At 50.8% G+C, this 71097-nt stretch overlaps 1 protein-coding gene across 1 annotated transcript; it reads right to left on the reverse strand.

Annotated features, from left to right (window-relative positions):
* Positions 1-690: 690 nt before the first annotated feature.
* On the reverse strand, positions 691-39812 carry SYT13 (synaptotagmin 13). Its single transcript, XM_047071389.1, has 6 exons — positions 39633-39812; positions 12530-12755; positions 10186-10320; positions 8719-9020; positions 3669-3798; positions 691-2007 (listed from the first exon to the last, which is right to left on the reverse strand). Exons 1-6 carry the CDS (start codon positions 39810-39812, stop codon positions 1703-1705), a joined length of 1278 nt encoding a protein of 425 aa, XP_046927345.1. The 3' UTR covers positions 691-1702.
* Between the last annotated feature and the right edge of the window lie 31285 nt (positions 39813-71097).

A 71097-nucleotide genomic window follows, 5' to 3' on the forward strand; every position in this document is an offset into this window, starting at 1 on the left:
GATCGTGACAGAAGGTGATAAGGCCCCTGCTCAGATTCTCAGGGAGAGGCCAAGCATGGCCTGGCTTGTTGCGGGAAAGAAGCACGGCCCTTACCCATCTCGCCTCGGGGTCCCTTGTGGGTCATAGGACCGGGTGACATTTGAAAGCCCAGAGTTTGGATGTCCCGTAGCAGAGTTCAGATGCAGAATCCATGGTTCTGGAAGTGCCTGGGATGGTTCTGGCGCTTTCCAGTCATTGTCAGCTGCCATCTTGAAGCGTCAAGATGATCTGTGGGTGGCCTGAGAGTTTGTTTTTTTGGCCACAGAATGCCGACGGCTTCGGAGCACTATTTCATCTACCACCTCATTCACAGATACAGAACTGCCATGTTGCTGGTCCTGTTTTACAGATGGCCAACCACGGAACCCAGGGATCCTGGTTCACGGGCAAATATCCCACCCCCTCGGCAAGACGCATCCTTTAACTGACGATGTGGACAGCTATTTGGAATAAGAAGGTAGGCATTTGAAACCCAGGCTGCTGGTTACTTACTGATTCAAGCGACAGGCCCTGAAAATTCAGGAAGGGAGGCACACTCTCAAAAGACTCTCTCCTCTTTCAAGTTACCTTCCTTCTCCACATCTACGGAGCTAGACATAATAGACTAAGTTAATATGTGCCCCCCCTCCCCCCCCCGAATTCCTCCTGGAAGGGCTGGCATGCTGAGAGATGCATCTGTCTCAGAGGGTCACTTGGGTGATGTCGGTGGATGTGACAACTAGTGCCTCGTGACGAACAGGCTCGTCACGGAAGATCTCCCCAAGTATAACGTGAACCGAGTTTGAGATAAAACGATGGAGAGTTATTGAACAAAAAGCACAGAATTCAGCCCCAGAACAGGATCTGAAGGGCACAGATGAAAATATTAAGCATTAAAATAGTCAAATGAAAGAAACGGACAGGCCTCCCACATTTCACACTGCCCGTTGAGATGTCCTGCACTGGAACTGGCTGCCCCTGGGGACTGCAGCCCCGACAAGGACTGCTAAAAACCTGTCCGGAATGCTGTAGAAGGGATTTCTCCAAATGCAGCGCTCCAACCTCGGCATCAAAACCCCTCGGTGCTGGTTAAAAATGCAGGTGCCTGGGTTTCGGCCCGGAAGATCGGCTTGGAATGTCGACGGGTGGGCCCGGGGAATGTGCTGGTGATTCTTTACACACTAAGGTTTGAGAACTGGGTTCCTGCCCGCGACCGGGTCGGGGGCGTGATTTAATGCTGATTTCATCCCATCCCGACAATCCCTAATTCTCCGAGTTGCTCCAGGATACTTTATTTCCTCCATCATTTTTGAAACGCCTCTTTTTAAAGAGCCACCTTCTGCACGCACGTTATTCCCCACCTCAAGCTTTCTCTGCATCCGGCCGGACCCCACCGGCCAAACCTGCCCGTGGGCTGTATTTGACAGGCGTCTCTTCAACAGCACAGAGGAGCCAAACGCATTCCTCAGTGGGACCCAAATGTCCCGTGTCCACCCCCGGCCCTGCCTCGCTCACGTTTTAGAAATGAGAGTGTAAGAAGAGAGGGGCGGGGTCCTGGCCTTTGCAAACACATCTGTCCCCCGGGTGTCGGGATGAGGATGGGGCACAAAGACGACGTCGCGGAGGACAGCGGGGCTGGAGGGGCGGGGCTGTGCCCGACAAGGGAGGAGCCCAGGCAGCTGGCTACAGACGCAGCTGGTGCCACATGGCGATCTGCCTCCGGGGGTTTTTGAGCATTTCCTCCCAGTGGCTGCGCTCGGAGCCCGAGGCGTGCAGGCCCAGGCTGCAGCGGCCAAGCGCACAGCTCTGCCCCTCCTCGTCCTGGCCCAGCACCTCCAGCTCCACGCTGGAGGCCTGCAACAGGCCATCCGGCAGCTCGAACATGATCATCTCGTTCCACACGGGGTTGATCTTGTGCTTGGCCCGTTTGGTCTGCTTCTTCTTCAGCTTCTGAGCCTGGTGCTTTAAGGTGACCTTGACAGAGACATCTGGGGGAAAGAGACAGACAGAAGGGTTAGCTGGTGGGGGTGGAGGGTAGCGGGCCCAGGATGAGGCTCCCCCTCGGGGCTGGAGAGACGGGGTCTCCGGCTCAAGATGTGCATCGAGGCTCCCTCTGGGCACGCCCCGCTCTCACCGGGCCCTGCGCTCATTCAATTGTTAAATGGCCCCCGTGTGGCACTAGACCGGGGGATACGGCAGAAGTTCCTGCCTCCACAGAACTTAGGCTGTGGTGTGGAAAGCACCCAATAGCATAGTACATCCAGGGTGGTCGTCTGGTGGCCCAGGCTTGGGTCAAGATAGAACCACCACCTGCCCTGAGCCCTTCAACGCGTCTTCAGGTCCCACGTCAAACCAGGCCCAGGATAATGGCTCAGCTTGATTTTTAAACTCGGACCAGAAAAACTAAGCCACCCCCATGGCTTCACCCCATTGGTCTGTCCACGCGAGCGTTCTGGCTGATTATGAAGATAGAAGGTCTTCTCCTCCGTTGTTTTATAAATTTCACTTGAGGGCCCCGGCTTCACGTGGAGGACGAGGGCACACTGCCTTGGCCCCCCAGGGGCACTGCACCGATGGAACTGTCCCCCAAGACAGCGGCACAGGTCACTGGACAAGCTCTCACGGAACATCACAAGGCTCAGGACCCGGACGATGTTTTCATTTGTCAAGGTTCCCGAAGCTAATGTGAGAATAATTGTTACTCGGTATTCATTGCTATAATTATCATCCCCAGGTGGCTAGTTTGTTATTTCAGCCGATAGATTTGAGAGACAAAGTGTTGTGCTGTAATTGTCCTGACAGCAGCTGTAAAAATAAATAAATAAATAAATAAATAAATAAATACAAATTAAAAAAGAGTAGGGGGCAAAGAATTGTCTGGAGGGGAGGAGAGGAAGCACTGAACTCTGGCCTTTGGCTCAGGAATCTGTCGGCGAAACCAGTTCTGATTTCTTTTGCCCCAAATCGTTTGCTCAAAGGTAATGAATGCGGTGGCAATTCTCAGTTTGTGTCCTGCTATAAATATCTATTTATTTATCCCCTGCTATGAGCACTTGGCTCTGGGTCCAAGCAGCACACTGCTACGTTTCCGGCCCTGACAAGAGAGCCCGTTTCAGTCCCCAGACTCAGGGTCTGTGCTGGGATATCCAGAAGCAAAACCTGAGGCTTCCAGAATGTTGAAGAGATGCTTATTTGGGTATATGGGGCACAGATGCCCGAAGCTTCAGGCCGCCTCAGCCCAGGCACCCACACACCTTCTGCCAGCATCCGCACTCAGCTGGTGTGGGGGTGGCAGGTTGACAAAGACTGAGAAGAGAGAAGAGGCTGGCGGGGGGGGGGGGGGGGCGTGGGGCACACGGTGACGGCCAGCTGAGACAGGAGGACCTAGCCTTCCAGACACCAGTTGGTGAGGTGAGTCCAGCTGGGTGTGGGTGATGGGCTAAGCTAAGTTTCTTCTTAGCCCAGATGCTCCAGTCCGTGGCTATGGTCCTATCCTTGGCTTCCTCTGACCCGTGGGTAAGACGGGTTCCTCTCATGGATGGATCTGGAAGGTAGGAAGCTCCAGGCAGCTCACACCTGGGCCCGATGGAGGGATCGGCCCAGGAGTAAACGGATATGAATTTAAAGAAGGGAGTGTGTTCTCACTCACCCTTCCCCAGGAGCGCCTTGGGCTGGTTGGAGTGGAGGTTCTTGGCCTTAATGAGCACGACCAGGAGGCGGTTGGCAGCTGGGAGATAGCTGATGGATAGAAGGACCTCTCCAGTTCCTGCAGATGGTTCCTGAAACAGAAGAGAGGATACAGGAGGGGAACCCATCAACTAAATGCTCAGCCTGGGGTCACACTGGACCTGTATCCAATAGGCATCCTAGAAACCATGTACCCATCAAGGCTGCTTTCTTACAGAGGGAGGAGGGCACTGAGGAATTCTAAGTCGCGTGTGCCTCCATAAGAACTTTTCAGTTGCCACAAATTGTGATTTTCCAAATTATCATATGTTCAAACCCAACTTCTAAAACACATCAAAGAGATGCCACTTAGGATGTGGCAGGAGCAGAGGGTCAGGACCCCTTCTCAGCCTTCGCCATCCCCCACAAGCTCTTGGGGTATCTTTATAGAACACTAGGGTTCTCGGGGACACAGTTCGAGAACCGCTGCATCGACCCGTCAGGTTCCTGCGGCAGTGGGGAGTTGCGATTCCTTACTCTGTTTGAAAAGATAATTCCTTCCAGCCCCTGGAGGGCTGAGAGTCAATAATATGATGTACGAATGCGGAGCAGGGCCTTGCCTGGTCAACAGAACGGCCAACTGTGTCAACAAAAAAGCCGGGCATGCGACGTTAGGAGGGGCACCAGAGACCTCCGGCAATAACCTCGCTTTGCAGGAGGTGCTGACGCCCCGTCAAACAGCCAGCACGCCTTTCCTCCGTCTGTGGCTCTACAGAGTGTCTCCGCTGAAATTCCTACAAGAATCTGTTTGGAATTTCAACAAATCGACTGAGGGACAAAAATGACCCAAAAAAGGCCCCCACAGGAGGCAGACAGACGCGTGCCACGGTCGAAAGGTGGTGTGACAGATTTCAGCACCAGACCATCCGGGGCTGAACACCATTTACTAGCTGGGTGCCCTCCGGTCCATCATGTCACTCCCCACCCCTCCGTTTCCTCATCTGTGGAATGGGAACCGTTGGCTGGGGTTATCGCCACCGGTCATCCAGGAAGGACAGCCACCACTTTTTGAGATTGTGAAGCAGGCATATTGTTGATGAAGAGGAGACAGTTTGGGCTTTGGGAGTGAGGCTGGAGGAGGCTGGCTGGGCCCTCTGCCCCCGTCACCCCTTTCCTCCAGGAAAAATGTCTTTGACGTGACTGCCTCGATTCCACCAGCCCTAAGTAGCCAGTCACACGACAGAATGATTTGGGAGCTGCCAGGAACGTTGGCAATGACATGAGTAACCGCAGCGAAGACTAATTAAACACTTATTATGGGCGAGGCGCGATTACGTTATCTATCCCACTAGGATGCAAGGTCCGTAAAGCGGCTCCCGGGACCCGGCCTACGGTTGACACACTGTCAACTATTTGTGAGTGCAAGAAGGAAGAGAGAGGGTTCATTTTCAGAAATGCCAGATGAAAGTTGTGCCGTCTCGTTAACAGTAGGTCTACAACCTATTGGAAATATGTATGAACCCCAGCCCCCCACAGCGGAGCCCCAAACGCTTAGACACTTCACTTCCTGGTTCTTCTTCCCCTCTCCGTTTCTCGGGCTTATTTTCGTGGGCTTTGCGATGAGCGTGTGCCAAAGAACAAAGGGAGGAGGGACTGAGAGTCTCTGCGTCACCTCAGGGAATGTACATCTGCTCCAATGAGACTGAGTTTTGCCTTACATGGGCATAGACGTCATCTGAGTGAGGCTGTAACCTCTGTAGTCCTCAGCCAATGAGGAACCAGGGGCGGGACTTCACGCTAGGAGATAAATCGTCTGCTGTAACTGCCCCGGGTGCTCCTGTCCCTCAGACACCCGCTCTTGCAAGAACGTTGATTAAAGCCTCACTCCACTGTACTCTGAGTTTCGGTGTCCCTCCTCTGATAGGGCCGGTGGACTTATTTCTCACAGTGAGATAGAAGGGTGAGACGTCTTACTGAATCTTGACAACAGTCCTAGAGATACCAATCTTGTCTCCATTTAAAAAAAAATTTTTTTTTTAACATTTATTCATTTTGGAGAGACAGAGAGAGACAGAGCATGAGCGGGGGAGGGGCAGAGAGAGAGGGAGACACAGAATCCGAAGCAGGCTCCAGGCTCCGAGCTGTCGGCGCAGAGCCCGACGCGGGGCTCGAACCCACGGACCGCGAGATCGTGACCTGAGCCGAAGTCGGACGCTCAACCGACTGAGCCACCCAGGCGAATCTTGTCCCCATTTTAAGCATAAGATCTCGATGCTTCAGAGAGCACGTCCCCACCTGAGGTCATGTAGCCAAAGTAAGAGAAGTAGCAACACTGAGCCTTGAATGGAGGTCTGGTCTGATACCGAAGACCAGGTCCTAAGCCAGGGCTCTTCAGACCTCTCGTTCCACGGTGAAGGAGCCGGGCCCAGGGACTTGTCCGGGCACCCAGAGGGGCAGCAACAGACTAGGGTGGACCACAGCCTCCCGATTCAAGGCTGCTTCTTGGAGGCGCATGGGTGACCTGTGCTGTAGCCACAGGATGATCCGGCTTAAACATCCTGCTCCCCTTGGACCAGGCAAGAGGAGCTTGGTCCCATCAGCCCATGAAGGGCTCGTCACCTTTGTATAGGGTGCCAAGGCCCTGGGTGAGCCCGGCCGGCTGCAGCCCAGCCAGACAATTTTAGCAGCACCTGCCAGCTCAACTCTGCTGCTCCAAGTACCTGCTGACAAAAATAACCTTCTTCACCCACACCCTGCCCCCCACCTTTCTCTTGGGCTCTCAGCGAATCACTCGAGGTGCCCTCGGAGTGGGTTGCTCTATGATCCCTGATGACGCACACGCCACATTCGGGCTGAATGTCTTCCGGCAAGAACTGGCTGGCCCCTCCGTTAACCCGTTCTAGCCCACAGAGGAGCGAAGCAGCCACTGAAGGCTCTGCCCGCCTTGTTCACGTCAGCCCACACCCTCGAGCTGGGGCCAGGGCCACCCGCACCTGCCGCGGGGCGCCAGCTCCTAGGTCGGACGGCATGCCGCAGTCATTGCTCACGTGTGTGGAGGCAGGCCAGGGGGCCACGAGGATGTGAGAGCGTCCTTGAGGCACAGTGGCCCCTCTGAGCATGATGAGGATTAGAATGCGTGCACTGTGAGGGCAGGGCCCGGTGCTAATTTCTGCTGTGTCCCCAGCTCCTGGAGCTGTGCCTGGCACAGGCTGGAAACCGGGCAAGGTGTTTGTGGGATGAACGAACGTGTCTTGCTCTTCTAGGGGGAAGGCTAGAAGGTCTGAGACTTCCAGAGAGATAGGCTCCCTCGGCCCTGGCGGCACCAAAGTCTCCAAAGCCCTAGGGAGCCCCTCCACCTCCAGAGAAAGCTGCTCTACCAGCCGAATAAACCAAAGTGTGCGATCTTCTTCCCAGGCCCCCCGGGCTGTGATTCCGCACAAATCCCAAACCACGCGCTAATTAGGGACTGTGCTTCAGAACAGCCTGGTTCCAGCTGAGAGTGGCTGCAAATTTTTGTCCATTTTCTGAGGCTAGGAAAGAAAGAAAAATAAGGCAAGGAAGAGATTATAGCAAAAAGGGAGGCAGGTGGGGACTGAAGGCGTCCATCAGGGAAGGCTCTAGCTGATGGAGCCTCATACACCATCGGGCACTCAGACGGCATTTACGTGGCACGGTGGTGAGGGGACAGCACAGGACTCACAGTCAGACCAACCCGGACCCGAGGTCCCGCTTGCAATGTTCCAGCTGGGTGACCCTGCAAGGGTCACCCAGCTACTCTAAGCCCCAGGCTCTATGTCTGTAAATGAGTCACAGTGTCACCCTTACCAGGCTGCTCCGGGAAAGAACTGGGGTAGAGTTCCAAGCACAGCAGCTGATAGATATGTACCCCCAAATAAATGTGCTTTTTTTAGTATTTTATCACTCTAGCATGGGAGTCAGCAAACTTCTTCTGTAAAGTCAGGTAGTAAATACTTAGGACTCTGTAGGCCACCCAGTCTCCCCGAGAAGGCGCCGGCCAGCAGGTTGAGACTGGTCTTCTAGAAGGTTCTCTCTAGGCTCCACTGTGGCAGCCCTTGGATAAGGCCTTGACCCCAGAGCCTAAATAATCACACACCGTCCTACAGCCCTGATGTCTCCGACCCCTCGCTGCCCTGACCTGGGAGGATCGATGGTTTGCTCTCCAAGAGACCCCTCTCTGAGCAGTGCAGCCTTTCAGCAGACCTTCCTCTCACACCCTCGGCTTCCCTGACAGCAGAGGGCTGGGGAGAACCATGCCAGGGCTGGTGACAACAGAGAGCACCGGGCTCTGGGGCTGTCCCTAGCCCAGTCCATCCTCCAAATCCCAGTACAAATGCCATTTCACACCAGGCCTTCTAGAACTCTCCATCAGAGTTAGGTTAGGCCTTTCTTCCATGTCTTAGGATTCAATGCATATCCAATATCATCGTTGTCCTTGTCAATGTCACTCGTCTGCTCCGATTTATGCCTCTGGCCTGTAAGTTCTGGGTAGAAGGATTCCACACGGTGCTCATCTCCCTAGCAGTGCCTGGCACACAGCAGGGACACAGGGAATATACGTGAATATAAATGGGGCCATTGCTGGGGCACCTGGAGGGCTCAGTTGGTCACTCAGGTCACGATCTCACGGTCATGAGATCGAGTCCCATGTCGGGCTCCATGCTGGGTGTGGAGCCTGCTTAGGATTCTCTCTCTCTCCCCACCCCTGCTCCTCCCCCACTTACTCTCCCCCCTCCCCCCGAGCATCAGAGCCAAATCACACATAATGTGTTTTCCATGATGGCAGGGGGATCTCACATGGCAAGCTAGAAGCAAAACCAGACTCCAGAAATTCCACAGCCTGGGCTGAGTCCGCTCCAGCCCTCCACCCTGTTCACGACACCGAGCGTCCTCGCACACACGCACACGCACGCCCGGGGAAGGTCCGTGACGCTCGTTTCGCGAGCCCTGGCCCAGTCCTGCCGCCGCATGCTCCCCTAACAGGCTTCAACCTTCCTGGTGCGAGGTCACCCTACCTTAACTGAAGTCTTCAGCTCACCCCACTGGGCGGCCCCCAGAGGCACAGACACCCCGTCCAGGCCCAGGCGGAGCTCCCCGACCACGCTGTGGCGGGAGAAGCGGTCGCAGGTCCGCAGGGTCAGCAGCAGGGTGGCTGTGGAGAGCTCCTCCTCCGCCAGGGGGAGCGCCAGGCCTTCCTCCCACATGGTGTGCAGCTGCCGCTTCTTCAGGGCCGTCTGGGCCTCTGCGGTGCCCGTCCTGTTGGCCACGCTGCCTTGGACATAGCAGTCACAGCCTCCATCGTGGCCACTGGTCACAGCTGCAGCCAAGGAGATAGCAACACGGACGTGGGACTTTCTCAAGGACAAGGGTAGAGGAGAAACACAGGCCTGCTTGGAGCTGCCGCATCCAGCTGAATGGCCATGACCTCAGGGGTACGAAAGCCCCAGGGCTGACCACCTTGGCTTTGCGGAATCGCCTTTCAGTAAGACACTCAGCAATGGGAGACCCTCCCAGGTGGCCAATGTCAGCACACGCTGGTCTTCCCCTGGAGAACAGGGACGTGACTGGCTGCTTCCCGGAGCCCTTCCCACCTCATGACTCTGAGGTTTCCCCAAGATGCCGGGGCCCGCAAACTGCTGAGGGCTTTTATGCTCTGATACTGTAATTTTTAATTTTTTTTTTTAATGTTTACCTTATTTTTGAGGCAGAGTCAAGTGGGGGAGGGGCAGAGAGAGAGGGAGCCTCACAGAATGGCCCACTGTCAGCCCCAACTCCTTTGCAAAGTCTTAGCTCTTAGTCTTTGCAAAATTGTTGGGGCAGAGAGACCAGGGGCATCCTGACCCCTTGGACCAGTTCTTGGATTACAGAAATTTTGCTGACCATTCAGAACACCCTCTTTATCCCCCACAAAGCCCCGTTCAATGTCAAAGGCACCTGTGGCAGAGACAGCTAGCCGTTCACCAAAAACCCGTTTCCTCTTTTTGCTGAGCACCTGCTAAGCCACATTTCCCATGCTCCTTTGCATTCAGTGGCCATGTGACTGGGTTACAGCCAATGGCGTCTGAGCAGGAGTGATGCATGTTCTGTGTGGTCATGGCTTTCAAGGGGTGGTTGTGCTCCCTCCCTCTTCTCCCTCTCTCTCCACCTGCTAGATACAGATGACAAGGGGGCCTGAGAGGATAACGGGGACCCTGACGGAAGGAACCTGGTCCCTGAATCACCATTTGGAGGAAAGAGGTTTGAATCACCATTTGGAAGAGAAAGAGGCCAACCAGGATTCTCCACTTTGAATGTTATATGAGAGGGGAGTGGATTCCGGCCCCCACCCCCCACCACACACACACTTCAGGGTCCGTTCTTTACCGAGTGCTAATCCAGCACTGAGTGCTCCCTCCAGCCTCAGGTGCTCCCATTCCTCCTATACAGCTCCTCCAGGGGAGACACACCCACGGAAGCCCATGAAAGTCAAATACAAGTAATACCTTCCAGGCGAGTCACAAACAGTTCCGCCTTCTGCTGGTCATAGTCCAAGCGGTAGTGGAGTTTGGGGGCTTGGTTCCAACTGGCGGCCTTCTCTGGGTTCCAGGCCTCTATGACACACACATCCTCTACCACACCTGTCCAAAGAGGTAAGGCCGTCACTGCCACCCGCACTATGGTCCTTGTTTTCCTAGATCCTCTCTTTCCCATGTGCTACCCATGACACGAATGGAAACCAAAAGCGCTCTAGCTGGGGGCCAAGTCATGGTGGCCACCCCAGGGTGACACCTGCGGTCCTGGGATTACATGTTAAGGGACCGTCACAGCCCAGTGCTCAAGACATGGCCTTTGGTGTCACACACGAGCTGCCACTTAAGAGTTATGTGACCTTGGACAAGCTACTTGACTTCTTCGAACCTCAGTTTCCTCATCTTTGTAATGGGAATGATAACAGTGTCTCCTTCCTAGAGTTACTTGCATTAAATGATTCAGAAGTTCCCCCCAAACCACAAATATCGCTCACTCTGCCCCTCACTGGAACAGGAGTCAAACATCTGGAAGATTCTCGTTAGTCAAACATAATACGAGAATTAAAGGATCCAGCAGCTGTAGCCGACTCCACTTCGAGCAAATTGGAACTGAAAAAGTTTTGATTCTCAGAACAACTTTAGAGGGTAGAAATTTAAAGGCCTATTTAATTTCCAAAATGGCTTGTTGTGGGGTTCCTGCGCGTGGGGAAAAATTCCTCCGGTGCGTCTAAGTAAGGAACAGACTGACCAGGATGTGAGCAATGCGTAAAGCGAGACCGTCCTGAACACAGGACTCAGGTGGCTCTCAGGGGCGCCACAGGGATGATCACAGCAGGGTCAGTGCCAGAAGGGTCCTGCCTGGCACCCACAGCTCTCCCCTCTCAGGCTACCTCAGCCTTCAAATTCAAAACCACATCAAAGCCAGACCAAAGCTGGCACGGCTTGGCAATGCAGGAATGGATTCTGCTTCCAGAAACGGAATTCTGAGCTCCCGGGGGGGGGCTGAGGATCAACACTGGTGGGAGCAGGACACGTTGGCCATCACGGGAACAGTATCCGACGAATTTGGCATCCTCGTCGCCTGCACTCCCTTGCCTCTGGTCAATATTTGCTGAAGAATCAACTCCTGATAGATGTCTATGGAACCAGTGTTCTGGGGTGGGGAGCAATGACGAACGATGACAAAGAGAAGACAAACTAATGTGTTCCGAATTCTTTAAAGTTCCAGACTCTGACACGCTGCCCTGTTCTTCCTGGTGGGCAGCATCCAATCCTGGCTCCCCCCGAGCTTTGGGAAACCTGGGGTTCCCGAGAAAGGGGAGCCCTCTTGTGATTATGATTACTACCCCCAACGCTCCGCGTGCAAGCTTTTCCTCACCCTCGGATCTTAAGCTGTCGGGTCCTCAGTGGGTCTATTTGACATCTTTTTAAAATGCGGGCCTAAGAGCTGGGCAGATGCGTTCCTGCCACAGGCACCTTGCAAATTGTTCTTGAAGAAACGCCAGGCTAATCGCTGTGGTTCTGGGTGGGGGGCGGGGGCACCGGCTCACCGGCCAGCATGCGCTCCAGTTGGACCCAGGCCAGGAGATGCGTAAAAATTGGGGTCAACGTCAGAGCCAGTTACGCTGCCTCCCCTTGTCCCGTCTGCCTCTCCGACCACACAAATAAAACCCCAGACCACACAAGAATCCGTTCTCCTGGATGTGTTTCTTGCCTCCTTAGGACAGCCTGCATGCTCTTTGGGGTAGGGGCTGTGCCTGCTTCGCGTACCTGCCCCAGCGCCCAGCACAGCCCTGTACCCCGAAAGGTTGCTGCATCTCGAAGTGGACGCTGATGAGAAGCAGGATAGAAACAACAATGATAACAACACGCTTTGGTTACACCTTTGCTGCCACGCCCTGGGCTAAGCACTTTATATGCGTTATTTTATTTACACTTTGCAACAGCCCTCCCGGGAAGACAACAGCAGAATCCCATTTCAGGTACGAGGAAACTGAGGTCCGGAGAGATTAGCCACATGACCAAGGCCCCACGAGGAGTACGTAAAAGGGCAGAGAATTGGCCCCGGGACTCTGGAAGCCCACGCTTCAATCATGACCCCTCCACGTGAGTTGAAAAGGACTCTCCACTCCCCAGTCGGAAGCTGGAGGCCTCAGAGAGAAGCCGGGTAGCAATAGGTCCGCAGGAATAAAGGACTGTAATTCCCAGGCCCTGTGCCCCCGTGTTTGCCCAGCGTCAAATGCTGGGGCTGGCCATGAGACGCCGGGAGCCCCCCTGAGTACTGCCCGTGGAAGAACGAGGGGCAGGAGACCCCTACCATTCTGAGGAAGGATGAACAGTTCCTCTGTGACCTGCCTCTTGAGGCGGCTGTCATTCGGGGCCTGGGGGCTGGCAGGTGCAACAGGTTCCTCCGTGGTCCTCAGGGTATAGTCCGCATAGTTGATGACCTCCGGGGCTGTCACAGCCGGCCTGGGTCCGTAGATGTCTGGCAACTTGAGGAGGGCTCGGGGCTGGACGGGCTCCGTGGACTTTTTAACATTGAACTGCAAACACACGTCACTCTGATTAGTCCGCGAGAAGACCTCCCGCCTGTTTTCTACCCACAGAAAGGAGAAGCCGTGACCCGCCCTTTCACGGGAGGCAGAGGGCGGGCTGGGGTCCCTTTACGCTCCGAGAGGCACCACCCAAGCAGCCAGAATGTCACTTTCAAACACACCAGAATCCACAACACCGCGGTTGCGATGACATCTGGGCCCTGTTCATCCTCCCCCTTCCTCCCCCTGCCCAGTGGTCTTCTGCTGTGTCCCCTGGGGTTATTCGGGCCCATCACCTGTGCCACCTGCTTCTTGTTCTCTCACCGCCCCTCCCCCCCCTTCAAGAGACCTACAAGCACTGGCCCAACCCGGCCCTACTCACCTTTCTGACATCGTCCCAGAATCTTCCCTTTGCACGACTCCCGTCACTGGGCTCCCTGCTTCTCAAACAGGGCTGAACTCTTTCTGAGTCTGATTTCTGGACCCCAACCCCTCCCCCCAAACCACCCCCCCCCCACCTCCACCTGCTGTAAATTAAGTCCCTCCCCCGAGTCTGTCCCTCCCTTTCACCACATCTTGCTCTTTGCTTTATAGCTTTGAGCTCACCCCTATATTGTTATTTTTTTTCCATAGGTTGGCCTGTTTGTGTCCAGTCTTGTGTGAGCTCCATAAGCACAGGGATTATGTCTTATCTTGCTCCTTCTGTATCCCTGGTGCCTGCACAGGGTCTGCTCACAGGGAGGATGCAATATAAACCCGTGGCTAGGGCTGCCATGTTCAGTTGTATGGTTTGTGCACTGCACAAAGGAGCCCCGATGAGGGGCAAGTGAGGGTTGAAATGCAGTGTGTGCACCACATGCCCAGCTGTGTGCCCTGAGGTAGGGTCTTAGTCCACCTGGAGGAAAGGGCATCTTTTTCTCTACACAAAGGCCTGCTTGCTTGTGAAGCTTTAAGTATGCAGGGCTGCGTCACACAGACCAGTGGAATCTTCTGTCTTTCCCTCCACTAGGGACTGAGATCTCTTCTACCTAAGGGATTCCAACTCATATACCAGGCAGCAATATCAGGGGTCTGCCTAGTCCCTGGGAAGTCAGGGACTGATGGCCAGACCTAGAACTCAAAATGCTCGGTGGGTAGCCCATAAAATAACCCTCAAATTGGGGCAGGTGCAGACCCACAATAGAGTCCCCCAAGCAGCCTCCTGCCCTCCTCGCTGGCCCTGCTGTCTCTCCCTTCTCTGTGGCTGCTGGAGGGGCTGGCCAGGGGTCAAGGCTGCTCTCTGACCCAGGGACTGGGGAGTGTCGGGCAGGGGTGGCAGTGGGGGTGATGCAGTCCTGGAGGGGGACAGCACTCAGAAGTTCACGTGGTTTCCAAGCGCGTGTTTAGAGTGCTTCCACAGTCTACGTTTCACTCTCCCGGAATAAATCCCAGACATTCTGCTCTCCTTGACCCTCTGTCTCCGACCGTCCCCGAGGGAGGCTGGACCTCGGTGACCTTAATTATCCAGGAATGCACTGGGGCTCAAAGGGGCCACAGGCGGCCGCCGTGCAGGTGGCCTGCTGCTGCTTTACCTCCTCTTCTTCTCAAGTCCCTAAAGGGCTTAGAGGGGATAAAACACTTCCTTCCTCTCTCGGAAACACCGCCCAGCAGACTGCAGCGCAACCGAGACTGTCCCGGTCTCTGCTGAGTGTGCCCGGCTCGCACAGGCTGGAAAAGCACTTCTGACTTAAATGGAACACGGCCGCCCAGGAGCAGACAGCGGGGTGGCCACACATTTACATCTAGATCGGCCTGACCCCAAAGCCCGCTGCCACCGCGGCTCCCGACGCCCTTCCCGCCTTCAAGCCTTTGCCTGGCACAACACCCACTCATCAGAAACGTTTGTCACCGCTACGCACAGCAACCACCCGCAGAGGGACCTGTGCGATTTGCACACTCAGGTCCCCTCTGCGCCCTCACTCCATCGACGGTGTCCCCGGGCATCGAGGGACCTGGCCTCTAATACTGACCGTGCCACCGGAGCTGAGCAACTTTTGGCAGAGGTCATCGCACCTCTCTGAGTGTGTCACCTCAAGTGACACGTGATTTTCAAGGCTTGCTCCACTCCTGCATTCTGAGCTACAGAGAGGTGAGAGACACAGCTCTTTATCTGCAGGTACAGGGGAGCTGGGGAGTCAATCACACGCCGGAGAGTAAACAGCAGGCATATTTGGCAGTTTGGGGCCGCAGTACAGAAGCAGGCATCGGGCAGTCTGTATAAACAGCCCTGGGGGGAGAGCGGATGGTGCGTGCAGGGGGCAAGGAGGAGTCTGGGAGGGCCTCGGGGAGGGGCCAGGGCGTGAGCCAGACCTTGAAGGAGGGGTGGATGAGAAAGCAGGGCAGCGAGCTGGGGGAGGAAGGCTGTGCCCCTGACTGGAGCCCGGGGCCCCCAACGGACACACACATAGACAGCAATGACATGTCTCCAGGTCTTTTCATCCTCCACAAAGTGGTGCCCACCTCCGATATTTCACCCAAGCCCGAGTTACAATTATTACACTATCGGGGCGCCTGGGTGGCTCAGGGCATTAAGTGTCTGACCCTTGATTTCGGCTCAGGTCTTGATCTCATGGTTCATGAGATCGAGCCCCACGTCGGGCTCTGCACTGACCGCGTGGAGCCCGCTTGGGGTTCTCTCTCTCCCTCGATCTCTGCCCCTCCCCTGCTCGCACGCACGCACGCACGCACGCACACACCTTCTCTCTCTGTCAAAATAAATAAATTAAAAAAAACATTACGTTTATTATATTATCACACGAGGAATCAGAAGCTCGAGCAAGTTGAAGGTCATACAACTGACAAGTGATATATAACTGAGCCTTCAGACATTTTGACTCCAAATTTGTGTCATTTCCATTGCCCTGCACCTGCTTCTCAAAAACACAGTCCCTGTTTGTCTGGGATGCTGGACGCAAAGAGAGAACGACGGGGCTCAGTTCTGAGTGAGGTTCACTCCGTGTTGCTTCAAGCCTCCGCAGAGCCTGGGTCGCTGCTCCTTCCTACTCGCTGGCTCTGAATTTGTGAGCCCCTTGATAAGCTCAAAAGCCTGTGACAAGAGCTTAAAATGCATCGCCAGAGCACAAAGTTGGGGTGTTCCTGGCTGTCCTCCAACATCCGTTCCCTCTCTATTCTGCCTTTCCTCCAGATCCCCTGGCTTTCGGGATCCCTCCCCGGCCCCAGCTCTGGGTTGGGGCAGGGGGACCTGCTTAACGTGATCCCATGGGCTCCTGGGTACTGTTTTGAGCACAGGGGTGGGCACCTGTCCCGGAAAGCGAACCCAGACAGGCAGAATGGAAGGACTTGCATGGCACGGAAGTAGAAGAGATCCTCTCCCCTGCTGGACAGGTAGCCTGTGGCCCCATCTGGTGACTGCAAGACGAGCCAGTCTTGGGACAAAGTTGACATGGTGGACAGCAGGGTGGGGACAACAAAGGAAGCTGTGTTCTCTGGTCTCAGTGTTATGGAGCCTCCGAATCAACCAAGCCCGGTATCCCCGCTCGGCACTTCTGAGTTGCACGAGCAATGTGGTCCTTCCTGTGCGAGCCGGTTTGGGTTGGGGTCTTTGTGGTTGGCAGTGGGAGCATCCTAAACTGAGACACTGCCTTTGTCACGAGCACACAGGATGCCAAGACTGGTGGAGAGAAACTGCCTGGGGTGAGACGCCTCTCCCACCTCCTGAACGTCTCTGCATCCAGCCGAAGGCATCCTCATTTGCGGTCTATCCTTGCCCTGCCCTGGTAAGGTCCTGTGTGGCAATGGTTCCCTGAGGTGGAGAGCGATTTGTCGCCCTTCACTGGGGGCGGGGTCTGACGCCTGCTACACTACTCCCTTCAAGTAGCGAAAGCAGCCAGCTGCTGGTTCCCTGTCTCGTTCTCTTCTACAACCGTATTTATTGCATTTCAAAACCCTGGTTCCTCCGCATCTTTCTTTTTTTTTTTTTTTTTTCAATTTTTTTTTAACGTTTATTTATTTTTGAGACAGAGAGAGACAGAGCATGAACGGGGGAGGGGCAGAGAAAGAGGGAGACACAGAATCTGAAACAGGCTCCAGGCCCTGAGCTGTCAGCACAGAGCCCGACGCGGGGCTCGAACTCATGGACCGCGAGATCACGACCTGAGCCGAAGTCGGACGCTTAACCGACGGAGCCACCCAGGCGCCCCACCACTGCATCTTTCAAACGCATCTATGTTTCCACTTAAACAGCTGGAGCTTCAGTGCCCCAGGAGAAGAAAAGAGGTTTGGGAGTGGGGGGGGGGGGGCGCTGGGAAAGAATTATGAGTGGGGCACAAGCGAGAGCGCCTGGGAGGAGGGAGGCACCAGGGGAGCAGACCCCTGGAGAAGGTCCTGAGCTCCAGCCTAGCACCACAGTGTGCGAGGGGCGGGATTTGGAAGTGGGGACTGTCTCTCCAAATGTCCCTTGAACCCATGGGAAGGGCCTGGCAATGTCGATGCAGAAGGAGTCAGGGAAGGTTCCCGGTGGGGCGGACATTCAACGATTAACGCACCCCCAATTGTGCTGGCATGGCAGGTACAGAGAGGGGAGACCCCTCTGTTGAGTCTCTGCAGATTGTCCCTGCCTCTCACCTATCCCCTTGGGCCCCTGGCTCCTGCCGAGAGTGTGGACCCCGAGCAGCTTCATGTGGCACAGCCCCACGGCGCCTTGGGTCACGCCCCTCCCCTCTTGCCACCTGCCCGGGGGCTTCTCAGTGGCTGCTGAGGTGCGTGGGACATCCAGGGACACTGTGGGTTGGCCCAAGGGCAACCCAGATGTGCCAAGACTTAACACTCCACGGGATGGCGGGGGGGGGGGGGGAGGGACTTGACCACTGTCAGCTGGAAGCCAGACCTGAATTCTTCTCCTTTCCTCCTTCCTACCCGTCCCCAAAGTATCTTCAGTCACCCCTTGGAAGATGACACCTCCAGCAACTGTCCTTGGTGCCAGGTGGTAGCCGGCTCAGTAACACCTCTGTGTGTCCCCTCCCCCCCCTTCCCCGCTGCATCCCATCCCAAGATGGCACTTCCTGCCTAAGAGCAGCTCCGTGGCCTCAGGGTGGGCTCAGCCTTCCCCAATCCAGACAGATGGCATGGGGGGAGGGACAACCCTTCAGCTAACGAACAAATATTTATTGAGCCCTACTAGAGGCCAGGTCCTATGCTAAGTGTTAGGAACACAGAAGTGAACAAGACAGATGCTGCCCTTCCCTTAGGGGGCTGGTGTTGGAAAGAGAGAAATTAATTATGCAGCTAATGATCTGTAAACAAACGCTTAACCTTACCAGAGGCGTCAGGCGACCCCTAACGTCACAAACGTGATTAAGTTTTTCACCTGAAGACTGTTTATTAAATTGGGCTCTCGTGCTAGGGCATCCATATTAAAGCATCACGTCACCCCGGGAGCTACGGAGAAGCCAAGCAGACTCGGCTGGAAAGGGGGACAGATGGCTCTATCCCTCATACTTGACCTTTAGAAAGCAGAGGGCAGAGGAGAGAGATTCAAACACAGAGTGTTTGGATGTCAAGCACAGGCCACTGCAGCTAAGCTCAGCAAAGCCCCCGCCTCGGAGGGGAGCTGGGCTGGAGCAAGGGACCTGCCAGCTTCTGTCACTCTGCACTCCAGTACCCGTAACCACGCACACCAACTCGTGTACAAGAGTTTGAAATGTAGCCCGGTGGTCAGGTGTTCAAAGTCCGGAACAAGACAGCGTGGTTGGAGTCCAGGTTCCGCCAATTACGTGCTGTGTGATCTTGGGACCGGTTAATTAGCCTCTCTGTGCCCCCCAGTTTCTCCATTTGCAAATGCTAACAACACCTCTTTCCTGGGCTTGGATTGAGGAGGAGCTAAGCAAACCAGCGTCAAGCCCTTGGTACCGAGGCTAGCATGACAAACCCTCAACAGATGTTGGAAATACTTGATTGAACCTGAGGTCTAGAGCAGTGCTGTGCAAAGTGGGGTTCGTGCATTGAGCTCCTGTCCGTGAATTTGCGTGTGAGAAGGTACGTAGATGCTAAAGCCAAACCGAACAGGTTTTTTTCTCCCACGGATGGTGTGAGAAGCTCTGGTGTAGACCGCACTTCTCCCACAAGAGCTGCTGGGGCAGGTGGTTCTTCAATGGCTCCCAGGGCCCCTCACCTCCTGGCGTGCACCCCTTTGTGTAATTCTCTTCCCCTGAGTGTGGGCTGGACCTCGTGACTTGCTCCCGATGAAAAGAGTACGCGATGAGCTGTCACTTGTGCGATTAGGTTACAAAAGAATTAAATTTCCTCTTGCCCGCTCCCTCTGGCAAGCAGCCTGTGATGTTGAGGGTGCCCTACGGGGGGACCCGTGTGACAAGGGAGGGAGGGCAGCCCATGGGGAACCGAATCTTGCCCATAACTTGGCAGTAAATCCTTCCCCAGTCACGCCTCAAGATGACCACAGCCCTGGGCAGCACGACCCTGAGCCGGAGGACCCAGCTATGCTAGGACCAGATTCCTGACCCCCAGAAACGGTGAGCTCGTGTTATTTTAAGCCACCAATTTTGGGGAGAATTTGTTACGCGGCACTATATAACTAATACACCTGTTCAGGAGAATTAAAGTATGAAAAACATAGAAACTACCACGCATGCACCGGAATGGCTAAAACTAAAAAGAATGACAACATTGGGGCAGCTGGGTGGCTCAGACGGGTAAGCGTCTGCCTCTTGATGTTGGCTCAGGTCATGAAGTCGTGGTTTGTGAGATCGAGCCCCGAGTCAGGCTCTGCGCGGATAGCGTGAAGCCTACTTGGAATTCTCTCTCTCTCCTCACTCTCTCTCTCTCTCTCTCTCTCTCTGCCCCTCCCCCACTCACTCACGCACACCCTCCCTTTCTCTCTCTCTCTCTCTCAAAATAAACAAACATTTTTTTTTAAATTTTTTTTTCAACGTTTATTTATTTTTGGGACAGAGAGAGACAGAGCATGAACGGGGGAGGGGCAGAGAGAGAGGGAGACACAGAATCGGAAACAGGCTCCAGGCTCCGAGCCATCAGCCCAGAGCCCGACGCGGGGCTCGAACTCCCGGACCGCGAGATCGTGACCTGGCTGAAGTCGGACGCTTAACCGACTGCGCCACCCAGGCGCCCCTAAACAAACATTTTTAAAATAAAGAACGACAACCATAAGTGTCGGCAAGGATGGGAAACAATGGGAAGGTTCATACGTTGCTTGGAAGGGAAAATAGTAAACCACTTTGGACAACTGGTAGTTTCTTACAAGTTAAACTTCTGTCTACCCTATGGCCCAGCAGTTGCACTCCTGGGCATCCAGCCAAGGAAAATGAAAATACACGTTTACACAAAGACTCACACATGAATACTGATAGTAACTTTACTCATAGTAGCTCCCCACTGGGAGCCACCCAGATGTCCATCAACAGGAAAATGAATAAGTAAATGGTGGCTTCTTTTCATGATGGAATACTCCTCAAAAGCGAAAAGAAATGAATAACGGGTACACCGACAGCACAGAAAAAAATCACAAAAACGTGCTGAGCAAGAGAAGGCACGATGCAGAAGAACATATCCTGCAGCATTCAACGGAGATCTTAACTCAGGGGACATTTGCAAGGTCGGGGGACATTTTGCTGGCGGGCGGAGGCTGTTCCTGGGTAGAGGCCGGGGATGCCACTAACCATCCTCCAGTCCCTGCGACAAAGAATTATCCAACCCAGAATGGCAGCGGTGCAGAGGTTGAGAAACATCGATTTGCGTGTGGTTTTAGAACACGGAAAATGCATCGATGGGGATGGAAATCAAAACAGTGGTTGCCTCTGGGGGAACGGCATGGTCAGAGGCACGTCAGAGGGTGCGGTTACAGCCTATGGTATAAATATTTGCCAAAATTAATTAAGCTATACGCTTAGAATATGTGCATTTCACTGCATGCAAACTGTACCCCACTAATAATTTAGATAGAAAGACCGAGATGGATATAGATACACACACACACACACACACACACGCTCTCCCCTAGTAGACATTAGAGTCCCTAATGTCTGGACAACGGGCAGTAAGTCCATTAGGTCAAGCTAGAAGTTAATGGGCAGCAATAGTCTTTTTGTCTCCAGGAAAGGACTACTCCTAGAGGCTGAGTCGGTGAGTGGGAATGACCCTCTGTCTGGGCTTTCCTTCCAATCATATAGAGAACTCTCCCAGAGAGAATTTGGGGTGCAGCCACAGAGGCTCTTCACCAACCCAAAGGCTTGATCCCCACGGCCCATTCCCTGCAGAGGGCATCCTTGCACACACCCACAACTGGTTGAAGCTTCACGGCTGACGGGCTACTTGTTACCAGCCCTGTATTAGTCAGGCAAGGCCGACTGCCGTGTAACAAACAGGCCCCACACATAAATGGCTGAACATAACAAAAGCTGATTTCTTACAGTCTTAAAGGGTCTACTAGCTCTTCTCCAAACCTGGAGTCCCAGCCTCTTCCACCTTGTGGTTGTGCCCACCTGCGCCCGGCACTGTTCAGATATGAGCTCACTGAGTCCCCATATAACCTTATTAGGAAGTGCTACTAGGATCAATCCCATTTTCCAGATGAGATTGCACTGCCAACTAGTGAGCCCTGGGGGCTCCATTCAAACCCAGGGTGACTCACTCCAGAGCCCAGCGCTGAGCCGCTCTGCCCTGCTTCCAGCCCCTTTCTCCATCTCCTCGCATCTCCAGCCATACTTTACTGCTCACTGGTGTCTTCCTGCCACATAGACTCATGCCCAGGCCACTGGATGGCCCCACTACCCAGCCCCTTCCCCCGCCCCTGCCCCTGCGTACCCTTCAGTCAGAGGAATGGGGTTGTTACGACTGCTTCCCACACTTGGGTGTGTCTAATTCCCACCTGCGGAAGTGAAAAATTCAGATTTTTCTGAAACCCCAAGGCCCAGAGGTTTGACTGAGAGGTCTTAGGTAGAGCCTGGGGAACATGCATGTCTAACAAGCTTCCCAGCCTGACTGCGATGTGGGGGGGGTCCCTGTGGCCCCTGGGGGGACACCCCGGTTTTGGAACCCCCCCCCCAGAGATCCAGGTAGGATAGGTGTAGAAATGTCCTCCTGTGCGGTGAGCTGCTCCCTGGGCACAAACTCCCCGTTTCTCAACGAGGTCCCTCGGCTCCCACAGTTACTTGTGGTAGATCTCCCACTCCACGAAAACCGCTGGTACCAAATCTCTACGTCTTAGAGGCTTACGGGCAAGTCCACAGGGTCGGGCCCCGGGGGAGCATGTACTTCCAAGCTGCAAAGTTGAAATTCACTTTGAAGCAGCAGCTTGTCTTCCGGTCCAGGCGCCACACAGCGTTTCCATGGTGACCCAGCCACTGCTGGTCTCTCATTATCCCTTCCAATACATCCTCTTCGGTGCCCCAATCCCTTTTCAAATCCCCTTCCCTTGGGACTCGCCCGCTACCTTTCTTTACCCTCCTTTGTTATTTTAAAATCAAGAAAGCTTAGTTTGTGGTTAACCTGGACACTCCCTGTCTCCTCCCTGGTATCTAAGGCAACAGACCAGGAGGTTTGTCCGGGAACCAGCCTTGCCGTCAGTTGGGTAAATGTGCCTCTCAACCGGGGAAGAATGAGACACAACTGAAAATAGCAGCCAGCCCTGGGCAAACCCTTTCTCTGCTGGTGGTCACTCATTCAGTCATTTGTTAAATCTCTAGATGCCGGTCAACTGCAGGAACAACACCATCCAATCATTTCCCTTGTGTAGTGAGCATCGCCAGTGGGGCAGAAAGCAAGAAACCACTAGATGCGGAAAAAAGCAATCTCAGGGACAGATGGTGAGGGGGGGGTGGGTGGGAGGGGAAGTGGTGTCCACTAAAAATGTGAGGGTCAGGAAAGGTTTTCTGAGCTAAAATTTGGGGGCAAAAATCGTATCGAACGTTAGTCATGTGCTGGATAGAGGTGTAAGCATTTTACCTCCATTTAAACCCCACAACCTCATGAAGGAGCGGCTGTTATTATACCCACTTTACAGAGGAGGACACTGAGGCACAGAGGACTTACGGCTGAAGTCACACAGTTAACTGGATACAGAGCTGGGATTCGAACCCAAGTGCAGGCCCACCTCTGCCCTCTGACGCCAGCTATCCATTCATTCATTCGACCAATCGCTATCTCGGGGTGGGTTGCGTGCATTGAAGGGAGATTTTCAGGGAGATGCAGAGGCTCTGACTTTGAGTTGGGCGCTCCCTGAAGTAGGGACAGCAGTTTGATGGAGGAGAGATGGGAGAAGGGCATTCCGGACCAAGGCTGTGGCTTGAAAGTCTGAGCGTGGTCAGAGACCAGTGGATACAGCTAAGGCTTAAAACCCCGCGAGAAGAGGAGGGACAATGACTACTGCCAATCTCCCAACATTTCCAGAGTAAACAGAATTCACGAAACAAAACCAATCGGTGGGACTGGAAGCCGCCACATGGCAAGATCCTGCCTAGAGATGTAGTTCTCACGGGTGGTCCCTGCATTGACTTCATTAGTCACATCACGATGCCCGAAAGGGCAATATGGCTGCCGCCTCTTGACCATTGCCTACGTACCAGATGCTTCTCGAAGCACTACAGACTTCACTGTATTTGAGTCTCACACAACCCTATAGGGAAGTGCCCAATAGTTTCTCTATTCTACACCCGAATTTTAATAAATAAAAACAGCCCAGTTCTTTACAAAGGAGGAAACTGGGGCTCAGAGAACTCGCAACTTGTCCAGGATCCTACAGCCAGTATATGACCGCCCTGGACTTGGAAGCCAAGTGCACCCAAAGCCAGTGCTGCTATCACGACACTACATGACATGGTTCCCTGGGTCTCTGGATGCCACCCATCAACAGGTGGAAGTGGAAATGCCCAGCTAGTTGCTTTTGATTTGCCGGCACATTCCCTATCGTTAGACTGATAATAACCCCACTCCCCATCCCCACGCGGTTGTCTGGGTTTTTTTTACTGAACCGTCCGGACGTTTGGGCATCCGCTTTGTTACTGTTCTCAGTTTTGAGTCTGGGCTTGACATTCTTTGTGCAGAAAATGTGTTTCATTTGTGCCATGAGCCAAGACAACGGCAAGACTATGTTGTAAGCTCATGTAATCGACATCGGTCATAAGTGTTATTTCAAAGCCAGGATGTTTTAAAGGTCAGAGAAAAGCCCTCTAGTCTGGGGCTCAAACTCAGTCTTGCCACCCCATCCACTCCATCCTATCCTCTATTTTGCAGCCGCCATAGCAGGGCTGTTGGCAATGGGTTTGACTCAGAGCACAATCTCAGCCGGCCTTTATCTTTCAGAATTTCCACCTGCTCCCCCACCACTGTATTGGTTTCCCAGGGGCTTCAGCGGCCAACTTTGGCTCAGGTCATGATCTCATGGTTCGTGAGTTTGGATCCCACCTCGGGCTCTGTGCTGACAGCTCAGAGCCTGGAGCCTGCTTCAGATTCTGTCTTCCTCTCTCTCTGCCCCTCCCATGCTCATGCTCTCTCTCTCTCTCTCTCTCTCTCTCTCTCAAAAATAAATAAACATTAAAAAAACTTTTTTTAAGTCTGAGAAATCTGGTTATATGCAATTTCTTGACATTGAATTCAAAATCTTCTTTGTGAACAGCTATAGGATGTTTTGATTCTATCATGCTTGACAATTGATGAAACTATGGACAAAGGCAACAATTTTTAACCTTGTCGTTAAGCCAATATATTACAAACAAAAGCTAAGGTACTAAAATTTGATGCTTGTTTTTTTTTTTTGTTTTGTTTTTTTTACCCATTTAAAAAATCAGAGCACATTCAAGGTTATTCTTATAATGATACCTCCTTCACGCATCTGCATTCTGATAAGCTTTTCTTAGTGGGAGAGAAAGGAGGTAAATTCGGTAGAACCCCTGAGCATGTGAATATCATCCATCAAAAGTGATACAGCGTGGAATAGAAGCAGAGAGAGCCACTAACTGAAGACATCCACCCACTTCTGTGCAGACACTTGGAAAGCACATCATTTTCCAACCTGGTAGTTTAAACGACAGCCAAGTTTTAAAGCGTGCCTTCAAAACAGGACAGGGACCGTTTTACTAGATTATCCTTATATTTTGGTTTTAAGCCCAAACCCTCCAATTTCTACCCAATAAAGCAGAAATCAGCACACGCCTGTCGCCCACTATGTATTTACCCACCCTTAAAACCATGGAAGATCCACGAATAAGTCCCTGCCCTCAGGAAGTTTACCATGCCATGGTGGAGATGAGATATTCCATAAACAGGAATATGAATTGCCTATCCTAGAAGAACTCTCCTGTCCCCACGGCAGACATGACTAATCAGTTAAAGCATTATTTCCTGCTCTGCTCAGGGCTCTAGGAAGCGACTACAAATTAGTAGAAATTGGTATACGAGGGGAAAGCTATATGCTTTCCCTGACGCACAGTTATACAAAGATAACTAAGTATAAAAGGTAATCTTAAAGGGCCATATGTCTAGACTATGTGCTATATAAAAGACTATGGAAGAGGTCCTTATCATTAGTGAGGCCAGAGAAGGCTTCCTGAAGGAGGGATAGTCATGGATAGGAGAGGCAGGGGGAGTTCAAACAGACAGAGCAGAGCAGCGGGCACAGAGGGGTGCACACTCGAGGCATGGGGTACCTAGCAAACCAGCCAAAGAGTAACACTGGGATTGGAGAAATGGATTTGCAAAGGAATGGTGAGGCCAGGTCATGAAGGGTCTCGAATACCCGGCAAAAGATTCCGAATCCTAGTTTATAAACAGTGGAGAGACTCGGGCAGCTTGTGAACAGGACAAGGACAGGAGCATTATTTTCAGTAAATCAGAGGAGCAGGGGCATGCGGGAGGGACCGGAGGCGAGAAGGCCAGCTCGGAGCCACGTGAGAGGAAGCGAGGGGCCGGGCCAGGGTATACCTGTCTCAAGGGAAAAATGAAAGCAGCATGCGGGACAAGTCCCCAAGGAAGATTCCACAGTCCTCCTGGGTGGAGCCACGTGTAGGGATGAGGAGTCTAAGAGAGCTGCGGCAAGGGGAAGGTACGTCCATCACTGCCTCTCGGGTCTCCTTGCTTAACAGGGCATCGTTCCTGAGCGTCACTGAATATCCACAGCCGTGGAAGTGTTTAGGCAACAGGTTGACCCTCCTGTGCGACTTTTGTGAGAGATGGCAAAGGACAGGGCGAGAGGGCTGCTTCTGACATTGCTCTCCCCGCGGTCATCCGGGCAGACTCCAAGCCGGGGAGTATCAGCCGCAGCCGTTAACTTTCAAACGGGACGCTAACCTATTGGCCCTCCCTCCGGTGTCACATGGGCCCACATTCCAGCGGTCTACCAACGGTCACGAAAATATGATTGGACCGCGGAAGGTCAGCGATATCAGATATTTGGCTCTAAGTTACTACACATGTCAAACAGTTCTGCTCAGCTCGTTGCAAGCTTTTGGAAATGAGAAAAACAGCTGAACTTTCCTACCCACGGATGTGTCTGTTTGACCAAGCACGTCTCAGACGCCTCAAGATGTGCAGAGCACCCTGCTGGAGGGTGGACCAAAGGGAAACCCTGCTAGAGGCTAATGAAAGCAGTTTCTAAACATCAAGCCTTGTGCAAACCGGGCTTTATCATCATTGCCCCTGACCTTCGCCCATTTGTACACCCTCCCTCTGATGCAGACTCTACCTCTCTTCTTATTCATTACTAGGTTCGGTAATAATAGCGAACATTTACTGAGTACCCTATCAGTAAGGGTTTGGGCGGGAACAGAAGTCACGAACTAGGTCATCGAGGAGAGTGTGGGAGGTTAAGGAAAACACCTGGGGATGGAGAATATGCTGGAGCCAGGAGTAGCCGGGCATGGGGAGGGGAGGTTGGGAAATGGGGACGGGTTTGGGCGGGAGTGGCAGGTAGGGGAGGAGGGTGCAAAGAGTGGTCTGGATGCAAAGGGACGATTTCCAGCCCGGCACTTCAGTTCCGGGCACTGCCCTACCTGGATTATGTGATTTAATCCCCACAATTCAGTGACAATGACACAGTTAACAGATGGCCACACTGGGGCACAGACAGGCGAGGTCAGGAGCGTGCCATCCCACAGCAGGCCAGGGGCGGACTGGATCTGGAAGCCCAGCACTTCCCGTCCTCACTCATCTAGCAAGTGACATCAAATATTTTACTAGAGTCATTTCAATGACAACTGAATTATTAATACCCCTTGTTCATCCAAGAGTCATTTCGTGCACTGTTGCAACTCGTGCAGCCCCCCCCAAAGGCCGCCTGGGGGAGTTATAGGAGCTTGGTTTTCAGTGGTGGCCACAGTCAGAGTCACCATCCTCCTCTGTTCCCGAGGAGGCGGGGGGCCCCGATGTGACTCCGCCGGGGACAACCTGTGCAGCTGTGTTCATTGCCCGGAGCTCACGCAGTGGCCCAGGGAACTACAAACACAGCAGCGGCCTCAACCCTGCCTTCCGGACACCAAGCCACAGGTTCAGCTCACCGCGGCAAGTGCCCTGCCCGGTCCCTCCGGTGGCCCTTCGAGGTAATGGATTCGAGGCGCTCCTTTCTTAGAGTCTCATGTTTCCCCGAAGTGAAGAATTCCAGAAACACCACAGGGCAGGCAACTGCTGACTTCACCAGCTGCCGACTCGTCCGGTCTTCTTAACAATTGAAGGCCATCAATGACTCACTCTACCACTTGGCCCTCATCGGCCCCCTGCCGGCCTCGTGAGGGCACTAAGGATCTGTCTGGCACCTTTGACCCTGTTGGGCACATGGCCCTCACTCTGCAACCTTCCCAATTTGATTCTGTGGTCCATCATTTCAACAACACTTTTTGGCGTCTAAAGACCCCCCGCCCCCCGTCTTCCCGTCCTTCCCTGATGCCGTGTGGTAAAACCCCACCATTGGTGAACTCGCTACAGCACAATGCCTGCCCCCAACCGTCCTGCACCTGGGGAGGTTCCATGAACAATTCATGGTCAACAACCTCAAAATGGCTCCCGGCCCTGCCTGGCAATCCTACTGTTTCCCTAACTCCTGCCCCGAGCCCACATTTTGGAATCTCTCTGTTGCCTCGGGCTTCTTCTACAGACAAAAAGGAAGCCAAGAGAATGGAGATCCATTCACATAAACCCTGGCTGGACACATGTTGTGGCTTCCCTGTCCTGTTACGCCTTGGGAGGTGCACCCCTCGCTCTCCCCCTCCAAGACCAGTCCTTCCTTCCGAGCCTTGCCCCCGTCCCCGTGCTATTTGCGGGAGCCTGGCCTCAGCTATTTTCCATCTCTCTCTCCTCCTCTCTCTTGAATGCTCACCTTTCTCTTCCAGCGTGCCCCTCCCCGCCTGTTTTTTTTTTTTTTTCAACGTTTATTTATTTTTGGGACAGAGAGAGACAGAGCATGAACGGGGAAGGGGCAGAGAGAGAGGGAGACACAGAATCGGAAACAGGCTCCCGGCTCCGAGCCGTCAGCCCAGAGCCCGACGCGGGGCTCGAACTCGCGGACCGTGAGATCGTGACCTGAGCCGAAGTCGGACGCTTAACCGACTGAGCCACCCAGGCGCCCCCCCCCCCCCCGCCTGTTTTTAAATGCGCTCAACACTGCACTGACTTCTTGTCCCCTGATCGGCCACTGTCCTCACCCTCTCTGCCCGGCCAGGCGTCTCAAAAGAATCGCCTGTGCTTGGTACCCTCCTCATTTCCTCACTCTCCATCCGCGCAGCAAGCCACTCCCAAAGGGTCCCATCAGCCACTGAAGGTCACTGTTAGTCTCCGAGGTCACTGATGACCTTCACCCTCTGATTCCTATGGATTTTTTCAGTCTTATCTGACTTGACTTTCCGGTGGCAGGTTCTCAGTGGATGATTGCCTTCCTCTTAAAAAGCTTTTTCTCTTGTTCTTCTTCTTCTTCTTCTGACATTCCATTCTCCAGGCTCTCCTCTTTCCTCTCTGGCCACTCCTCTGGCAAATGAAATGCTGATGTCCGTCAGGACTTCCCAGGCGCTTTTCCCCCTCATTCTGCTCTCTTCCTGGGTGGTCTCAACCATGCTCCTGGCTGTGACTGCTGCTTATGACAGACGACTCCCCAGCACACATCTTCGGCTCCCCGGTATACGTCACAGCCGTACTGTGAGCTCCGGACGTGCCCAGCCACTGGCACCATGGACATCTCCGTGCAGAAAGCACAAAGACTCCTCGTGCTCTCCCTGCACACAAGTGAGCTCGTGACTTCAAGCCCATGACCTCATTTTTGTTGAGGGTTCCCTGTTTTGCTAATTGCTACCACCACCCAGTGGGGTAAGTGAAAACCTCAGGTGTCACCACGAACTCCTCCCTCTTCCTGAAACCCACACCCAACTGATAGGCAAAGCCTGTCGATCTATTTCATAAACATCTGCCACCATCATAGCGGCCCAAACCAACGTAGTTTTTCTCCAAGGCTTCCCTTGGTCTCTCTTTCCACTCTTCCCCATCTGGAAGGATGGTTTCACAGCCCTAATATGGCCATTAGGCCATATTCACCTTACTGAAGATCTTTCCATAGCTTCCACTGCTCTTGGTATAAACATCTAAACAGTCCTGGTGGCCCAGAAGACTCTGGGTAGCCCTGCCCTAGTCTGACTGCCTCCTTCACTCTACTCCCTCCCGTGAGCTTTACACTCTACCCACTTCGACCTTCATCCAGTCCCTCCTGAGTGGTATTTCTTCTTTCCACAGGGCCTTTGCACATGCCCCATGCCTAGAAGACTTCAAATGTCATCCCCAACACCTTCACCTAGTAAAAATACCACTAACTGTCACAGGGATGTGCAAGGCCGTTCATTTGGGGTATGCGAAGAAAATAACAGAATTTCATTTCATAATTTATTTTTATTTCATTGTTTTGAAAGGTCCATCTTGTGCATGCTTTATTAGGCACATGATATGTTGGTAGAGTAACATATGTTTAAGTATATATACGCTTATAAAGAATTAAATATGCACGTACAATGTACACGCTCAAAATTTTTTTTTTTACTGAAAGGAGTCCAAAAATCTTGACGATCAGAGCAATAATCAGCTCTCACTTCTTGGGAAGACTCCTGCCACCCTTGGCACACCTAACACAGCTGTAGACAACTGGTGTGATGAACATCTCTACTGCTAGACTCTGAGCTACAGGTCAAGGACGTTGTCTGTCTGGTTCCTGCAGTGTCGTCCCCAGGGCTCAGTGCCTTATGTATAGTGAGTGATCCAGAGGTACGTTTAGAATGAATGAGTATCCTAGAAGTGGAACGTTCGTGCTCTCCTTCCCATCCTCACAGAAGCCTTTTCATGTCTCACATCTGTTTTTAACGGACTCTCTCTTTCCTACATGGTAAGCCTACACTCCAGTCACTGCTTTCGTAAAAGATAAATAAGAAAACGACTTGGAGATACTTAAAATATACCCTGAGTAGCTCCACGTGCTCAGTCTGTCGGGTGCTTTCAAAAGTCATCTCATTTAGGGGCGCCTGGGTGGCGCAGTCGGTTAAGCGTCCGACTTCAGCCAGGTCACGATCTCGTGGTCCGGGAGTTCGAGCCCCGCGTCGGGCTCTGGGCTGATGGCTCAGAGCCTGGAGCCTGTTTCCGATTCTGTGTCTCCCTCTCTCTCTGCCCCTCCCCCGTTCATGCTCTGTCTCTCTCTGTCCCAAAAATAAATAAATGTTGAAAAAAAAAATTTAACAAAAAAAAAGTCATCTCATTTAGTCTTGAATGTGACCTGAGAGAACCTTATCACCATCCCTGCTTGTTGAGGAGAAAAGCGGGAATCAGGACGGTCGAGGTCATTGAGCCCAAAAAATGGTGGAGGAGGAATTCAAATTCAGGTTTGGGGTCTCTGCCTAATCGGCTGCCTATTCTATCTCAGCAGCTTGCTCATAAAGTGAACATTTTGATCCGAAGAGGCAATTTCCTCTTTCAAGTGATCTCAAAACCCTGGATCGTTACGAAGCCCACTAATTCCGGTGGCCATCCAGAATCAAATGCAAGTCTACCAGGGAGCGGTTCTGCGGATGTTCATTCCTTTCTGTTCTCTGTTTCCGCGTGTTTGGCGATGAGGCTGTCGAACAAAGGGCAGCTCAAGTCACGGTGCTACTTAAAGGGTCCGTCCACTTGCAAGGTAAGAGCCGTGCTCGTTTCTCTTCATAATTTTTTTAGCAGCACGTCCAAAACTGTGGTATATGATGCTTTTTCAAGTAAAACGCAGTCTTCGTGGGCATTAGCACACTGGCTTCGCAGCTGAAGGTTTTTAAACTGTCTCCGATATTAGCCAAGAGAATGGAGACCATCCATCCATCCATCCATCCATCCATCCTCTGACTCAGGCAGCCATTCAACATTTCTCCTCACATCTCTGGCCATCTGCCAGTCCTGCTCAGTTTTCTCTACAAAGAAGCAGTCCATCTTGGACTTAATGAATGGGGGGCAGGGAGCGGGGTGCCCATGAAATACATCAAAGTACCCTGACGTCTACGCCAGACGGAGGGAGATTCAACTTCGCAAATTCCCATAGGCTGCTCCTCCCCTTTGTATCTATTCGTATTCGTATTCATGTATGCAACGACTAACTATTTGACTCTAATCTGTTCATGAAAACACGCTGGCCAGCCATTTTCACTCGTACTCTGTTAAATGAGACAAGTTTTAATGCATTCCAAATCCATCCAAAAACCTCAACCCACGTCCCAAAATACCACTGTAACACCCTTAAACACCATGTAAAAAAAAAAAAATCTCTCAGGAATTTTCTATACTATAAATCAATTAAAACACCCTTCACTTAATTAGCACTCAGGAAACTCCTCGGTGGGAAGGTTTGCACGTGTGTGTAGCCAATTAATACCGTAGGGGACCAAGGCCCCTCCTCCTGGAATCGCACTGGCCTTGATAACATGAATACATAAGGAGATGATATTGAAAGAGTAAATACCACCTCGATTGGACCTGGGTTTGTAGGACCCCCCAGGTACGTGAGTGAAGCCGACTGGGACCCATGAAGGGCTAAAGTTCCGGGGGGAAAGGGTGGGGGGGCATGACAGTGATCACACGCAGTGTATTTAAAGGGTGGGCAGCAGGTGCAAACAGGCTAGTACAAGAAGGGAGCCAAGGGCTGCCACACCCAGCACTCCTCGCAGAAGACTCATGAGCAACGAAATGTTTTTATAGGTGTGCCCTTGTAGGTTCACTGTAATGGCCATTCCACACAGAGAGGGCCAGGCGTCCACCAGCTGGGGATATCCATATCACGGGACATTATTCAGCCACAAAAAAGAAGGTTCTGATACAGGTCACAACATGGATGAACCTTGAGCACATTATACGAAGTGAAAAAAGCCAGACACAAAAGGTCGCATGTTTGAACAATTCTAAATATGTCGGACGTCCCAAATAGGCGAATGCATGAAGACAGAAAGCAGATTGGTGGTTGCCAGGGACTGGAGAAGAGAGAGAAATAGAGAGCGCGTCTGCTTAATGGGTGCAGAGTTTTCTTCAGGGGCGAGGAAGATGCTTTAGAGCTGGATGAAGGTGAGAACAACGTTGATAGTGTGATTTGTACTCTTTAAACTAGTTCGTGAATTTCACCTCTATTTTTAAAAAAAAAAAGCTTTGAAAACGACTGTGACGTTCCTATCACCAGCGCCCCTCACATGGGCATTGATCACTGTTTGATACACGAATGAATAAATGAAAGAGTGAACCCTGGTCTCTAGTGCCCTGCTTGCCTCAGGCCACTCTCCAGCCTCATTGTACATCGGGTCCCACCTTGCTCTCGCTTTTTGGGCACCCTGACCTTTTGCTAGGTCCTCCTAAGCACTAAGTAAGGTTTCTGTCACAGGACCTTTGCGCGGCTGCATTCTTCTGGAGCCCCTCACCTCCCTCCCCATTGCCCTGATTAACTTCCTTTCTAGTCCAGCTCTCAGCTTGGCCATTACTCTCTCCAGAAAAGCCTTCCCTGACCTTCCTGACTGGGTCAGTTCCACCTTACCCTCTCCTAGCACTAGAACTTTCTCTTCAGGTCACTTGCCACAACCACATCTTCATTTATCTGGGCTCTTCTTCTAACTCTGGTCTCCTTTACCACAACATAAATTTCATGAGGGATAAGAATGGGTCACTGTGTTGTTGAGGAGGGAGCAGCTACCACTGTATCCCCATCTCTAAGCACGGTACCTGGCATATAGTATGTGCTCAATAAACATAATCAAGGGAGGGAGAGAAGGACGGAGGCAAGAGGGAGGAATATATCCACCCTTTTCATCTGTTTTCCTTTAGAAACCTACAAACACCGGACAGCCTGGGCGGCTCAGTCAGTTGAGCGCCCGACTCTTGATTTCATCTCAGGTCACGATCTCACGGTTTGTGAGATCGAGCCCCGCATCCGTGTCTGTGCTGACACCACATTTCCTGCTTGGGATTCTCTCTCTCCCTCTCCCTCTCTTTTTCCCTCTCTCAAAATAAAGACAGAAACTTAAAAAGAAAAAAAATTTACTAAGACTTGATTTCTTAACAGGTCGGCTACAAAGAGCCCTTTGTATGCAAGTGTATGTTGATTCTGACATGTCCCTATAGAATTCCTTAGTTCTTAAAACCTATCCCTGTGAAGCTATTCTCCTCCACCTCAAAGCGACGTTTCCCAGTGTTTGTTAGCAAGAAATCAGCTGTGGACATAGTGAATGCAGTAACACCGGGGAAGAAGTGAGAGACGAACTGTTAGCGGTCACTGGGAGATTGGAAGGTCAAATAGCGTGGATCGTCTATGGGATTCGGATTTCTCCTGCCGGTCTCCGACTCTGGGACGGCCAGTCACCCTTTATCCTGCCTCCTCTTTGTCTTCTGGCTCTGCTGCTTTCCCATCTGACCGGTCCCTCCCCTTCCTTCGGACTTTGCCTTACACCCCTCCGATTTCTCATTTGGGTGTTTCTTCCATGGGGTTCTGATGGCCTGTCTATTCCCCCTTCTTACGACCCAGGTACTCGATGGTAACCGGGGCCAGTGTCTGAAAACCTGAAAATGTCTAAAGATACAGCAATCTTCACTCCTAGAGTTAACGCGAAGAGAAGAGCCGGGCACCTGAATTATTTATACGCTCCGGCAGAGGAGAAATGAGGAAGGGAGGGGGATGGGATGGTCTGGGACCTGACCCCAGGGAAGGGATTGGGGACAGAGACCTAGGGTCCACATCGTATCAGGAAGGGCCTGGTGTCTCCTGTGGCTGTATGCTCATCTATCTCAAATAATCTATGCTAATTTCTTGATGAAAGATTCATCCTGTCTTCCATGTTGCTAAGCAACCAGCCCAAACATGTTTACTGTGTAAATCTCTCTGGAGGGCCCTGGGCTGCACCCAGTGCCTGAAGCGTGATGGACGTAAGAGGAGACAAAGCAGCCCAAGGCTCGGGGAAAGGTTTCTCAAGCTGACCTGCAAAAATGCGTATTTTTGACACTTTTATGCCATATCTGGGGAAACACAGTGGCCCAAGTATAACTGTGACTAGCCCTTTTCTGCTAATCTCCAGCCTCCTGCTCAAAAGTGTGGGCTCAGGAGCCAGGCTTCCTAAATTTGATTCCCAACTCTGCCACCAAGTGTGACTTCAGAGTGCTGTGTTCTGTTTTTCCCATCTGTAAAATGGAAATAATAATGACGCGTATTTCACAGGGCTACGGTGAGGACAAAATTAACATGACTCAAGACGGCCCGGCACGCACCCAAAGAGCCCGCAAAACGTTGGTTATGCCGTTGTTAGTGCTTATTCCTCTAGGGAGATGCTTCTAAGTTTTTTGTCTGTGTATTGACACGAATTGGAGAGTCTGCCAGACAGGCGATCAGCTGAGAAACGAATCCTTTAAAAGGGTGAGAATGCATGGGGGGCAGACCGTGGAGCCGCCCGGAATCACACCAGTTCACGGGGCCTCTACTGACCACCGAGGCACAGGGGAGACCTTGGCAAGGCAGCGAGCCGGAACAGGAGAAAGCTCTTTGGGCTGAAGGTGGGGGTGCCCCCCTCCAAGGGCTTCCCAAGCCCCTGCACCTGCCTATCCCAACAGAAGCGTAACACGATTCATGGCGATTTGCTGGCTGGCTTCGTTGTCTGTCTCCTCACTTATCAGGAAGAGCACACACCCGTCTCCTCCTTGCTGTATCCCAGGGCCTAGCGTGTGCTCGTTAACTTTTAATGAATGAGCTTATTAGCTAATGAATGCAGCATATGGGTTCTGGTTCATCCTCGCTCTCAATAAGTATGAATTTAGATTCGGGATCTGAGAGGACTTGCTCCGGTGGTCTAAGGAAGAGGAGGGCAAGGCAGGAGGGTTGACACGTCCACACCAATGGTCTCGAGGCCCCAGTCCCAAGAAGGAGGCGGCCACAGGAGTAACAGCAGAAAACAGATGGGGCCAGGGAGGTAGTATCTGATGGATCACAAGAAAAGGAGGGCCATGCCTCTTGTTCACAGCCTGGAAGTCCTCCTGGTGATGAAAATTGTGACTTGATACTAAATTGATGTTTACAAACTGTGTATGACAACATGAAAACTTTTAATGACAACTTTACCGGAGTGTAACCATACAAAGAAAAGTGCATAAATCAGAAAAGGAGTGGGGCGCCTGGGTGGCTCAGTCAGTTAAGCGTCCGACTTCAGCTCACGTCATGACCCTGTGTTCACAAGTTCGATCCCCGCGTCGGGCTCTGTGCTGACAGCTCAGAGCCTAGAGCCTGCTTCGGACTCTGTGTCTCCCTCTCTCTCTCTCTGCCCCTCCCCCACACATGCTCTCTCTCTCTCTCTCTCTCTCAAAAATAAATAAACATTAAAAAAATTGTTTTAAAGAATGCAACAAGGCAATACCATGTGGGGAGCAAAATCAGACACTAAAACCAAACTTTTCTAAAAACAGGACCCCAACTCCTGCTAAGTCAGGGGTTCTGAGCCGTGGTAGAAGGCACTTCTCCCTGCTCACTCTTTATTACTTAGGTTAGCCAAAAACAGGGTTTCTTCTGAAGGGACCCAGAAGTAAGGGGGAGTGAAAGCCTGTGCAGACCAGCATAAGGAGGAAACTCAGGGGGAGGGAACCAAGGGGTCTGGCCACCTTTCACTGAGTAGATTCTGAAGCAGCGGTGAAGGGAAGATACGCACACGCACACACACACACACACACACGCACACGCGTGCACATGCACACACACGCACTGCTCGCCACTCTGTCTCCTCACGCAAGCTGCCGGGTCACTGCATAATCACCAACCTTCGGAAGCTGGGCTGACAACAGTGAGGGAGGTCCCCGGGTGACCCTGCCGGACCACGAGCGGACAATGTAGTGAGACTGAACCTCCCGCGTCCCCCAAAGGACTGCACCTGGGGGGGAAGGGAAGGGATTGTCTCAGGAGGCAGGACAAAGGGTCCAGAGTGTGTATTTTGGAAAAGCGAAGAAAAACCATGAATTGAAGCCAGCTGGAGGCATGAAAGCTGATGACTGAGGGTTTCTGCCCTCTCTCTCCTCCCACTTAGCAGAGATTCGGGGCCTTTTTTGTTCCATGGATTCCTTCAGCTCTCCAGAGAGGCCCCGTGGACACTTCCTCAGAATGTGTGCAAATAAAAGACATCGGCCCACAGAGGAACGTCTAACCACATCGGCTCGTGAAACGGCTGTACGGGTGCCTCTTCGTCCACTCGTTCCCTAATGGGATCTGGCAGGGGGTTTAATAAGCACCATGATTTAGACCTGGCGATAAACGTACATGATGCTACAGCTGTAGTTGCCTTGAAACTACCTGTGATTTCCCTCGGGGACCAAGTCACAGATACCGTCAACACTCCTGTAGAGTGTTGCCAATATTCCTACTAAGGGGAGATGCTACGTGTCTGTCACCGAGGTTAGTTAGGAAATGAAGATGTACTTTTTTCCTGTCCGAGACCATGAACCTCTGAATGTCTCTCCACAGACCCCGTGGGGAGGTCTGGGGAGCCTCAGGTTAAGAACCCCCAGGGGAAACATCCAAGTTCTTCTCAAAATCACTACAACCTTCAACTTCATCCAACCATTCGGGGCCCGACCGTCCAAGAGACGTTTCCGGCAACCACAACCAGTGACTTACAGAGTCACGGGCAGTCCCTCCGCATCCTACAGACATCCGGTTCAGTGTATGGGCGTCTGAAGCCCAGTTCCCCAGCCCTGCGCCCTCCTTTCAGAGAACGCCTTCCGAGAGCCTTCCCCAACTCCGCCCCTCCTTGTCAACGTGTGCCACTTTGATCACCCCGCTGTCATCTGTCACCCCTCACACCACCTCCTTCACTTATTTGGAAATGTCAATTGTGCCGTGTTTTCTCTGTTGACTCTATCTGGGTCAGTGCTGAATCTGAGCACAACGGCAGCCAAACCAACGTCGTGAGATGCCTCCTGCACCACATCTGGCTTGCCCAAATCCTTGTCACCGAGAGAACCAGATGAGGGAATGTGGAGGAAGGGGTCTCGTGTGTCAGTAAATGTTTACTGTGCCCCTACAGAGCGAGCGCAGGGTTACAAAGGCACGGTGCATATGCACTCACATGTGCAGAAATGACTCAAGCTAGAGTCCCAAGTCGCTGGACACGGCGATACCTTTGTTTGTCCACCGTTTCTTACTGGACACCTAGTCGGTTCTAGCCACTGAGCAGGTGCTGGGAATAAATAACCTACAAGTAAGCGGGTATTGGGGCGCCTGGGTGGCTCGGTCGGCTAACCGGCCGACTTCGGCTCAGGTCGTGATCTCACGGGCTGTGAGTTCGAGCCCTGCATTGGGCTCTGTGCTGACAGCTCAGAGCCTGGAGCCTGCTTCCGATTGTGTGTCTGCCTCTCTCTCTGCCCCTTCCCTGCTTGCTTTCTCTCTCTCTCTCTCTCAAAAATAATAAACAATAAAACATTTTTTTTAAACAGAAAGAAGCCTGAGGGATGGGGAGGAGCTCTGTGTGAAAAGCCAGAGGAAAATGGCCATGGGGGCTGGGGGGGGGTCTTTAAGAAGGATCGGAAATCCAGGGAGGGTGAGATTTCAGATGATTGGGAGAAGGGCATGAACCTTGGCCTGGAGAAGGAGACATCTGCCAGGTCAAGCACGTGAGGGAGTTGAGTGGCTAAAAGCACGGATTCCAGAAGCAGACCAGCTTGGCTAGAATCCATCCAGCTCTAAAACTTCTCTAGCTGCGCGGCCACAGGCAAGTCACTTAGCCTCTCTGAGCCTTAGCTTCCTCATCTTTAAGTAGGGATCATCAAATACATCCTTCATTGAGTTGTTCAATGCATTAAGAATAGAGCACTTAGCACGGTGCCTGACACAGAGCACATGTCAGGTAATGGTTTGCTATGACTTGTTCCATGCTCATTGAGAAGTTGTGGGGGGGTTTGAGCCAAGGAGACGGTTGTCTTTAACAGGTTCTTGGCCATTGTATGGGCTACTGGTCATGACTAAAACAGAGTTGGAAGGGATCCCAAAGGTCATTTACACCCAGTCCTTCTCCAGTGCTTTTCTCTGGGGAGGTGAGGGGACAGCGCCTGAAGAGCCACCTCTGTGACAGGCAGAATGGTCTTCCCCTAACGCTGGGTGGGAGAGAAGGTTGAGAGGCAGCCGGCTACAACTTCTGAAGGGTTCCCCCACCCCCTCAACTCCCGGTGGGTGGAGAGCCCGCTACTCCCACCTCAGATGGTTCTGGGTCTCATGTCTCAATGCCCAGCTGGCTCCCATTCCTGCCAGTGTCAATGTCACTTTTCTTGGATTGTAAGTGCCTCAAGGACAGCAGCCATTTCCTTCCATTCTCACTAGCCGGTGACTGACACAAGGCCCCGGAGCAAGCGCTGAGTCTCAGAGCTTTTGAATAATTGATTGGAAAAAGGAAGGTGGAATCATAGCATTCTTGTGCCTCTCCCAGACCTACAAGCTCTATGAAGAATCTAGAGGGTCTTGGGGTGTCATCGAGACAAGCCCCTGACCCAGGGCCAGCCTCCCTCAAACACCCAGCAGGACTTTCTCTGGTTCTCTCCAGAGGGCATTTTGCACTCCCCACCACTGGGAATGCTTCCTGGAGAGCACAGCCCGTCTGGGGCTCCTTCCAGACCTCTTCCCTAGACCCCCTGGGTCACACTGTACAATGGGGACACCACCCATTTCCTGCCCAAAGGGCTCTGGGTACAAGCCAATGCATGGGATAAAGCCCTCCTGGGTCCAGGGCCATCTTCGGAGCTATCCTAGGGGAGGGCACAGCAAAGCCCCCCTGGCTGGCTGGCTGGAGCTGAGGGCTGCTGCGAGGGGGCCCCTCCAGATTCACCAGCCTCTCCCCAGACCCCAGGCACCCCCGCCGACTCCCAGGGGTCCAGTAACCACCTCCCCTCTCGTTTTCCCGTGGCTTTCCCCCTTCTCAGCTAAGCTGGTGCTTTTCCAGACACCCCCCCACACACACACACACACTTCTCTCTCTCCGGTCCCCATTTCTCCCCCCCCCCAATTCTGCACGCTTCTAACCCTCCAGCCCCCTCCCGCGGTTTCCTCCCAGCCACTCCACTCTCCTCCTGGCCCCTGTTCCTACCCAAGTCCCCTTCCCATTCCGTCCCCACCCCTCCCCTTTAGCGCTAGGCTCCCCATTCCTCTCGCGCCCCCACCCAGCCTGCCTCCCCTAACTATTCTCCCCGACCCCTCCCCCCGCGCCCAAGCCTTCCGGACCCCTAGCCGGGTGCTCCAGCACGTCCTCCGCCCTCCTCCCCGCCACGCTCGGTGGCGCAAAGAGGGCGACCGCTCCCCCCCCCCTCCTCCCCAACCCGTTCCCCCGCGGCTGCGGCCGCCGAGACCCCGCCGCGCCCGGGAGAGGCCGAGGCGCCGCCCCCGCTCACCTGTTGTGCGGACCGGAGCACGCCGGGTCTCGCCTTCTCCGGATCCGGGTCCCGCTCCCGCTGCACCCCCTTCTTGGGATGCATGTGCCGGCACAGGCAGGTGACCCCGCACAGCGCGAGGATGCTGGTGGCCGTGCCCAGCGTGGCGCCCAGCGCGATCACGGGCACCGACAGCACCATGGTGCCCGCGTCCCCGCCGCCGCCGCCGCCACCGCGGCCGCCGCGCACCTACCCCGGCCGGGCCCGCCGCCCGCCGCCGCCCGGGCCGCTCCTGGGATCCGGGCGCGCCGGCTGCTCTCCCGCCGCCGGAGGTGGTTGGGGGGGGGCGGGAGGGGGGACGGCTGCGAGGACGTCAGAGGAGGAGGCCGGCCCGGAGCAGGCTGGTGCGCCCGCACTCAGCTCCACGTCAACCCGCACCCCCTCCCGCCGGCACGTGACCGGACCCCCACCCCAACCGCAGCCCAGCGTCCAGAGGGATGCGAGCTTAGGGTTGTGCCAGGCCAGTCTTCACGCTTTCTGTTGGCGGGCACTTGCCCCGATAAGGGCGGGAGCTCGCCGAGGCCACACCGTGTGAGCTGGCGAACCAGGGCTCCATCTGGGTACAGATTTTGCCAGACTACCAGCCCTTCCTTCCCCACCTTCTCTGGCCCAGCAGGCTGTGAACTTGGGTCCTCCAGGAGGTTTTCAAACACACAAAAGCTGGAGATTTCTGGTCTGCCGAATTTGCCAGGTGTTGGCTATGCCCTGAGGGTGAGGGGCAGGCGACGGGGAGAAGGGAATTGGTCTCTGTCTGGCGTGGAGACTGCGCCCGTGTCCTGGCGAAGGGGACCGCCACAATTCTGCTGCTTTCCGCATCTCCTTTAGGGTTCTCTATGACCTCATCTGATCTGCGGATCTCCGCTTACAGACGAGGAAGCTGTGGCTGGCAGGGGATGGGGGGGCAGCTAGAAAAATCCGGTCATCCCGAGCCCAGACTCAGGCTGGCAGATTCCAAGTCCATGTGTCACACTCAGAGAAAGAACTTATCTTGGATGAACAAAGACTGTCACCTGCAGTAGCCAGGAGCCCACAGCTGGTCCGGAGAGGGGGGGAATAAAAGCACTGTGCTTGGAGTGAAGGGAAATTAGAATTCCAGGCATGAGGAAGACCGTCTTAGAGCAGAAAACAACGGTTTTCAGTGCGTTGCATTGTGTGGAGTGTTTCGTTGAATTCAGCAAGCGTTTGCCGTGTCTGCAGTTCTCTACGCGTGCTGGGCACGTGTGACAAGGAGTGGGGACGATTTCGTCCACAACCGGGCTTTCAAATTCCCGTGGCGCCGATGACTCCTAAATCTATGATGGCTCTGGCCAGGCCTTCTGTGCTGACCTGCAGAAGTGACCACCGCCTGGTGCGTGGCTTATCTCCCCCGTGTAACAAACCGCCCATGACTCAGTGGTTGTTTCTCATGATCTTGCAGGTTGACTGGGCTCAGCTGGGTGTACTTCCTGCTCCAAGGGATGTCTCCCGCGACTGCACTCGGCTGGGCCGGGCCGTGCAAGATGGCATACCACATGGCACTGGCTGCCGCGGGGGGCACAGCTGGCTGTCCCCCAGGGGGGTGCCCTTTGGTTCTTCCCCACGTGGCTGGAGCTGCACGGCAGCCAGGTTCCAAGAGGAAGGAAGCGGGCGCGGCCACTTCTCTTTAGGCCTGGCTTCAGAAGTTCTAGAACGTTGCTTCTTTGGTCAAGCAATAGTCTCTCTCTAATTCTTTTCCTACAAGGCATTAGAAAGGATGTTTCTGAAATGCAGAGCTGATCCTGACACTCACATGCATAAAAGCCTTCAGAGTTTCTCCAGTGATGAATCCAAAGACTCCAGTTAGATCCAAAGTCCTAGTGGCGCCTGGGTGGCTCAGTTGGTTAAGTGCCTGACTCTTGTTTTCAGCTCAGGACACGATCTCAAGGTTGGCGAATTCTAGCCATGAGCCTGCTCTGCCCATCCTGTCTCTGCCCGTCCCCCGCTTGCTCTCTCTCTCTTTAAAAAAAAAAAAAAAGAAAAAGAATCCAAAGCCCTTTGTGATGTGGTTCCTGCCAATCCCTTCAGACTCACCTCTGTACACTTCCCAACATGCCTTTGAGCCCCCAATACTCTCAGGAACTTGGGATTCATTCGAGAAGCTAATCTCTTTGGAGCCTTCATACCATCACCCATGGGTGCAAACAGCAGGTGCTCAGTAACTGTTGAAAGAGGGAACGGTTCACCTGATCATCTCATGGAGGACTTCCAGTGGCTTGGAGGGAATCCCATTTGCTAAATGAGCTCCATGTGATTAAACTGACTCTTCCACAAATATTTATTTTGTGCCTGCTGTATGCCAGGCACATTTTCCTACTGAGCTCCATTCGCTGCCAATCGCGGAGCTCAAGTCCCTCCAGGAGACTCGGTATTCTCTCTCATAAGAGCTTCCCTGGGAGGTTTTCTTGGCTCCTGGACCTGGCAACGCAAAATGTTCTGGGGAAATCAAAGGTTTAATTAATGATGTCAGCCCAGATCTCCCATGCCTGAGCCGCTCCCCTGGGAGACCCTTAACACCATCTAGCAGGATCTGGGGTGGGGGGAGAGGGGAAGGATGAGCACTTAATTTTAGACATTGTCTGATGGAGATCGTACACCTGTCATGTGGTTCATTGTTACTATGGTTACCGGGATGACAGCAGCTGCAGTGACCTTCATTTTCAATGGGAAGAGGGACCCCAGCCTGAGAACTGCTTGTCTTTGGCTTCTTTCGCACACAGGGAACCTGCGGCAGGGCTAGGGTAGACCTCAGGGAATTTGAAACCCAGTGATCAGAACTCCGTGTCACCTTTGCTACATCCCGCCCAGGATGCGATTTTGGCTTCTCGGTTCCTGATACCCAGGCAGTAGCCTTTAGCGACAACTTTCTTTTTTTTTTTTAACGTTTATTTATTTCTGAGACAGAGAGAGACAGAGCATGAATGGGGGAGGGGCAGAGAGAGAGGGAGACACAGAATCGGAAGCAGGCTCCAGGCTCTGAGCCATCAGCCCAGAGCCCGACGCGGGGCTCGAACTCGCGGACCGCGAGATCGTGACCTGAGCTGAAGTCGGACGCTTAACCGACTGAGCCACCCAGGCGCCCCAGCGACAACTTTCTAAGAAAAGGCATTAGTGGATTCCTTTGAAAAATGGGGCCATGTCTGTTGAGAAAGGCGGTTGAGATGGTCAGCCAGGTGGGGCAGTTGAGATGGTCTAAGGAGGAGATCCACAAATAATTGGAGATTCTGGGGCCGCCAGACTGCCAAGAACAGGGCAAGATGCTCGGGGGTTGGAGGGAGCTTCTGGAAGGCCGAGGCGTAGATCTCAGGAGGTTCCCTAGCCTCTTGATGAAATGTCACCATTGTTATTTTGATCGATATTTTACTCATTGGATGATTAAATATTCTGAGCATCCACTCTGAATCTCTAAGGTATTAAAATGCTTTTATCTGGGAAGAAAGGCTTTCCAATATAGAAGGTTCTCTTCCTTGCAAGTATTTGTTTTGTCTGCATATAGTGCTGAGCAGGAGGGAGGAAAATAAACAGGCAGAATAACCGAATTTTAACATTGGAAGGGTAGCAGGGATCCCCTTGTGGAATCCTTCCATTGGACCAGTAAGGAAACCGAGGCCCAGAGAGATTGTGGCTTGCCATAGGGGAGTTACTGACAGAGCTGAGGTCTTTTAGGTCAGGGTAGGTTAGGTCCTGCTGTAGCAACAAATGACCTCAAAACCTCAGGGATTAACACAACAAAGTTACCCCTTGCTCCTATCATAGTTCAAGGTGGGTCAGGCGCCTCAAGCAGGAAGTACATCTCCAGGCAGTGACTCGGGAGTCTGGGCTCTTGCTTCCCACCATGCAGATGGAGGAAAGAGACCACTGGGGACCGCGTGTGCCATTTGCAGAGGCCACGGCTGGAAACGCAGTCCATAGCTCTCACCGCATTGCCTTGGCCAGGATCTGGTAACGCGACAAAGCTAACAACAGAAGAGACTGGGAAATATAGACGGGGCAGCGACAGTAAGGAAAATCAGGCATGGTCCTTCTCACCGTGGCGTTTACATTCACGTGGAGAAGATGAACATTATGATTCATCGGACGAATACCTGTGAAATTACAACTATACTACGAGCTCAGAAGGACAGGTTCGAGGTTGGGACTTGACTTGTTCTGAGACACTTGTGGAAGCCTTCCCAGAGGCAGTGACAGTTGGACCGAGGCCTGAAAGAGTAAAGTTAACTTAGCAAAGAAGGAAGAGGGGGTGTTCTGGGCAGAGACACGGACGGGGCAAGGACCCCGTGGTGGAACCGCACAGTGGGCATGGGCAGTGTGCCCGTCAGCCAGCGCTCCGGGGCAAAATCGATGCTCAGCGTTTGTTGATTTCTCTGGTGTAAAAGAAACCCACTATCGTGAGGTTCCGGCTACCAACGAAGTCCTGAATATTTCCCAGCTGGCTCTGTGAACGGTGGGAGCCAGCTCCAGGGCAGACCCGGGGAAAATCCTGAAAGGAGATGGGGCGCCTGGGTGGCTCAGGTCGTGATCTCACGGTTTGTGGGTTCGAGCCCTGTGTCCGGCCCTGTGCTGGCAGCTTGGAGCCTGGAACCTGTTTCGGATTCTGTGTCTCCCTCTCTCTCTCTCTCTCTGCCCCTCCCCTATTCACGCTCTGTCTCTTTCTCTCAAGAATACAATAAACATTAAAAAAAAAAAAAAAGAAATCCTGAAAGGAGAGGCAGGGGCCAGACATCAGGACTGGTAGGCCACCCTGGAAGGCCATTGGGTATTTTTAGGCAGAGGAGTGTGATATGAGCAGATCCGTGTTTTGAAAAGATACTTCTGGCTGCAGTATTGAGAACAGAGCAGAGAGGGACAAAGTGAATGCTGGTGGGCAGACACGTTGCCATAGCGGGCATCCAGGAGAGGGATGCTAAGCTTCCCTAGGACGTGTGTAGTCATTTGGTGGGCTGAGGTTGTTGATGGTGTGAGGAGAGGGCAGTATGGTGGGTAAGTCCCTTTTCTACTGGTCCCACTTTACTCTCTTCTCTGATGACTGTGGTTCTCCATGCTGGACGGCAGCCACTTTGAGGCTCCCCGGCCCTGGGCCCTGATGAAGGTGGGATGTGCAGGAGGAAACTGCCTGGGATAAGGGCGTGGAGATCCTGGGCCCCACCGCAGGGTAATGCAAAATCTGCAGAGCTGACCGGCAGCCGGGCGAGAAGGTAAGGTGCTCCGTCGAGGCTCAGGAGTGGGTCCACTCCCAGGACTCCTGCTCCGGTCCCGAGCAATTCTGGGACCACATCTTAAGGCAGAAGGGAAAAAAGCGGTTGGGCCTGGGATCCCCTGATACAGAAATCCAAGTCCGTAAAAGGTAGAAGAATATTCTAGAGTTGGAGCAAATCGCGGCACGCTAGTGACCACGGCTAGTGACCGCCAGCCCGGCAGATCATCTCCAACAACCCGGCGTGCGTTCACACGGCTGATGCCATCTCAACACCAGTGGAGGCGACACATTCCGATTCTCAGAGCTCCTCAGTTCCATCTGATTTTTCTTGGGCCTCGCCTAAAGCCTCCCTTTCTCTCTCTGTTTCTAGAATATGCAAAGATTATGGGACTTTGTCTGAAGGGTTCCGCCTGCCTCGTTGGGAGGAAGTATAGCACCCATGCAGAGATGCGGTGCTTAACTTCGCGGGGGACACAGAGCCCTCTGAGAAGCTAACGACAGCTGTTTCCTTTTTTTTTTTTCCAGAAAAATGCTTGAGTGCAATATTTTTGGAATTTTGTATATAAGCCTAGATGGTTCAAGGGCCATGTGACACCTTCTAGAAGTTCGTGGGCCCCAGATCGGTAGTCTTTTATGTGATGGAAAGAAGAGTGGGCCTGAAGTCAGAAGAAATAGGTTCGAATCCCTGTCTTTTTTTTTTTAATTTTTTTCAACGTTTTTTATTTATTTTTGGGACAGAGAGAGACAGAGCATGAACGGGGGAGGGGCAGAGAGAGAGGGAGACACAGAATCGGAAACAGGCTCCAGGCTCTGAGCCCTCAGCCCAGAGCCTGACGCGGGGCTCGAACTCACGGACCGCGAGATCGTGACCTGGCTGAAGTCGGACGCTTAACCGACTGCGCCACCCAGGCGCCCCTCGAATCCCTCTCTTTAGGTGCACTAGGGTTGCGTGATGCACCGGCGAGTAACCTTTCTTGAGCCTTAATTTCCTTATCTGTAAAATGGGGATGATCATCTCTACTTTGCGGAGGTGCTGTGAGGATGACCCGAAGCCTAGTGCTGTATAAATAAGAGAGGATGCTCGACTCATTGTAATCTGAGAATTAAAATGATCATTTGCGCCAGACCCTTTAATTTCTTAATTAAGCCACTTAGCCCAGGGAAAGAGTGCATATTGAAGTCCCACGGGTGTGTGTTATTCTAGCTCTGTTGCTTATTAGCTGAGAGACCCTGGGTAGATTAGTCAGCCTAACCCGCTTGAACCTTAGGGTCTTCGTGTATAAAGCCTCGGGTATATTGTTTGCTAAGGTGGCTACAATTATTCCCCTGCCCGTGCCCTTACCCCTTTGCAATACAACTTTGCAAAAAGGTGGCCGTCTATCACTTCGCTCCTTAATCTGGGCTAGCTTCGTGAGTTGACCTGGCTGATAGATTATGCTGGAAATGACATCGTGCCAGTTCTAAGCCTCGGCTTCAAGAGACCTCGGAAGCTTCCTCTCTCTGTCGTGGGCCCCTGCCCAGTCCCTAGGTGGAGAAGCCCGGGCTAGTCTGCTGGAAGGTGAGACACCAAGTGGCCCAGGGGTCTCTGTCACCCCAGCCTGCAGCTAGCCGGTTCCCGGGAGCAGAGCTCCACACAAACACGTGACTGAGACCGGCTGAAATTCGAAGAGCGACCCAGCCGAGCCCCCACAAAGTGCCAGTCACAGAATTACAAACTAAATTCAGATTGGGTTATGTTAAGCTGCTGCTAAGTTTTTCAGTGTTTCTGACACATCAAGATCGACAGATCCAGCCTGGGTGGCTCAGTCGATAAAGCGTCTGACTCTTGATTTCGGCTCAGGTCATGATCTCCCAGTGGTGGGATCGAGCCCCGCGTTGGGCGCTGCCCTGGGCACGGAGCCTGCTTGAAATTCTCTCTCTCCCTCTCCCTCTGCTCCTCCCTGCCTGCACTTTCTCTCTCTCTCAAGAAAAATAAATAAATAAATAAATAAATAAATAGGTAAACAGATTCAAGTGTGAAATGATATCTAACCCTCGTAAGATTACTGTCAGGGTATGTAAGGCACGAAGCACAGGGCCTGCTACACAGTACATGGCTGGATTATTACTCCAGCTTCCCCAAGGCAGCCTGACCGAATACTTCCAGTAACGCTCAGTGGGTGCACCAGCCTAATAGTGATTGTGTAAGAATCGATCTCGGGGACCCCGACACTTAAGAAGGGGGCAACAGTAGCCCTCCGACTCAACCTCCCCTGGACCAACTTTCCAGATTGGCCCAGGCCGTCCACTCCTTCTGGAGCTCTTGCTGTCTGATGCCCACTGATACAAGTCTCACGGCCGGCAGTCCCCTCTCTACTTGACCTCAGCCTTCTCTCCCCTTCCAACTGGGTTGTATACTCACTCGGGGTTAGTTGTGCTTGTCTCCAAATCCTTTAACGCCAGCTGACCTCATTTTTGAATTATATACTTTAACTAATATGTCAACGGCTGAAATAGAAGTATGAAGGAGAGTTAGTTCCACGAAAACCAAGGTGAGTCCTTTGGAAAGACCCATGAAGCTAAGTGCCGTTTAGAAGTTCTCTTGAAATAGGTATGGGCGAGTTACCTGGGAAAGGTGGGGAAACATCATAAAATTCTGGGATTCTGCCATTAGACTTCTAGGCAAGTTTTTCTGAGTTCTTCCTCCACCGCAAAGAGAGCAAGAGTGGTCTCACAGAGGAAGCATTGCGGCGTGTACGAAAGGAAATGGTGTTAACAAATACGAAAAGCCTCCTGCATGTCAGGCATGGGTCTGAACATCTTATCTGTTCTAATGTATTTGCTAAACTGTTGGGGACGCTTGGGTGGCTCAGTCGGTTGAGCATCCGACTCTTGGTTTTGGCTCAGGTCATGATCCTAAGGTCGTGGGATCGAGCCCCCTGTCAGGCTCTGCACTGAGCATGGGGCCTGCCTGGGATTCTCTCTTCTCTCTCCCTCTCCCTCTTCCCCCTGCTTGTGCTCTCTCTCTCTCTCTCAAATAAAAAAAATAAAAATGAAGAAATAAATAATAAACTTTAAAAATGATGGCATAGACCTCTAATCAGCAAGGGATGCACAAAATAATTGAAACTATGATTTGGTTGAGAAGCAAATGCTTGAGCTGTGTGTGTCATGTTTAACTTTATTGAAGTGTAACCCTAGGCAGTTAGTGCACAGATCACAACCTAGTGGATTTTTGCAACGTGAACACATCTGTCTATCCGGCACCCAGATCAAGGAACAGAACATACTCACATCCCAGGGATTGTTCATGCATTGTTTTCCAGGATTCGTCATTTTAACCAGAATTTGTAGATGGCGGGCCCAGCAGCCCTGGTTCCCACAGAGTCAGACTCAAGCAGGTTTCGGAGGGGATACTCCCCAGGGCTGGGAAGGCTCCGTCTATGCTGCCGCATGGATGGGGGGATGCTGCCCCCTAGAGGATGTAGGGGGAAGTGGACCCTCCCCTCCAGGTTTTTACTTCCTGCTTCCTTCCCAGCATCACCTTCCCTAAGAGGCCTTCTCTGCCCACCTTATGTGAAATGACCAGCATTCTGTCCTTCACCTCATCACCCCCCGTTCCCCCTTTCTGCCTTACTTTTAACATTATTTAAGAGTCCATATAATCTAATCTTCCTTGCCTGTCATGTTTGCCTTGCTGATGGCCTGAGTCTCCCTTTTAGAATATAGGCTCCAGGAAGGTAGGGATATGGATCTGTGTGACCCCCAGCCCTAGAATAGTGCCTGACACATAATAGCACCTCAGTAAATGTGTTGAGTGGACAGAGAGGAGCCCTGTCCCTGCCCACCACCCACCCCTAGTCCCACCCAACAGGGGAGCCTGGAAACACCAGAGCTGGGGAGAATGGGAGCAGCTGTGACCAGGACGCCCGGTCATAGCCTGGGCCAGTGAGTGGCCAGATGAGCTGGACAGTTGTACCATGTGGCGGTCTAGCCGGAGGGCTGTGGCACCAGTCTGCCCCGAGTGAATCCGGGTTCTAGCCGGGGAACCGAACGGGTGGCCTCCGCCAAAGCACTTCATCTTAGTGAGGTTCCCTGACCGTGACTTCTATAAATGGAGAGAATAAAGTAATACTAATGGGTGTGAACGGCTTGGCCCAACGCCTGACACGTGGGTAATGCTGGGCTGTGGGAAATGATTAGCATTACATCGAAATGTGAGGACGGACAGGAAAACTAGAGGTCATACGGTCCAGGAGAAACATTGTTTATTGCTGTTATTGAAGACACCCCCCCCCTTCCCTATAGTTTTTTGTGGACATTCAACTTGTAAACAGAAGACAAGCCGTTCTGGTGGAGGGATGAGGAGAATCACCTGCGACCCCTCATCACCAGGCCTCCCTCTCCCCACCTGACACACCCACAAGGCGTTTCAAAGCCACTCCTGTGAAGTCTCTGACGGTAGTCGACACCCTCCTTTTACAGCCAGGGACACGAGGTCCAGAGAGAAGCAGGCCTTGCCCAGGCCACACCTGTTTTAGCTAAGCTGGGCCGAGCTCCCAGACTTTCTGACTCCACGACCAGGGTTCACTCCAGGCTCTCTGCGATCCCCTAAACCTCTCAACGTTTTTTCTAGGCTGGTCAGTAAAGCTCCCCAGGGGATCTCAGGAGGGGTGATCTCCCTTCCCCTCATTTACATCACAGCTTCCAGTGGAGCGGGAGGAATTAGGGAGGTTTTTGAAGAAGATTTGATGGCGTGCGAGAGAGGAAGTCTCAGAAGCAAAAGCAAGTTGGTGGATTTGAGAGGCTCTGTAGGCGAAGCCAGGGTCAATCTGGTGTCAGGGAGCAAAGACACCAGAGGAGGCTGGGGGATGATTATGAAAACAGAATCGAAGCATCAGCGACAAGTACTTTGTAGATTGCTAAGTGCTAAGTAAATGACAAGATGTTTATTGTCATCAATATCATCATTACCCTTCACGTTAATCAACAGGCCTGCAAGTGATTCTAATTAGCAGGAGAAGAATTAACGCCTGGATGAAAGTTACAAAATGCCAATTTCTGGGCCCCACCTGGAGAGAGGCTGATTTGGGGTCACTGGTAGGCGCGGTGTTGGAGAGCAATGAGATCTGTGCCCCACATCCCTCCTCCTAAGTAAAATCCCTTCCTTCCTTTGCCCCATTTCTTAGGGTTCAGAGTTACTCGTTGATTTCTTAGAACACTAATTACATCCCAGGTCTCACTCTCAAAACGGGAAGGGTTCATAATTAACAAAAGTATCTCAGAAACCAATGAAAGTGATGACCCCTCTTCCATACCTATTATTAGGGCAAGGTCTTTTTTTTTTCTTATTCCAAATAATCTGATTTGATGCTCTGCGAAATTGAGATCATTCGTGAGAATATCAGTCTTGGTGGGATGTGGTTGATAATCTCCAAAGATGCCCATTGATTCCTTTCCTCCCCATAAATGTGCAAATGCGTGCATTTCCCACACCGTAGAAGCAGGCTGGTCTTGGTCGTTTGCTGCACAACAGAATGCACAGAAGTGACGCCCAGCGCTATACCTCCCAGCTTCTGCCTGGGCCTCTTGGAACACTCACAGGTGATGGGCTTCCAAATTCTGGGAGGACCAAGGACATGGGCCACCAGACTTCAACGCGATTGCTGCCGCGTCCTGCGGAAATAACCTTTAAGAGAGAAACCTGCCATTTGGACCAGCCGTTTCTCTGATGGTAAGGCTGTGATGGGCGTCTCTGTATTTGCAAAGAGCATAAATATTTGTCAGATGCTCTTGCTATTGGGCGTTCTTCTCCCACATATACAATGGGGACAAAATAAAAGCCCATGATTCCATTAGATTTCTTATTTTAATAAGTAAGTGAAGAGTCCTTTGTCATTTAAATTCACATGGGAAGTACTGTACATATCTCTCAAGTCCTCATATATGGCACTGGGGTGGGTGGTCCGCGGACAATAATTTGGGAGACATCATGACCTTGGCTGTGCCTCAGGGGCAGAGCAGGGCCTTGGGTTGTTTTTTGTTGTCTCCCTACATGCCACCAACTTTCTAGTTACATATTCGCACACCACGCTGGGGAGCTGCCTGCATCTTTCTCCAGCCTTTTACAACCCGCCCCTAAGGAAACTCACCTGGGTTCAGGAGAGAATCAAGGACCAGATTCACCTCTCCCCACCCCCCCAACTGCCTGCTGCTACCACTGCCCTTGGCTCAGTTCCGGGCATCTTACCACGCTGTCTATCCATAGCCACCTGCTGAACTCAGAGCCTGAACTAGCCCTGTCTCTGTGGGTCAGTCTCACTGTGGGACCTCAGGCAAAGTCATTTCTCCTCTCCAAGCCCTTTCCTTAGTCAACCCCACAGCGCTTTTTAAAAAGAAACATAGTATTTTATTTATAGTTAAATAACTACAATCACACAGTCATGAGACATGTGTATCTGTTGGACACTGCACAACTGCTTAACCCTCATTTCTTTTTTACAGCATAATTGAGGTATAATTGATATACAAAAAAACTTGCACGAATTTAATGGGCTCTGTTAAGGATTAAATGAATTAACACAAGTAAAGGGCAGTCGCTGCTACGAAGGGGCTCATGAATACTAGCTGTTACGACTATTGTTGTTATGATTATGAATCAGCGTTTCTCCAGCTTTCCCCCCATCCCTAGTATCGGCCTGAAGGATGGAAGTAATAGCAGCAAACATGCATTTTCTTGGAAGCCTTTATAGTTTTACCATAAAAAAGTTATGTGCTTTTGCATTCTTGTCCACCGTAGATTTTTATTGGCTCCGAAATAAAGTGTTTTGCATTGCACCAGAAGGAGAAACAAAAGTTGGCCCCAGGTTCCTTCTGTCATGGCTAGCCCGGCCCCCTAATTTGAAAAGCTCAGCTTTGCCTTGCACCTCGCTCCCTAACATTTTCCCTATGCTTTCTTAACCGTGATGTCCTTGCGGCTTCTCGGTGTCCTGGGGCCGCCGCTCAGGCGAACACGCCGCTATTTACAGAGTGTCTGGAGCTTAACGAGGTCAGTGTGGAGTCAGACTGCCAGGGTCAAATCTCAGCGGCTCCGCTTAAGAGCCATGACTAGGTGCTTCCCTACCTTCAAGCCTCAGTTTCCTCATGTGTAGTATGGGGGGAGGATGGTTAATATGGGGGTTGTCATGTCGTAAGGAACAGATTAGGTAATCCTCTGTATGGTGAGCCTCATGCTAGATGTATTGTTAGGTGTGTGTGTGTGTGTGTGTGTGTGTGTGTGTGTGTGTGTTTCCAACTCAGTGCTTCTCAACTGGAACGATTTTGCCCTCCAGGGGACATTTGGCAGAGTCTGGGGACATTTTTGGTGGTTGCAGTTGGGAGGGGCAGGGAGAGTGGCTACTGTCATCTAATTGGTGGCAACGGGGCTGAACAGCCTACAATGCACAGGACAGCCCCCACTCTCCAACAAACTTCCTGTGCCCAAAATGTCGAAAGTGCCTAAGTTGAGGAACCCCGTCCCAGTTAGAATCTAAGCTCCATGTGGGCACGGACTGCTGCTTGTGCTCAACTGCTGTATCCCCACACCACAGCAGACAACTTGGTCCTCAATAAATACTCGTTGAATGAATGGGTGACAGTCAAGTTTCTCAGGGGGCGGAGTGTCCGTGGAGTTGGATGGACTCATGTTTGGGTGCAGACCTATTTCCCCGCCTGAGGAGTCTCCAAACTCCTGAGAAAGGATCCCGAGGCTGGGCGGGGGTGGAGGGCAGGGTGGAGCGGCCAGTAGATGGAAGGTTCTTTAGTCCACCTCAGGCATCCCATTCCAGAAAAGCAGTCCGAAGACACACACACAGTGGCCATCCTGAGCAGCGATTTCCCTCAGGGCTCATGGAAGCCTTCTGGGCTGCAGACCCCTAGGAGCCCTCAGCAGTTTTGGGTTGTCCTAGTGGGGGCTGGGGATGGTGCGAGGGTAGCTTTGCAAAACGCTCAGGGCAAAGCCTCTGGAGTCTGCTGATTCTAGCAGTTCCCTGGTTCTTCTTTTTCTTTTCTTCTTCTTCTTCTTTTTTTTTTAATGTAGTGATTACTTCCTGCCCTGGAAAGTGCTACCTCCCTAGTATTTCTGCAATTTTAAAAGAAGAAAAGAATCCACATCAGCAAATTCCAGCAATCCCCTAAGTCTGGCCTAGCATCCCTTTCGTGGATCCAAAGCCAGCAGAGAGCCTGGGGTGCTCCCCCTCTCAACTTCTCCCTTTGACACGGACTGCTCCTTCTCACAGGGCAGTGAAACCCAGGACGCGGGGAGGGTGCAGGGCAGAGACCCGGGGTGCTGTCCTTGGAAAGCACCTCCATGAACCTCCTCGTGAGCCCACAGTGCAGCGACTGATGGAGAGGCCTTGGAAGTGGAGCCCAGAGCATGGTCCAGCCAAGCCATGGCTGACGGATTTCCATGTTGCTAATGGGGTCCCGCTCGGGCTTTCCCAGGGTGCAGGTCTGCGCTGGTCCTTACTTCCAGGCTCTGGGAAAGGCAAAGTAAGCTTTGCCATCAAGCTATGCACTCATTTAAAGAACTGTCAAGTGCTAAATTTCATTTTACTCGAATTTAACAAAAGGAAATGTATCTGAAGTTCAGAATATCTTCTTCTCTAGAAGATAGAGAAGCTCTTCTAGCTCTTCTCTAGAAGATACTAACTTAAACTATTCTTTTATGGTGAAAAAATAGAGTGTGGAAAGTTTAGGAGATTAGAGTCATTATAGTTGTTGTGAGTTTAACATAAATTTTTGTTTTAATGTTTATTTACTTTTGATAAAGAGAGAGGCAGAGTGTGAGCCAGGGAGGGGCAGAGAGAGAAGAGAGGGAGACACTGAATCTGAAGCAGGCTCCAGGCTCTAACCTGTCAGCACAGAGCCCGACGCGGGGCTCGAACTCACGAACCGTGAGATCATGACCTGAGCCGAAGTCGGACGCTCAACCGACTGCGCCACCCAGGCGCCCCTATAGTTGTTTTTTTTTTTTTTTTTTTTTTTTTCTCAACGTTTTTATTTATTTTTGGGACAGAGAGAGACAGAGCATGAACGGGGAGGGGCAGAGAGAGAGGGAGACACAGAATCGGAAACAGGCTCCAGGCTCCGAGCCATCAGCCCAGAGCCTGACGCGGGGCTCGAACTCCCGGACCGCGAGATCGTGACCTGGCTGAAGTCGGACGCTTAACCGACTGCGCCACCCAGGCGCCCCTATAGTTGTTTTTTAACACCATGTTTTTATTTGGAGCAGCAGACTGGTGCCCTGCTAAGAAAGAGGAAGAAATTAATAACCCTTGATAATGTTCCCACCTTCCTTCCTCATCGCTGAATACTGTTATTATTTACTTTGTCCAAGTTTATAGCACTGACGTTGTGTTCTGGCGCCGCAAAGCCTTTTGTAACACAAGCCGTTGCTCTGCCTTTGTTCCCGCACACGGACGGACTACAGTCCCCAGCCTCCTCTGCGACCAGACGCGCCTGCGCTCTAGACGATGGTCCGGGAGCCGCAGAGCGGAGTGCCGCTGGCTGGCGTGGCCAGTGAAAACCTCCGTGGGCCATCCTGTGTGCTCCTTCCTGTCCCGCTGGCTGGATGCGTGGGAACCCGGTACACGTGAGTACTGACCGGCCACAGGATGACAGACCCGTGGAGCCCTGACTCCCCGCTGAGAGGAGAGCTGCCTGCCAATCAGAAAACAACTATGTTGGCGTTAAATGACCCAGAAATAATGTTGCATCATGTTTGAGCCCTTATATATTTGGGGTGTGCCTGTTAAGGTAGTTAGCGTGACCTCAATCAGTATCTGTTTTTTCCCCTACAATTAAATGGGCGCCATAATCACTACAGTTTTTCCACTTCTGTGGGTTTTTTTTTTTTTTAATGTTTAGTTTTATCCACAAGTAGACTGTTTCAGAAAAGCCCACAATAATAACGGCTAAGATCTACTGAGCTCTTGCTATGTGACAGACACGTCGCTAATTGCTCTGCGTGTATTAATCCATGTAATTTTTGCAACAATCCAAAATGCATTAATGTCATCCCCATTATACAGATGAGTAGGCTGAGGCACAGAGAGGTTATGTAAGATCACACAACTGAGAAGTTCCAAACTGGATTTTACAAGTTCAGACAGTCTGGCTCTGAGCTCGTTTGCCTCTGGTCTATATTAAACATCTCAGGGTTTTATATTCCTGAAGTTTTTAATTTTTTTCATGTTTATTTATTTATTTTGAGAGAGAGAGAGGCAGAGAAAGAATCTGAAGCAGGCTCCACACCGTCAGTGCAGAGCCAGACTTGGGGCTTGATCTCATCAACCCTGAGTTCATGACCTGAGCCAAATAAAGAGTCGGACGCTTAACCGACTCAGCCATCCAGGTGCCCCTATTCCTAAAGTTCATTGCCTTACTTCTTACTGTATACTGATTACTTGTCATATTCTCTTTGATGTGGCACCAAATTCTCGGGATATATACAATCTCTCCAATCCCTGCTTTTCCAGGTACCTGAGCTTCCTCTCATCCCTCTTGTAGTTCATGCACCACATTTTCTCCTTTCTTTGTTTAGTCCGAGAAAGAGGATGCAGTTTGCTGGAGCACATCCTCTAAGTAACTTCCTCAGAAAAATGTGTGTGGGAGCCTCAAGGTCAGAGTCCTGGTAAATCTGAAAATGTCTTTTTTTATTTTGTTTTTTTAACTTCTGACTCTATTAAACTCTGCTGATAACTTGGACTTGGAATTCCAGATCGAAAGTCATTTTCTCTCACAATTTTAAAGGCTTGCTCCATTTTATTCGTAGCGTTCAGGTTTTTGATGCTAGTCTGAGTTTCATTCCTTTTTGTTTGTTTCTCTCTAGAAGTTTTCCAGGGTGTACTCTTTTTACCTGGTGTTTGGAAATTTCACCACAACATGTGTGGGTCTCTTTCCACTCACTCTGCTGGCCATTCTATGGGCACTTACAATCTAAATACTTGTGTCCTTAGCCCTGGGGAATGCTTTTATTCTCTTCACTTGTCCAGTTCTCCTTCTGGAACTCTTATCGGTCAGATGTTATATTTCTTCCATCAGTCTTTCATGTCTGTTATTTTTCTCGTATTTTCCATCTCTGTTTTTTGGTGGTATCTTCTGGGAGATTTTCTTGGTCCAATGTACAAAATTTTCTCTCTTTTCTCCCTGAGGCCTTACTCATTTTTTTTTAATTAAAAAAAATTTTTTTTTAATGTTTATTTAGTTTTGAGAGAGAGGGAGAGGAAGAGAGAGTGTGAGCAGGGCAGGGGCAGAGAGAGAGGGAGACACAGACTCCGAAGCGGGCTCCAGGCTCCGAGCTGTCAGCACAGAGCCCGACGCGGGGTTTGAACCCACGAACCTCGAGATTATGACCCGAGCCAAAGTCGGACGCTTAACCGACTGAACCACCCACGTGCCCCAGGGCTTACTCGTTTTTTAGGATGAAGCAACTCTTGAGGAGCTATATACATAACTTATTGATGGGTGAACCTGGTCTCACTGTCCTAGATCAAGGACCTTTGGCAAATCCCTCCACCTTTTACAACCCAGTCTCCCCATCTGTAAAATGAGGGTGATGAGTTCCTCAAGGGTACTGATGAGGGGCTCAGGGTGATGACTCCATGAAACACTGTAAAATCCCATAAAATGTAAGCAATCGTAAGGATTCATCCTTTTATTTGAACCTTGTGGTGGGGTAGGGGTTTCTTTTTCTTTTCGAAGCAAAAGCATCGCGTGATCTTTGTTTCTTTGGGAAACAAAAACGAACCGAACCTAACTAAACCGACTCGAGCCTTCCGGCTCCCACGGGAAGGAGGAAGGCTTAGCTTCAGAGAACTTGGCAGAGGTGTTTTTTCTAGGTGGGAGGTAGAACACATGACTTTCTTGCTTAGCGTTTGTCTAGTGCTTCAGACCCGTGAAGGGCCATGGAGTTTCTGAGATTAATCGCTATTGATGCTTAGTGAACCATAAAACCCCAATTTCCTGCCTGCACCCCCAGCCATAAAATGACTTTTACCGCAACCTGTAAACAACCCTTGGTCACCAGACACCCTCCCCCCCATGCCTGTGGGCTGGTTAATGAGCATAAAGCCAGGGCCTCCAGGAGGGCATTTCCCTCCCCTCCATCCTCCCTCACGGCTCCTCTGACTTGCTCCCAGGTTGTGGAGTAGGAGGGGAGCTCCAACTGGATGCAGGCCGCCATGCTGACCAGAAGTCTCTCTAATCACTTCCCCATGGGCAGGCCAGAGTGGGGTTTTTTCTTTCTTGGCTTGGCTTGGCTTGGATTTCTTTCTTCCTTCCTTTCTTTCTCTTCCTTCCTTCCTTTCTCTGTCTTCCTTCCTTCCTTCCTCTCTCTCTTTTCCTTCCATCCTTTCTTCCTTCCTTTCCTTCCTTCTTTCTTTCTTTCTCTCTCTCTTTCTTTCTTTCTTTTTCTTTTTCTCTTTCTTTCTTTCTTCCTTTCTTCCTTCCTTTCCTTCTTTCTTTCTTTCTTTCTTTCTCTCTCCCTTTCTTTCTTTCTTTCTTTCTCTTTCTTTCTTTTTCTTTCTTTCTCTTTCTTTCTTTCTCTCTCCCTTTCTTTCTCTTTTTCTTTCTTTCTTTCTTTCTTTCTTTCTTTCTTTCTTTCTTTCTTTCTCTTTCTTTCCCCTTCCCTCCCTTCTTTCCTTCCTCCCTCCCCTTCCTTCCTTCCTTCTTACATTCTTACTTATTTACAAAATCCCCCCCTTTTAGCATCCAGTTCTACCTATGGGTTTTGATAGAGGCATGCATTTGTATAGCCACTCTCACAATCGAGATAAAGAACATCCCCATCACGCCAACCCCTGGAGATCCCCAGTCTACTTTCCGTCCCTATAGTTTTGCCTTCCCCGGGATGTTAAATGAGTGGAATCGTACAGAATGAAGTCCTTTGCATCTGGCTTCTTTCACTCAGCAAAGTACGATTGCGATGTATCTGTATAGTCACGTAGAGCAGCAGTCTATTCCTTTAATTTTGCTTATTGCGTTCTACGTACGTCCCACAGATTGTTTGTCCAGTCATCCTCTGAGGGACATTTGAGTTGTTAGCCATTACGACTAACACGTTCGTGTACGGGATTTTGTGTGAGCATAAGCTTTCATTTCTCTTGGGTGATACATGGCAAGTGTATACTGAACTTGACAGGACCCCGCCAAGCTGTCTTTCAGAGTGGCTGTGCCATTTAGCCTTCCCAACACCGATGCAGGAGGGTTCTAGGTGCCCTGGATCCTGGCCAGCATGAACCTGTAAAGGTGCCAATCTGGTGATTTCAGCATGATTTAATTTTTTTTATTATTATTCATTGCTTTTGGGCTAAAGATCTTGACACGTCCCAGGAGACCTCGCATGGTCTTGCTCTGACCCTTCTCTTCCTCTCGCCCCTGCCCTCTTCTGGGCAAAACCTCCGCCTCTCCCTTCCCTCACCATCTCCAGGTGCTTCCTCCTGCCTGGAGCCTTCTGCCTAGGATCCTCGATGCTGCTCTTTACTGGGCTAACTCCTTCTCAAGTCTCACATCTCAGCTCTAATGTCCCTCCCTCAGCAAATTTTCCTGACTCCCAACCCGGATCTGCATCCCTTCTCAGGCTTTCTCCGAGCACTCCATGGTTTTCCTTCATGGCACTTGTCACGATCTGGAAACACATACTTAACTTCCCTGCTCACTAGCTGAAGTGAAGGCTCATCTCCTCCCCTCCAGCCTGTCACCTTGATGGCAAAAACTGTGCTCCTTTCAATTGCTATTTGTTTCTCCACCTCCTTGGTCACAAAATGAACGGTGAGTGACGTTGTCTCCAATGTTTGCTATAATAAATGATGTTGAATTGAGCGTTCTTGTGTGTTTTCCTTCTGCACATGAGTTTCTCTAGAACGTGCCCAAGAGTGGATGGCACTCTGCTGTAAGACACGCACACCTTATGTTGTTGTGCAATGCGGTCTGACGGGCTTGTCCCCACCAGCAGTGAATGGGCTTCTGCAGCTCTAAATGCTCGCCATCACTTGGTGTTAGCGGAGTCTTTATTTATTTATGAGAGAGGGAGAGACAGAGCATGAGTAAGACAGAGCACGAGTAAGGGAGGAGCAGGGAGAGAGGGAGACACAGAATCCGAAGCAGGCTCCAGGCTCTGAGCCGTCAGCACAGAGCCCGACGCGGGGCTCGAACTCACAGACCGCGAGATCATGACCTGAGCCGAAGTCGGACGCTTAACTGACTGCGCCACCCTGGGCGCCCGGCTGTTACCCGAGTCTTAATTTTCACTAATAAGGGGAGTAAAATGGGAACTCATAGTTAGACTTAGTTTGTATTTCCTTAATTGTCAAAGAGACTGATCGCCTTTTCGTAGGTGACTCTTATGATTCATTTGAGAAATGTCTTGTTTTGGATTTTTGCCCATTTTATTGTTGGATTTGTCTTTTTTTTCCTTACTATTTCATAGTTGTTTTATATGTCTCTGATCCCAATTCTGTGTCTGTTATGTATATGGCACTTTTCCTCTCCCAATTAGTGACCATCTTTTCATTTTATCTATGGTGGCTTTTGGTACACAAACATTTTTAATGTGAAGATGGTCAAATTTATCCATTTTTTCTTTCATGGCTTGTACCTTTGGTGTTTTGTCGAAGAAAACCTTTCCTACTCTGAAATAATAAAGACCTTTTTCTATATTTTACTCTAGAAGTTTTAAACTATTTCCCCCATACACATTTAAGTCATGAATCCACCTGGGATTTATTTATGTGTTTGGTGGGAGGTGAGGATCTAATTTGATTTTTTCCTCTAAGGTCGTTGATTAATTGGCTAGTCCATCCTTTTCATATTGATTTGCAATGCCCCCTCTGGCAAGTATAAAGTTTCCATATTCAGGCAGGAATAGAAAGTCCTGGATACCTTTCTGGGTTTGCCATTCTGTCCCATTGATCCATGCTTCTATCCATTTCTATTCATGCTCCCATACCACACTATCTTAATGACACTGGTTTTACATTAAGTCTTAAATTTTTTTTAATGTTGATTTATTTTTGAGAGAGAAAGCAAGAGAGAGAAAGAGAGATCATGGGAGGTGCAGAGAAAGAGGGAGACACAGAATCTGAAGCAGGCTCCAGGCTCCGAGCTGTCAACACAGAGCCCGATGCGGGTCTCAAACCCACAAACTGGGAGATCATGACCTGAGCCCAAGTTGAATCCTCAACCGACTGAGCCACCCAGGCGCCCCTACATTAAATCTTAATACTTGCCAGGACAAACTCCACTAACTTTGAAATTATCTTGGCTTCCTCCTCCATATATATATATATATATATATATATATGTATATATGTATGTATATATTTAGAATCTATTTGTCAAGTACAATGAAAAATCTTTTGGAGATTCTGGTTGGAATTGAATTTAGAAACTAATTGGAGAAAACTGACATCTTTATACTGTTGAATCTTACCATCCATGAACACAGCTTACCTCTCCATTACTGTGGCCCTCTCCAATGCTTTCTAATCAAGTCTTACCGGTTGCTACATAAAGATCTCGTAAAGCTTTTGTTAGATTTATTTTGTGTTTACTTATTTTTGTAGCTATTATAAATGGAATCTTAAAATTACTTTTTCTAGCTCAGTGGTGCTAGGACATAGAAATGAATTTTATTTTTGCTTATTGATCTTATACGCAACAATCTTTGCCAAACGCTTAGTTCTAATAACTTGTCTATGGGTTCTCTTGGGGTTTTCTATGTAAATGATTTTGTTTCTTCCTGTTCAATCTTTATTTCGTTTCTCTTTCTTTTATTACTGCATGACTAGAACCTCCAACTGAGTATTGAATAAAGACACTCTTCTCTACGGATGCAATTTCTTTTTAGGTTATAACCATAAAAAGTCTATTTGGATTCTCTATTTCCTTTTTCTTTCTTTATGTTTTATATTACACATTTTCTGTAACTGGCATGTGTTATGTTCACTTTTTATTTTCTTTAGAAAAAATGCAAGCTTCTGGAAAAGTTAAAAGAACAGTACAATGAGTACCCACGCACCTTTTACCTAGCTTCATCAACTATTAACATGTTGCCACACTGGTTCCACCTGTATGTATATAAATACACACACACACACACACACACACACACACACACACACACTTTCCTTTTACCAAACTATTCAAAAGTAAGCCGCAAACATCGAGGTATTCACCCTTCAAACTGCAGCGTGCATATCCCAAGAATAAGAGTTTTTCAATACAACCTCATCTAAAAACATTGATATTGGGGCGCCTGAGTGGCTCAGTCGGTTGGGCGTGGGTTTGTGAGTTCGAGCCCCCCGTCAGGCTCTGTGCTGCCAGCTCGGAGCCTGGAGCCGGCTTCGGATTCTGTGTCTTCTGTGTCTCTCTCTCTGCCCCTCCCCTACTCATGCTCTGTCTCTATCAAAAATAAATAAATGTAAAGAAAAAATTTAAAAAAAACATTGATATTAATTCAGTAACTTCATCCAACATACAGTCCCTACTCCAAAGTCTCCAATATCCTCAAAACATACTATATATATTATATATATAATTTTATATAATATATATAATTTTACATAATATATATGTACATATTATATATATGTATATAATAATTTTTTTAGATCTGGAATTCAATCAGATTCCACCCACTGGATTTGGCTATATGTCTCTTTTGCCTCCCCTAGTCTACAATAGTCTTCCTTATCTTCCTCGGTTCTTGACTTGGCTTCTCTCACTGATCAGCGTGTTGTGAACTTCAACTATCCCATTCCATGTAGCAAGAGTTCGTTTACCCTTATTGCCTTGTCGTGTTCTATAGCACATGGATCTTTCACAATCTGTTCACCCATTTTAATGGTGGGCCCTTGGGTGATTTCCCATATTTTGCTATTATTAACAGTATTGCTAATAATATCCCGGTACATGTCTCTTGGTGGACAGATACACATACCTAGGAAGGGAATTTCTTATTTATAATCTAGATATTTTTTAATAGTTATTTTTTTTTTGATGGAGAGAGAGAGACAGACAGACAGACAGACAGAGAGGCAGAGAGAGGGGAAGACCAAAGGATCCCCAGAGGATGTGGGGCTCAAACTCACGAACGGCAAGATCACAACCCAAACGTTCTGACTTCTATATTGAAGGTATGCTCTAGCCCATGCCTTCCTTTCTGGAATTTTGGCTTCATGTGGGGTCTCTAACATGCCATCTCTCCTGCTTGGGTTCCAGGTCCTGTGTATTGTTTTTGTTATTTCCTGGTCTCTTAAAACCCAGTCTGTAGCCACCAAGGATGAAAAGATATCTTTTCAAAAAGGTTTTTAATGTGGGGCACCTGGGTGGCTTAGTTGGTTGAGCGTCTGACTCTTGGTTTCGGCTCAGGTCATGATCTCACAGTTCCACGGGTTAAAGCCCTGCATCGGGCCCTGCGCTGACTGTGTGGAGTCTGCTTGGAATTTTCTCTCCCTCTCTCTCTCTCTGCCCCTCCCCTGCTCGCGCTGCCTCTGTCTCTTTCAAATAAATAAGACTTAAAAAAATTTTTAATTTGGTATAAGAAATGTTTTTTACATTTTTATTTATTTTTGAGAGACAGAGCACAAGTGGTGGAGGGGCAGAGAGGGAGGGAGACACAGAATTGGAAGCAGGCTCCAGGCTCTGAGCTGTCAGCACAGAGCCCGATGTGGGGCTCGAACTCACAAACTGAGAGATCATGACTTGAGCCGAAGTCAGACACTTAACCGACTGAGCCACCCAGGCACCTCTTTAATTTGATTTTTAAAGTCATGTTATTGAGGTGTAATTGACACACAAAAGTTGTACGTAATTAATCTATACAACTTGATGAGTTTGGACATAAATATATACCCATGGAAACATCACCACCATCTATGCCATAAATACCCCAACACCTCCAAAAGTTTCCTCCCACCCTCTTTATTTATTATTAATTACTATTTTTTGTGATAAGAACATGACAAAAGGTCTACTCTCTTAGCTAACTTATTTTATTATTTTATTTTAGTTGATTTGATTTTTTTTTTTTTTGAAAGAGAGAAAGAGAGTGCTTGCACACAAGCAGGGGAGGAGCAGAGGGAGAGGGAGAGAGAGAATGCTAAGGACACTCCATGCTTAGTGTGGATCCCGACGCGGGACTGGATCCCACGGCCCTGGGATCATGACCTGAGCCAAAACCCAGAGTCGGGTGCTCAACCGACTGAGCCACCCAGGCGCCCCTCTTAGCAGATTTCTAAACAAACAAAAAAAAAACCATTGTTAAACTATAGAAACTCCGCTGTGCAGGAGATCTCTAGAACTTACTCATCTCGTATAACTGAAACTTTGTACCCTTTGACCAACACCACCCCATTTCCCCTTCCCCAGGGCCTGGCAACCATTATTCTACTGCCTGCTTCTTGGAGTTTGACGATTTAAGACTCCTCACATGAGTGGTATTGTGTAGCTTTTGTCCTAACGTGCCTTTTTTCACTCAGCATAATGTCCTCTAGACTCATCCATGTTGTCATAAATGGCAGAACTTCCCTCTTTTTGCGGGCTGAATAATATTCCACTGCATGTAGATACCATAGTTCCTTTACTTAAGTCATCTGTGTACTGACACCTAGGTCAATTCCACGCCTCGGGTTGTTTGGAATAATGCTGCAGAGAACACGGGGTGCCGAGATCTCTTGGAGACCCTGATGCCGGTCCTTGGGAGCATATATCCAGAGTGGGACTGCTGAATCGAAGGGAAGTTCTAGTTTCCAGTTTTCGAGGAACATTTTTTGAGGACTCCAGCATTTGTTTACCCTCTGGTTAGCATTTTCTTGTCATTCCTGCCCTCTGGTGGTTTCCCTGACTTTTCCTGCCAGCTAAATCATGCTTTCAAAAATATTTTACTTACGCTGTCTCAAGCACTTTTAGGTCTTTGTGTCCCGAGAAGTGGTGTTTTTGTTTTTGTTTTTGTTTTTGTTTTTGTTTTTGTTTTGATACTTGTTCCAGAACATTTATGAAAATGGAAGTTTCTTCTTCCTCGTGTCCCCAACTGGGCTATTTGTCATTTTCCTATCCTTTTGTAGGAAATCTCTACAAATCACTCTTTTAACTAGCATACATATTATCGACTTACCCTCCCAAGCACCGTCTTTGTCTTTCAACTCTGTGCTGTTATTATTTACAGCGAGAAATTGAGTACTTCCAAAACTATATCGGTCTGCCTTATCTTTGCGGCTCCTGGGTGTCCATACCTTACCTAATTAGGTACTATCCACACCTACTTTTAATTTAATTTTTAAAAGTTTTAGATGGTTACATTAAGTTTTTAACCCGCGTGGAATTTATTATTGCAGACAGTAGACAGAAAGGATCTAACTTTATTCAATCCAGGTGAAGAACCATTTATGCTGGCACCACTTGGTAAATAAACTACTCGGCCCAGTGAGCTGAAATGTCACCTTTATTATGCATTATGTGCTCACGTACCCTTGGGTCTATTTTTGGACTCTAGATTTTGAGCCAATGATATATTTGTGTATTTTGGTGCCAAAATCAGACTTACTTTTTCGTGATACCTTAAGGCCTAAGTTTTATTATTTCCTAGGGTGAGGTCCTCCTTACTATTACCTTTCAAAATTTTTCTTGGCATTCTTGAATATTTATTCTTCCATCTGAGTTTTTAAATTACTTCTCCTGTTCCAAAGAATGATTATATTATATTGTTATATTTTTGAATTATATTTTATCCTAAATTGGGAGGGACTTTTCTTTTTTTTTTTTTTTTTTTTTTTTAATTTTTTCAACGTTTATTTATTTTTGGGACAGAGAGAGACAGAGCATGAACGGGGGAGGGGCAGAGAGAGAGGGAGACACAGAATCGGAAACAGGCTCCAGGCTCTGAGCCATCAGCCCAGAGCCTGACGCGGGGCTCGAACTCCCGGACCGCGAGATCGTGACCTGGCTGAAGTCGGACGCTTAACCGACTGCGCCACCCAGGTGCCCCAGGGAGGGACTTTTCATTCCATGCCCTCCTTTAGACTTTTTTGACCTGCTCATATAGTTCAGTTGCAGAATTAATATGCTCTGTACATGTAATATGCTGATTCTTCTGTACACAGTCTTATGTAATCTCACTACAATCCTTGGGAAGGGAGTATCGGTATCCCCATTTTAGGTTAAGAAAGAGAAGGACAGACAAATGAAGCGATGTGCCCAAGATCACTAGTTAAGAAGGCGCAGGGTATTCAGCCCTGGGATTCTGTGTAACATGCTCCCAAGGCGATGTGGGCATCTGAGAATTCATTCCCGATGGTTCCGAATTTATTCTCGGGCTCACATCTTCTTGTTCCAATGCTTGTGTTTTTAAACGAGTAAGAGTCAAAAATCCACTTTGTATACAATGAAAGATCTGCTTGGCCACACCTCTTGGGACATAGATTTCATCGTATTCTGCAAAGCCATCATGATTCTCTGTGTATTTCACATCTAACCAGTTATTAACTGCGAATGAACAAATGAGCGAAATCAGCCACACAGCAGGCTAAGGAACAAGAACGATGAAAGCGGTCTAGTTCACACGTCAGCGTAAAACAATTCTCTCAGTTGAAAAAGAAACCGAAATAGGAACACGCCCAACTGAGATCAGTTCTGTAAAATCATCATTTAAATAAGGAAGGGCCTTTTATAACAATGTTCTTATGAAAATGAAAGCAGGTGACCTTCTGGGACACTAGGCAGAAACAAAGGTGGCTCTTTCTCTCCTTCTCTTGTCCAGACTCCTGACTGAGAAGGGGACATGGTGTGGCAGGGAGCCAGGAAAGGACCTGGGACGTGTGGGCTGGGCTTTGCTCTCCCCGAGCTGGGCTGGGCGTCTCCTTCCACCTGCTGGCCGGCTCTGCACTGATGTTTATCCTGGTTTCAACTGGCCATTGATCTTAAAACGAGTTCATTTTGAACCGAGATGTTATCCCCTCATGTTGGACTCTCGATTTCCAAAACTATGATGTTTAAAGCTTAATAGGTATTTAGCGATCACCTCATTCATAACTTCCCAGAGTAATCTGTCAAAGATTATATTCCTCAAGATCTTAATTGATTTCCCACAAAATAGGGAGGGTACTGTTCTGAGGTCAAAATAGCTTGGAGATACCAGATGAAAGAAACTAAAGAGGTTTCTTTACTGTGGGCTTTTTAGAGTTCCTAATACCCTAATGTCACTTGAATTGCAAAGACAGGCCACTGTCAGAATTTCCACAACTGACCCTGGACCTTTTCCCCTAAATTGCCCCATCTTGTTGGGACATAGCGTCCCACAGAGCCCATTGCAGCAAACTCTGATCTAATCCAGTCCTCCCATTTTACAGCGGAAAGATCTGAGCCTTCGAGCAGGAGACGGCTTGCTCAACATTCCCTGTTAACTGGTAGCCAATTCTGGAATCCTGACCCTGATTCTGGAGTTTTTCCAATTCAATCGACCCTTTCCTCCGTGGCTCGCCGCGGACAGAACCGTGGCGCTGCGAGTGGGTCTCGCCGCTGGGCGGCGCTGTGAGCCATAGAGGAAGGCGGACACAGAGGCACCGGGCGCTTGTGAGGCTCCCGGGGGACACCGCCCGTGCAAGCACTTAGGAAATGGCACAGCACTGTATACGACAGTCTCACTCTTACCCGCAATGACCTTTTTACCCGGCGTGCTAATTCCTGGGGCTCTCGGTCCCACGCGAAAGGACGAGTCTTCCCGGGCCTCCTGTAAGACCCCTTTGCTCCTGCCTTCATGGGGTCACGTGGACTCCCACCTGCAGAGCTTGTCCAGAAGAAGCCGGGGTGGCACTCGGCCTGCTTTCTGTTAGGGAGAGATGGGTCCCCTCCCCCTCCCTTTCTCCTGATCCTTTTCCTAGCTTGACCTACAGAATCCCAGTGACCAAGTGAAGGGGGTGGGGGGGTGGGGTCTCTGGAGGGAAGCCACAGGGAAGGGGGCGAGACAGAAAACTCTAGGCTGAGGTGTGAAAAGTGTACTGAGAGCTCCGGGCGGGGGGCGATGTGACCCCTGCCAGGCCCTCCTGTCCCGTTCTGATCCCGGCCACAGCCGGTGTCTCCTGCAGCCATCAGGTCAAGCCCAGGCTGAGCGCAGCTCTCTGCAGCAGCTGCCCCGAGATTGCCAGGCATGCGACAGTGAGCCATCTGCTGTTTGGGAGCCTGTAATGAGGCTGCCCCTGCGGTGACCCGGGGGGGGCACCCGCAGCTCCTCAGCCCCAGCCTCCTCACTTCTGGCCTCCCCCTTCCCCCCCTTCCAGCTTCCCTTTGCCACTTTTCTTGCTCATCTACCACGTGGTAGGCCTCCTCCTCCAAAGCCCTTCCGGCTCAGGCCCCGTACCCCTCACCCCCCAAGCCCTGACTCCCCCCAGCCCCCAACGCTACACTCAGATCCTAGAGCCTGTGTCCCAACCTGAACCCATCATCACCTCATTTGCCGATCACTGCCCCCCACCAACCCTCTCTACTCCCCACCGCCAGACCCCGCTCACCGAGGCTGCCCCCCCTGCCCCCCTTCGGCCCGCACACCGGCCCACAAGAGCACAGCCCCAGACAGCTCCTGCAGGCGGGCCTCCCTGGCTGGAAAATCCCAGGCGGGGACCACTCACATCTGCTGTTATTAATTCTATTTTCTTATTCTCTGTATCCTTTTTTTTTCTTTTTTCTTTTTTTAATGTTTATTTATTTTTGAGACAGAGACAGAGCATGAACAGGGGAGGGTCAGAGAGAGAAGGAGGCACAGAATCTGAAACAGGCTCCAGGCTCCGAGCTCCGAGCTGTCAACACAGAGCCCGACGCGGGGCTCGAACTCACGGACTGTGAGATCATGACCTGAGCCGAAGTCGGTGGCTCAGCCGACTGAGCCACCCAGGCGCCCCCTTATTCTCTGTATCCTTGATGCTCTGGCATCTGGGGCCTCACTGACGGGGAGAGAGGTCCCTCTCAGGCTAGCCAGGTCTTTGAGATAGCGAATCTGTTGCCTAGGAGGGCGCCTTTCATACGCACACTCAGCAAGGAACTAACAAAGAGCCCTTACCCACCAATGCCTCCCTCACCGAGCTGTCACAGGGTGAACCACCGATGTTCTCCTGTCCTACTCACTCCAGGGCCGGGTACCAGACCACTCAGGACAGCCCCTACACCGCGGAGCGCACTGGAATTACTCAAACTACTCGGTCCTAAACCTGTTGAGCTTGGCTACCCGGCTTCGGCCCCCTCTTCCAGCAAAAACCGCGGCAAAGGCTCTTGCCCAACTTCCCCCTCCCACCTTCTGTCTCCTGACCAGCGCTGGTTCCTCCCCATGCAATCCACGTGGTATGCCACGGCCCCTGTTTCTAGGGGCCTGTGACAGTCATTTCTGTGCCTGTGTGTCTTAATGTACCCGAGTAAAACAAATCCCAGGTATGTTTTATTTATTTATTTTATTTTACTTAAAAAAATATTTTTTTTTTAATGTGTATTTTTGAAGGAGAGACAGAGACAGAGCGCAAGCAGGAAAGGGGAAGAAGAGGGAGGGAGACATAGAATCGGAAGCAGGCTCCAGGTTCTGAGCTGTCAGCACGGAGCCCGACACGGGGCTGGAACCCACAAACCGTGAGATCATGACTTGAGCTGAAGTCGGTCGTTTGACCGACTGAGCCACCCAAGTGCCCCTTTATTTTACTTTTTTTTAAGTTTTTATTTATTTGGAGAGAGAGAGCAGGGGAGGAGCAGAAAGAGAGAATCCCAAGCACGTTCCACACGGTCAGTACACCCCCCGACCTGGGGCTTGAACTCACAAACCGTGAGGTCATAACCTGAGCTGAAATCGAGAGTCAGTCACTTAACTGACGGCCACCCAGGTACCCCCACCCCCATCCCCATCCCCAGGTTCTTTTTTTTTTTTAAACGTTTATTTATTTTTGAGACAGAGAGAGACAGAGCATGAACGGGGGAGGGGCAGAGAGAGAGGGAGACACAGAATCTGAAACAGGCTCCAGGCTCTGAGCTGTCAGCACCGGGCCCGACGCGGGGCTCAAACTCATGGACCTCAGGATCATGATCTGAGCCGAGGTCAGCCACTTAACTGACTGAGCCATCCAGGCGCCACCCCCCTGCCCCCCGCCCTCCGCCCTCCGCCCAGGTACATTTTAAAAGGTCTATCCTTGTTGGCCTTCTCCTGGTGTGGGCATCTGCCAAGGACACATCCCTTGTGATCTTCCTGTGTTTTGCTTTCTCTCTGCCCATGAGAGGCCTCTCTCTGGGGACAGGGTGTGGCCAGGCAGCTCAGGCCTGGTGTCCAGGAGCTCCTGGAAATACGAGTCACGAAGAGAGCGGGTTTTCACATTCGGGGGAAAGAAAGAAAAAAGAGCAGGACCACTTCCAAAAACCAGAAACTGAAACCAGAGTACAGACAGGACCCTGGGACTACCTTAGAGTCACTTGCTGATGAGTACGACAACGGAATCCCTCAGTGCTTCTGGAGCAAACCCAAGAAGCTGCCCCAAATCCCAAGACCTCGGGGAGCCATTTGCCACAGATACGGACTTATTCCTCTGGGGATTCCTCTCTGTGCAGCAGGCCCCCGGTGGCTGCTGTCATGGTTTCTGGTAGCAATTCCCCACCAGACTATTCGTGGATTCTTCCCAGTCCAATTTCAGGCTAATGAATCCTTGGCCCCAGCCTCTGCACCACCCCAGGGCCCATTCCCAGCCCTTGCCCGGAGCCTTGTGCCAATCACAGCCCTGTTCCAGGCCCGTGTCCAGTCCAGGGCCACCTTCAGTCCCTTCTCTCACTCCTACCATTCTCTCCTTCACCCCAGATCAGGGCCGGTGGAATGGCCTTTCTTGCGGGTCCAGAAGGAATTAGTGTCTCTCACCGGGACCGAAATTCGGTGCCTGTAATGGCTGGCAGGTTTGGGGGTTTCGCCCTCTGTGGCCTCAAGGGTTCAGCAAAGCCACTGTGCTCTACTCCCAACCTTCCCCAGAACAGCCTGGCCTCTGCCTTTAGAGGGTTGTTTCTTCTGCTCCACCAGAAAGTTCTCCTCCATTCCTTCCCAGGGCAAAAGTTTCCAAGAAAAGGTGTCCATCTACTTAGAGGAAAATCTATTGGTCTCCTACATCTCTGAAAAGGGGGGTGGGGGCTCTTTCTTTCTCTTTCTCTTACGTGGTTATTTTCTTCTCACAGGAGAATGGTGTCTTCTAAATGTGCCGGGGTGGTATATAGGTTTGTAGTATCCCAGAAGCTTGGGCTTAGAGAAATTGAGAGCCTAGCTTTGGCTCTTGTTCGGTGTCTGCTTTGGCTTCGAAAAACCGGCCAAGGTCACGAGGGAGTCTGCACTGGGTTTCTTCATTTGCACCTGCTCTATCTTTGCGTTCTATTTAAATGGCTATTTTTAAATGTCCTGTTTTAAAAATACTCAATTTTTACACAATATAGGCATTGAAAAAGAGACAAAAGAGAAAAATAATGTACACGCGCCCGTGGGCTTGTCAAAGTGAGAGAGCCCAGTGGACCCAACCCCAAGACTGTCTTACCCAGGGATTCCTTCGCAAACTAGAGAGCTGTAAGGGCGGGTAGGTTTGCGTAAGAAGAATAGGAAGAACACTTGGTTGATGGTCATAAACTTAGGGTATGCAATACTTCTTGGAATTCGCTGCTAATAATATCTAGTTTGCAAATTTAATTCACTTGGCCATAGTTTTGAAACTGGTATGCTTTTGTTTCAGAGTCGTATCTTTCCTCTAAAAGACACTAGCCAGTAATGTCAACATAGATGCATATAATACAGCAAAATTCCTTTATTGGAAAACATTTTTGGTGGTAAAATAAATACCAAAATGTATCATTTTAACCGTTTTTTTTGTTAACTTTTATTCACTTTTTGAGAGACAGCGACAGAGTGTGAGCAGGGCAGGGGGCAGAGAGAGTGGGAGACACAGAATCGGAAGCAGGCTCCGGGCTCTGAGCTGTCCGCACAGAGCCTGACGCGGGGCTCGAACTCACGAACTGCGAGATGATGACCTGAGCTGAAGTCGGACGCTTAACCGACTGAGCCACCCAGGCGCCCCCATCATTTTAACCATTTTAAAAGGGTACAGTTGGGTGGCATTAAGCATATTCACAATGTTGCGCAGCCTTCACAACTACCTAGTTCCAGAACTTCTTCTTTTCCCTAAAAAGAAATTCCATGCCCATGAAACAGTC

This window comes from Lynx rufus, unplaced genomic scaffold (genome assembly GCF_022079265.1).
Source record: "Lynx rufus isolate CCGP_SWC_20201006 ecotype Redwood Valley unplaced genomic scaffold, mLynRuf1.p SCAF_9, whole genome shotgun sequence".
Taxonomy (NCBI): domain Eukaryota; kingdom Metazoa; phylum Chordata; class Mammalia; order Carnivora; family Felidae; genus Lynx; species Lynx rufus.

What these genes read in the sequence shown, in the direction of transcription:
- SYT13 (XM_047071389.1), bottom strand. Translation starts at nt 39,812, where the DNA reads ATGGTGCTGTCGGTGCCCGTGATCGCGCTGGGCGCCACGCTGGGCACG. An exon ending in GTTCATCCTTCCTCAGAATG is followed by an intron (nt 10,321 to 12,529) that starts GTAGGGGTCTCC and finishes CTCTTTGGACAG; the next exon opens with GTGTGGTAGAGGATGTGTGT. An exon ending in AGCTGAAGACTTCAGTTAAG is followed by an intron (nt 3,799 to 8,718) that starts GTAGGGTGACCT and finishes CTTCTGTTTCAG; the next exon opens with GAACCATCTGCAGGAACTGG.